Consider the following 72,089-nt stretch of genomic DNA (forward strand, 5'->3'; position numbering starts at 1 on the left):
GCCCCAATTACCCCGCTTAGTAAAAAACATGCAAAATCTTTTGAAAATCGATCTCAATCCCCATAAAAATGACCAAGAACATTTATACTATGAAAAATATATGTGCAATCAAGCAAGGCAACTCAACACATTCACACAAGTAAAACCTTGTTATGTCCCTTTTGATGTTCATAAATCCCCAATCCCAAATGTACACAAAAACATAAAAGTGTTGTGCTAAGTGAATGACTTACACAATTGAATTAAATGTATGTGTTTATGAAAGATAATTTTGGATGGGCATAGCTTTGAGAAAGAAATCATTTACAAGAGCAACTAATGCATCCGCCAACTCACTTGCTTACCTTGGATCGAATTCATCAATAGGTTTAATGGGTTGTAATGTGGCCATGGGACAAGGTAGGAAGAATTTGGATCTAGGTAACAAGTTGCAAGGTTAAGTTCAAATATGTGAGTCAAATTCTCATTTTGTCACCCCTTCCATTGTACCACAAATTCAAACACTTCTCCTCCTTTACACATAGAAGATTAACTTTATTGCATGTCTCTTTTTTCGATGTTTTTCTTCTCTTTTCTATGCATTTTTTCTTTCTTTTCTTTTCTTTTCTCTTTTTTTTTGAATATAACATCATTTATACAACACTCAAATTTTTTCTCAGAATAAGGAGGGGTAATATCACTACCGACTTATTTTTCAAGCTCCTACTCAACCTTGCAACCAAAGGTGGGAAATATTTGGGAAAATGGCTTACACAAGGCTTGTAAGTGAAATGAAAAGGCCTAAAGAAAATTAGGACTTATAATCACTCACAAATGAATAGGCTAGGCTCAAATCTCTCAACCTAATGAATTAATCAATCCTAAGTTCACAAGTAAGTAGCAAATACAAAAATCACACTTCTCAATAATCAAATGTAATATTTACAAAGCTATTGAAGAACACGCTCATAGGATGTCAAATGAATAACAATGAATAGAATCATCCAAAACCCAATGTACATCGATAAAGAATGACTCAAAAGAATGAGAAGGGTAAAAAGGTAATTTTTCAGACAAAAGAATCCAAAAACACAGTCATACAAATGCTTCAATGCCAAAATGCCTACTCAACCACAATTTTGATATCAGACTAGGTCCCAATCATCCCAAGAAAGATTGATTACAATTATCCCACTCAATTGCATGCATTGGTTTCACAAAAGGAATTAAGGAACCTACTCTACACTTGCACATTTGAACAAGAATAAAAAATCAACGTTCAAATTGATAGTGAATCCCCAAAAGCATCTACCCATCCCCTCCTAAAGTCCATCTAGCATGTATGAACAACAAAGCACAACACAATAGGATAGAGGGTAGGAAGTCATACCATACTCATCAAAAATGGCCGGAATCATGAGAAATAAAGTATACCTTGAAAAAGTTAATACCCACCACACAATACAAGCATGACACAATAATTTTTTTTCTATTTTCCAAAAAAAATTTCTCACATTTTTGATATTGACAAAAACACACTAGGTTCACAATGAATTCACAATTTCCTCACCCCCAACTTAAATGAGACATTGTCCCCAATGTCAAGAATGGAAAACAAGGCAAGAACAAATTGTGAAATACCTTGTAAACATACAAAAGCACACCAAAATTAAGGGAAAGAAAATCATAACATAACACACAACCATTTCACAATTCTCACCCCCCAACTTGAATGAGTGCACAAGAAGCGAAAATTGTGAAATGGATTATGAGCATACAAAACACACACAAAAATTGAAATCAAATCAAAACTAATCACAACCATACTATGATACAAGGGTGGAATCTCCCACAAACTAGGTGGGGGTGGGATCCTTTAGATCCCTGGGAACAACCAAAGCATCAAAGTTCTCCATGAATGGTATCAAGCATTGGGCATTCACCTTAAACACTTTCCCTCTACTAGTGTCCTCAAAATCACTACTTCCATGTTGAGGAACATAGCGAACATCTAAAAGTCCGTTCTCCTTGGTCTGCAAATCTCCGAGAAAAAATTATACCCGAGATTTGGGCCTTTACACTTTCCTAACTTTTCCAATAACTTTTTGCACAAAGTGACGTTTAGGGGGCTTTTTCGCTCCACTTACTAAAGGTTTTCTTTCCGGTCTTGGTGGATGCAATTGGGATGATTCAACTCTAAGTGTAGGAGGCTCTAATTCCTCAATGTCATCTTTCTCACACAAAGGTTGACTAACTTTTGCACCTAATGCTAGCAGGCCTTCAACCGGATCCTTTGCAAGGGTTGACTCTAAACTATCCTCAACATGGGCATGAATAAAATCTACAGCTCTTATATCTTCACACTCACTCATAAGCTTAGTCACACTAAATATATTCATCTCCATGGTTATATTCTCAAAAGAAAGTTACAGCACCCCACTCGTACAATTGACTAAGGCATTGGAAGTTGCTAGGAATGGGCGACCTAAAATGACCGGAATGGAAGTGCTAAAGCTAGTGGGAGGTTGAGTATCTAACACAATGAAATCCATATGATAGTAAAAATTATCCACTTGCACTAACACATCTTCAACAATGCCCTTAGGAACCCTAACGGATCGATCGACTAATTTTAGGGTAATCCTAGTGGGTTTCAGTTCACCTAACCCCAATTATTGATAGTCTGAGTATGGAAGGAGATTCACACTTGCTCCCAAGTCTAACAATGCTTGCTCTACCCTATGGTTCCCTATGACACAAGAGATAGTAGGGCAACCGAGATCTTTGTACTTAGGAAGAGTGTTGGTTTGAATAATGGAGCTTGCTTGCTCCGCTAGGAAAGCTTTCTCCTTAACGTTTAATTTTCTCTTCACCGTACACAAATCCTTAAGAAACTTGGCATAAGAGGGTATTTGCTTAATGGCATCTAGGAGAGATATATTGATCTTAACTTGTCTAAATAGCTCAAACATCTCCTTATGCAATGCCTCATTGGTACTCTTTCTTAGCTGTTGGGGAAATGGTAGCTTGGGGATGTACTCACTCTCCTTGCTAGGCTCTACCTTATCCTCTCTTGGTTGTCTCTCATTTTCTTCTACTTGTGCTTTTTGCTTCTTAACTCTCTTTTCATTAAGTAAAATTTTCTCATTTTCACTTTTCTCTTCATCTCTCTCTTTCACACCATCACCAAAGTTTTGCACCACATCATTTTCATCACTATTCTCAAAGGGTATAGGTCTATCCACAACTTTTCCATTTCTTAAAGTAAGTATGGATTGCACTTGCTCATGTCCACTAACCTCCCCACTCCTACTAGATTAATTTACCAAATTGGTTTATTTTGAAGGATTAGGGTAAAGTTGAGTCGGAAATTTCCCCTTTTCATAGGTGGTGAGAGCTTGTGTGACCTTGGTCATTTGACTCCTTAAATCCTCAATGGCCTTATTGGTTTGTTCTTGAAATTTGGTGGCCTTTTGATTCTCCCCTATTTGAGCTTGCATGAAAATGTTAAGAGTGTCCTCAAGGGACCTCTTAGGGGATGGAATATATGGTTGTTGGTTGTGCAATGATTGAGATTGATCATTCCCATCATTCCTCCACCCAAAGTTTGGATGATTCCTCCAAGGGTAATTCTCATTGTAAGAATTGTTGCCTTAGTTATTGGTAGGGTAAGACTTCCTAAAGTTTTGAGAATTGTTCCCATTATAACCTTGCCCAAATAGGACTTCCTTACAAGTCGGTAAAGCATTACACTCATCTGTCCTATGATCCCTACTTTCACACAAAATGCAAACAACATGTTCATCAACACCGAACACATTTATAGGGGCTTTTTGTGGCTCTAGGGACTCCAATTTCTTAGACAACAAAGCAAGTTTAGCATGCATATCATCATTTTCATTCAAAACAAACTTGCCACTAGAGCTTGGCACAACACCATGTCGGGTTAGTGGAGGAGCTTCCCAAGATCGGGATTCCTCCACCAACCCATCACAGAAAGTGAATGCCTCATTGGCATCCCTATTTAGAAAATCACCTTGGGTCATTGTTGAAACCAATTTCTTCAAAGATGGAGTCAAAGATTTGTGGAAGAAATTCACAATTTGAAAATTTTGAAATCCATGGTGAGGACATATAAACAACAAATCTTTAAACCTCTTCCATGCTTGGAAGAAGGTTTCATGTTCTTTGCAATGAAAATTCATGATTTGTGTTTGGTAAGATATGATATGGTGGCAAGGAAAATATTTGTTGAGAAATTCTTCTTGCATTGTCGCCCAAGTCGCAATGGATTGGGGGCACAAGTTCTCAAACCATTGTTTTGCATGATCCTTCAAAGAGAATGGAAAAAGTTTGAGTCTCAAAATTTCTTGTGTGCATGTGACATCAGCAAAAGTAGTACACACCGATTCAAAATCACGCATATATGAATATGGTCATTCCGATTCCATTCCATGGAATTTGGAAATCATTTGGAACATGGACGGTTTAAGGCTCACATTTTGTTGGTTCGGTGGCATAATGATGCAAGAAGATTGGGTTTGCCTTGCGGGATGCATAAGCTTCCTCAAAGTGCGATGCTCTTGGGCTTGGGCATGAATGTACTCCATAGGAGGAGGTGCATGAATGTTTTGCCCAAAGTGAGCATATTGTGGCACTAGTGGCATTTGAGGCATGTTGTAATACATAGGATGCACATAATTATATGGGTGAGACATATGGTATGCGGGAGACATATTGGGAGGTTGGTGGACATTTTGTGGGGCAAATTGATCGTATTGTCTTGTTGAAGTGGTTGAGGTGCATTTTGCAAAGCATGCTCAACTTGAACATTTGGCACATTTTGGGCATTGCCAACTTGGGTATCTTTCCCTTGAATCGAATTCATTAATTCATCAATGTTCATATGTTGCAAAAGACGACGCAATGCATCATGATTCATATCACCCCTCGTACACTCCCCCCATCACTTGTATTTATATCACCACCTCTCCCATCTCTATTAGACCCACGCCCACTAACATTATCTCTAGGTTGAGACATGATGGCAACGAACAATAGCACGTAGCACACAAAAGTAGCAATCAACCAAGTCAAGTAACACAAGATTTTCAATCAACGAACAACCAAGAACAATATCAAGCAAGAACAAGAGCAAAGATAAGAATAGAACAACAATCCACCTTAGGAACAATAACACACCAAGATGTAGCAAGTAGTGATAGAAATAAAAATGTGCAAAGCTCTCTCAAACAACGTCTCACTACCAAGCAGCAAACAAGGTGGCATCCATCGGCAACAGGAATCTAAGTTAGCCCCATCCGCCAAGTTCTCCTCATAAATTTTTTTCCTCTTTTCAGCAACTACATTAACTCAACTACACTAGAAAGCAAGTAAAAGGGAGGAACGAAGTTACCCTGGAAGCGTGACCGTGCTCCTTCCTTATTTGGTGGAGTTCAATAGCAGAAAGCTAGCTTCTACAAGCCAGCCAGCTCCGTCTTTGACACTCACCTCCCCTACAACGGTGCCAAAAACTTGACCGACCCCAAAGTGTGTGTGTGTACTTACCTCAAGTGTAGGATATCGACAAGTAATAAACCAATGAGCCCAGTATCGATCCACGAGGAAGCAATGCAAATTTGGTGGTGAATATTATACAAATAACTAGCTAACACTAATAAACAAAATGAATATGAAATAAAAGCAAGTAAATGAAATGGGCCGAATGACTCGGTAGCATGAGCGATTTTGTAATCAAAATAAGTACAAATTGGATTTAAAACAATTAATTAAAAACCTAGTCTCTAATCCATCTCGGTGATTACTCGGTTCTCATACTCAAGGTATCATTGCAAACACACACAACCATACACAATGCATTGTGTATTGTGTGATACTATCAATCATGCATATGGAAAGAGAATTGGGATATAAGACTTCAATTCATACATGTAGGCCATTGGGTCTCTTAATTTACAATGAACGCAAAGGGATAAACACCTAATATTATGGATTAATGTTCCCCCTTGGGGCTCGACTAGGCTAACACCCTAGTTTCACACTCAAAGATCAATTAACCATAACTCTCCCATGCACATTCCTAAATTAACCCAAAACCCCATCATCAATACACATAATTAATAGTTATGCAATAGAAAACCCGATTAATTAAGGAAATCATGCAATGGGTTTAACAATTCTCAATCGAACACATTAGATGCAATCCCTAGACTAGACAATCCAAGAATACAATCAAATATGTCATTCTCATATATCCAATCACACAACTATCACGAAATTAAAAGAGAGAAATCAAAGCTACGACTCTTTGAGCATACCTTGAGTAATCGAAAACTTGCACCCACCGTTCTGGACTAGAAACTAGAAAGGAAACTTAGCCACTCATCATAATGGATATAAACATCAATTTTATAGATGAAAATCAATATTTGCAAACAAAATCACAAGAACCAAGCAAAACCCTAGAGAGAGAAAGAGAGAGAAAAACTATAGAGGCTAGATGTTCAAGAGTGAATGAATGAGAAAAAACCCAAATCGTAGGGTTTTCTCCTCTTTTTACAAGTACAATTACCTATTTACCCTTACAAAGCTTTCTCCTATAGGTTACATTTGAGAAATACCCAAAAACCCAGCTCAATTAACCATTTCTCGGAATGCAAAAATCGGGCAACTGTCCGGACAGTTGAGAAATCTGTGTGGAAGATTAACCCTTCTGGTTCCAACTGTCCAGACAGATTATAAGGTGTTTGGACAGTTTGTGCAGATTTTCATTTTTGGCTGTAGCTTCATGATTCTTTGACCTTTTTACCCTTGGATTCAACTATCCGAACATCCAATGAAGGTGTCCGAATAATTCTTCATCTCTATGCACTTTTCTTCAGTCCCGAAAGTTTCCAACTTTGCCGGTTTAGTCATATTTTCTGCAAAACCAATGAGAGGCAACCATAAGAGTAAATATAACTTATTTAAACACAAATACATTACTTGAGATACTAGAACCCCCTAATTAGATGGTATTAGGATCTCAAAATAGAGGTCTGATCACTAACCATATATTGAGCGTGTGCATCATTGGAGAATGCAAGAACACTTTGCAAACATATTAAGCCGTGCACTATCACTACTCTCTCTGTTATCTCGTTCTCCTACAAGCAAGTATACTCTGTGATTTTAATTTCTTCTACCCTTGAGTATACTAATATTTACAAGTGTTTTTCTATAGCTCGTAGACTTTAATATAAACTATCCTACACGAGAGCTATATACTATCTTGAGAGTTCCCAAACACTTGAGTGGAACCTTGTTCTTCATTACAAACCCTTTTGTGGGTATTCTCCTTAGGAGTCGAGAAAGTTTCGTGATTTGTCTTTAAAATCACGTGTGTAAAAAGTCATAAGGTTACTTGTTGAAAAACCTTCGAGTTTGGTGGTTTACTCCGGAAAGACCATCACATTTTCCTAGTGGATTAAAAGCCTAAACAGGGTGCTTAGGGAGTATATGTAGGAGAGTGCTCCGAACTACTATAAAAATCGATTGCATGCTTTACTTTCTACACTTTACATTCTATACCTTGCCTTGAACGTTTTGATTAATCATTTGTCTTCAACTTTGTATTTCTTCATATAATCGTTTTCAAAACAACCCAAATCAAATTTTTGTGCATAGCATATTTGTATTACACATTTACTATTTTATTATCTATTCATTTAATTCTGAGTTTATGGTATGATACTCGACTAGAGTATTGTCTTGACTGATTCTTTGCATTAATTGAAATCTGATTAAATTGAATTAGGTTATACTACTGGAGACCAAATATTGTCTGTATTGTGTTTTGTGTGACGATTTTATTAAAGAGGATTCTTAGTAGGAATTGGGGACACAATTCACCCCCCGTTTGTGTGACGTAGGTCCCTCATGCTTATTGGTGGATGATCAAACAACGTCTTTTTAGTTGAAGCCTTTGGTAGTTGCCAAAGCACGTGCGGCTAACAGACTTGGTACGTTTGGGGCAACATACACTGAATAGTTGATGTACTAAGGTGTCTTTGTTTTAGAACCTTTGTAATCTTTATTCTCTAAGGCTCCATTTCGAACCCCGTATAGGATAGTATAATTTTTCTATCCAATGTATAATTTAATCCTTGTATAAGTTGAAGTATAATTTAATCTTATCCGGTGTTTGGAAATAATATGATATTAGGCTTTTGTAGTATAAGATTTACGGTAATATGTCTGGATTACCACCAATTAAAGGGAGAATGAGGGTCTTTCTTGTCATTTGACATGTTATTTCTTATACCAAGCGCTCTGTATAAAATAAAAATGAGTTGGAGGTGTTTTAATATTATACAACCAACATCGTATAAGAACCACTTTTGTATAAAGTTATACTATCCCGACTATTTTAGAAATCATCCAAACACCTGATAAGTTCATTAAAGGATAATTTTATACTATACGGAGTCTTATCCACTCATCCAAACGGAGCCTAAGTGGATTGTTTTCTAAGGTTGGTCGCTTGATAGACTCGAGGTTTTTTTGCCTGTTGGGTTTTTTCTCATTATCTCTCCTGTGTTGTTTATTGTGTTTCTTTATTTTGCACAATTTCATATTATTTGACTAACGGTTCTTGAAGTAGAACATACACTATTGGACCTCTATTTTGAGGTTCCAATATCCTTTAATTAAGTGTTCTAGCACTTAGCTAATGTATTTTATTGTGCTTTAACTTCGTTTTAGCCTTACAAGTGTTTCCCTTTGGTTTTGTAGGAATTGAACATAATTCGGGCAAGTTAGAGCACATTCTGGACCAGCTGTTCGGACAGCTATTACGGATCTACACTCTGAAAATTGATTTTAAGAGGGTTTTTGGGCATTAAACATTAGTAACCAATGGGGAACGGTTTTGTAAGGGTAGATAAGTACTTTTAGATAGAAAAGAGGGCTAAAATCCTGATTGTTCTCATTCTCTCATATCATCCAAGCCACCTTAGTTGTAGGAGTTTTAGGGTAGTTTCTCTCTCTAGTTTTCTTTGTTGGTTATGATTCCTGTTGAAAATACAATATTCCTTGCAAAGATCGTTAGTCAACGTAATAAGAAAATCAATGCGGAAAATAAACAAATAAGAAACCACAAATTTAATGAGGAAACCCTAACTGGAAGAAACCTCGGGTCTATGAGCGACCAGCCTGTCAAAGCAATCCACTATATGAAGAAGCTTACAATCTATCATTACCTTTGACTCGATCAGACAACTTGACTCAGCGTATGCTTTAACCCCAAATCAACACATCGATGATTATTTACAATTGCTCTTGGCACCTCTAAGAAAATTTGTACTGAAGTAAGATCCAGATAACTTCTGAGGTAGCTTGCGAAGGTTACTTCGAAACAGTGCAGTCTTGCTCTTCTTCTTCCTCTTATGGATAGTCAGAGAAATCAACAGAGCAGCACTCAAATACGAAACTCACACTCTCTCATATTGAATACAAATATGAATCACTCATCAAAACATCTAAGAGAGTGGAAAAACAAAACAAACAAAACATACTCGAAGCACAAAATATTCTTCTCTAGATTTTTCTCTCTCAAAGCTTCTGTCTTTTTTTTTTCTTTTGAGACTCCATGTTGATGTGCTTTATATAAACATCTTGAACTCCTTCTGATAATTACAGATGTTGATCAAGTGTTTATCTTGAAGATAATTGTTGCACATGATTAAGATAAAAACCAACACGCATAAATCCAATTAATAGACATTAGTTCTTATCCAACAACTAATCCACAAGGAGTCCATATCAAATTCAATACTTTGTTCCTATCACATCTTCTATATTACATACTATCCAGATCAATTTTATCTGAATAAAAATGTGTTCCAAATCAATACAGAGATAGAGTACAAGCGGTAACCTGTGGAGCTTACTAGAAGCTTACCTCGAGGCTACTTCAGCTGAACAGTTCAACTCATCATACAAGTGTCATAATAGTGTAGGATTTTAATCCTAACAATCTCCCCCTTGACACTTGTGTGATCAAAACACCTACATAAAATAAACAAGTATAATCCCAAACAAGAATCACTTGAATGATAATGATAATCTGCAGAGTTAAAAACATTTGTACTCATAGAGCATAAAGCTCCCCTTAATGAAATAACTTACAGTAAACAATCAACTGAGCAACCTACAACAACCATACAAACATATGCAATATGCCAAACTTCAAAACATCATTCCAAATTTATCACAAGTACTGTCAATCGCCGTTTCCAGTCAACTTTTCTCCCCTTGTTTTGTTTACACAAGTGTCAAATGTGTTGCAGCTTGGAAATCATGGAGAATATTTGCACAGTTAACAATTTCCTTCTATAAGGATTCCAGCTTGTGGCGTGTGTCAACATGGTGAATCCCTTCACGCTCAATTCCAAAATCCACTTGCTCCATGACAGAGTCCGTATTAGAAGTAAGAACTTGTTTGGATTCTAAAAGTTCAGTTAGCCTGGAGGAAACAGTGGCATTGACAACTTCCATAGTATATTCGGCCTTAGAGGTGACCAGAGCATGGAGATTCTCAAATTGGGAGTTCAACTTGGTAACCTGCTCTGTGAGTGAGGTAACCTGTGTCGTTAATGATGTAACCTGCATTGTGAGAGTCAAAATCTCTTAAGTAACTTTTGTAGGTGCTTGAGCAACTGATGTAGGTGCTAGAGCAGTAGGCTTTGGAGTTTTTGGAGTAGGCTTTGTAGACGTAAGGACAGACTTAGATTTTGACCCAGAGGGTTTTTCATTGGCATATTCAGTGATGTTAATCACCCTGGACATTTGAGATTGACTCCTCACAATGGTCTTCGTAGTGATTGGAGGCCTAAGTGGCAGAAAATTAGGCAGCATAATCACACATTTAGACTCAAAAATCTTGGTCAAGATGACTTCATAAGGCAGTTTATAGGATCGGATCCTATTTGACTTCACAAACATGATTTGATTGAAAATCATAGTAGGTAAGCAGATGGTTTTTCCAGTGAGAATGGCATGAAGCAAACGACAATATCTCTCAGTCAACTCACCATGATGTTCAGTAAGCAGCAAAGTTGAACAGATAAACATATTCAATAGCCTATGATTTGGTCTAAGATACCTATAAGGCAACTTATCATTGACTATCTCAAAACCTCCTTCACATAAATACTGGCGAATGTCGTTTAAAGGTGGATCAGTGGGAGGATCAAAAATATCAAACTCAGCATTAGGGACTACAAGAATGTTCAAAATTTCAGAAATTTTGGCTTTGGAAAACTAGAAAGAAACATCCCAAACAAAACCTGAAATTATCCCTAGTTCCTCATCATCAAGTTTCCTATCTGACAGGTTGGCATAAAATTCTCTGACTAACAGAGGACTGGCCATACCTGTTAAGTCGACAATGAAGGTTCATGATCGTGACTCAAAGTCATGCAACAAATCAGGGCATCTAACTCAAGGAATAGGAATTTTCTTTCGGTGTTGAGAGCACAGGACTCGAAGTGGCTTCAAAGAAAGCTTCGGCATCTGTGGTGGGAAACCTCTCTATGGGTGGCTCCTACAGCTTCTTCAGTGGTTTCTTAGGTGTTGCTGCTGAAAAAGATTCTGGAGTCTCCCTTTTTCTCTTGGCCATGGAACTTGGCAAAAAAAATAAAAATAAAAATAGTAGGGTTTTGTATCTGAACGCAAGAGAGATTGAGTTGAAATAGGAGTGGGAGAGAGAGACTGAACCGATGTCTTGATAGTTGAGTGAGAGTAGGAATTTTTGAAGGATATGTAAAGAGAGAGTAGGAAACAGTGTACGTGAAAGAGTTTCTTGAAGATACATACCCTTTAATGAGTTCAATTCCCACGCAACTGCTCTCTTGAAAAGCACACTTCATTTAATGACTTGTCAGTATGAACAATATTTTGGAAATGCCCTTGGGCCAAGATTGTGTAGGGCATTCGAGGTTACACTGTAGCTTACTTCTCAGTTGGCAAACCTACTTGAAAAAAAATCTCCACCTAGAACACAACTAGGCTATTCTAAAAAATTAAAAACACATAAAAGAGTATCCAAATAAAATAAATAATCAAGAGAAATTACTTTCAAGGATGGAATTTCTAGATTTTGATACTCAATCAAATGAAATAAACAATGATTAGAACAACTTGCCATAAGATGTGTTCATGAAATGGACTTACTATTCCCTCATCATTTCCTTAAAATCTGAAGCATGTTATTTTATTCTTTGGCATTTGTGTGTGAATCTCAACAATACTGATTAGATCAAGGTATAACATAATACAAAATATTGACTTTTCATAGCTTGTCAAAGCTAGATCATTTAGTACTTTTAAGTACATGCAAGCAATTTACAAAATTACCCCCTTTATTTCAAGAGGTGAAACCTTAGGTTACATGACGGCTTTCACAGTCAAACTTAGGTAGCTTTTTTATTTCAAAAGATACATACCTTTTTTTTTCTTTATACCTTTGACGTAGCCCTTTCCATTTGTTTTGCTTGCATCAAGTTTCCCAAGGAACTGTTCAATAGACCTGTCAAGTCAATTCTCACACATTATGTTAATCAGACTTCATTGGAAGAGATTTGTGAAATACAATAGATGACTAATAACATGATCTTTTCAATTTTATGGACGGATTAACCGTTTAACAATAAACACATGCGGATATAACATCAAACAATCAATGCTATAATCATCGATTACGAATTAAATCACATATCCCACATACTTGGTACCTCAAGCTTACTTGAAAAATTTATTCTATTTTAATCACCCCTAGTTCTTTTCTTAGGAACAAAAACCTTTGCGTGTCTAGAGGTTTTGTAAAAATGTCGGCCAATTGATTTTCAATAGCAATGTACTCAAGTTTCATAATATTGCTTTCAACAAGGTCTCAAATGAAATGATGAAGAATGTCAATATGCTTAGTCTAGAATGTTGAACATGATTTTTGGAAATGTTAATAGCACTCATATTATCACAAAATATGGTTATACTTTCCTGTTCCAATGCGTAGTCAACGAGCATTTGTTTCATCCAAAGCAATTGAGTACAACAACTTCCAGCAGCTATGTATTATGCTTCAACTGTGGAAAGGGAGATAGCATTATGCTTTTTGTTAAGCCAAACTACCATGTTTGTACCTAAGTAGAAACATCCACCTGAAGTGCTCATTCTATCATCACTGCAACCTACCCAGTCAGCATCCGAGTACCTGGCAATGATGCATTAGTGTCCTTTGAAGAGAAAATTCTGAAGTCTAGTGTACCATTGATGTACTTCAAGATCCTTTTCACTGTCGTCAAGTGAGATTCCTTGGGATTGGCTTGGTACCTTGCACACACATAAACACTAAATGCAATGTCATACCTACTTGCAATCAAGTAAAGTAAGCTTCTTATGATACTTCTATAAAATTCTGATCCACAAACTTTCTGATTAAATCCTTGCTTAGCTTAGTGCTCGGGCTCATAGGAGTTGGAGCAGGCTTGCTCAAGCCTACATCGAATTTCTTCACCAAGTTACTTGCATACTTAGTTTGAGAAATGAATATCACTTCTTGGGATTGCTTCACCGAAAATCCTAGAAATAGGTTAATTCACCCATCATAGTCATCTTAAAATCAGATTTCATTAATTCACCAAACTCTTGTGACAAAGAAACAGAAGTGGATCCAAACACAATATCATCAACATATATTTGAGCAACCAAAATATGTTTGTCAGCTATTCCTCTTGTAAATCCTGTACTCAAGAGAAAATTTATGAGTCTTTCATACCAAGTCCTAGGGGCTTGTTTCAAACCATACAAGGCACGGTTAAGGTTGTACACATGTGATTGATGGATTGGATCTTCAAAACCTTGAGGTTGCTTAACATATACTTCTTCGTTTAATAATCCATTCAAAAATGCACTTTTCACATCCATCTGAAACAACTTAAAATGAAGTAAGTTTGCTATAGACAACAGAATGTGAATGGATTCTAAATGAGCAATAGGAGTAAATGTTCCATCAAAGTCAACCCCTGCAACTTGTGTATACCCCTGTGCAACTAATCTGGCTTTATTTCTAGTAATCAAACCATGTTCATCAATTTTATTCTTAAAGACCCATTTTGTCCCAATGATATTGACATTTCAGGTTTAGGAACTAAAGTCAAACATCATTGCGTGCAAATTGATTTAACTCTTGATGCATTGCATCCACCTATGACTCATCATTTAAGGCTTCCTTAACATTTTTGGGCTCATATTAAGACACATAGCACAAGTAACTTATCTCATTTTGAAGTTGCCTTCTTGTCTTCATGGGAGTGGTTATTTCTCCATGAACGAGATCTTGTGGATGGTTCTTCTTTACTCGTTTAGAAGGTCAAGAACATTTGAGGCAGACTGCTTCACTGATTATGTCAATGTAAACTTTTCCAAGTTTACTTCAATGGTTATAGTAGGTTCTGCTTGTAGAAAGGTAGCCTGTTGTGAAGTTACATCAGTACCTTCAGATTCCTTTTCAGCACTTGTACTTAGCTCATGATTTGACGGCTAAAATACATTTTCCTGTTCAACATCACTTTCAAACACATCATCATGCATAAAAACATTTGTTAATTCCATTATCGTTTTGGTTTTAGTATTGAAAACACGATAAGCTCTACTATTTAAGGAATATCCCATGAAAAATGCCTTCATCACTTTTAGAGTCAAACTTACCAATGCTTTCCCTATCTCGAAGGATAAAGCACTTACTTCCAAATATTTTGAAGTGTTTCACCGTGGGCTTCTTTCCTTCTCAGAGTTCATAACACGTGAGTTTTGTTCCAGATCTCACATGAACTCAATTTAAGATATAGCATGAAGTGTCTGATGGATCGTACTTAACACAAGAGGGGGGTGAATTGTGTCCCCAAATTCCGATAGGAATCTCTTTTTATAATTTAAAAGGAAATCAATGTCAATTAACAATTAGCACACAAATTTGGACTCTAATGATTATCTTAATCAATATTCATTTCAATGCAAGATGTGATACAATATGGTGAATGATCAATTATCAAATAATCAAGGAATTGCAAAAACAGATTTTTTAAACAACACACTGCGCACAGATTTTACAACTCAAATTTCACCTAGCAAATCAAGTCAGAATTCAATGAAATTTGGTATGCAGTATCACAACACCCTAATGAATACTATATCAAAAATTCAGATTAAAATTCAAAGTTTAGCTATGTGAACAGTGCACGGACAGACTAGTGGTTCAGAAAATTCTGCAATCAAAACACTTAATCAATCAACAAGCAAGCAATGCAATCAAGAAAGTCCACACAGCAATTTATAGTAGTTCGGAGACTCTTCTCCTACATCTACTACCTAGGTTCACCAACCTAGGATTTTTCAACCTCCACTAAGGATGTGGTTTTCTCAAGAGCTCCACAAAACTCACAAGGGTTTTTAGGTCACCCTTAAAACTGAAGATTTCAAGACAATCTTCAAACTTTACAACCAAGGGTTTCAAGCACTCCCTTAAACTCAACCTCAACAAGGTTTTTGCCCAATGAAGGGACTTTTACAAGTGTTCGGTATAAATGGTTCACTCAAGGTTTGCACTAAGCAAATGGGGTTGAGGAACACTCAAGAATCACAATATCACCTCACGGGTTGGATAGAAAATGAAGAATAATGAGGATTTTCGAATCTGAAAATAAGAAGCCAAATGAGAAGCACTCCCTCTTTGCAAAAGCAAAATAGTGAGGAAGCCTTTAGAGTGGCTTGGGTAGAAGCTTGGATTCAATGGCACAAACTAGCTTGGAAGCTTTGAGAACAACAATTTCTTCAATGTAATTTTGGCTTCTCCAAGTTGGAATGAGGAAGAACCCCTCTTTATAATTTACCAAGCTCTTGTGATTTCCACCATTGGATCTTTTTCCATCTTCAAATCTCGACCTTCAATTACATGTGCAAATCTTGGCCATTTACTGAATAGATCATTAAATCTTGACCTTACAATATGTAGCCGTTGCACTTGCATTATTTTCCAAGTCTAGCTTTCCAAGATTTGAGTTGTCATGTGCACTTGCAGCCATTTTTGACAATTTGATCAAACTTGCACCAAATCTTGACCTTGGTATCTCCAACAATTTTGTCATCTTTGACCATTTGATCAAACTTCCACCAAATCTTGGCCTTGGTATCTCCAATAATTTCCTACAAAATGTGTAGCAACTTGCAACCATCTTTGACTCCAAAAATCAAGTAAGATCTTCTTGTAAGTCAAAAATTGCAAGCAAGAATATGGTCTTATGCACAACCATTGGATTCACCTTTTAAATGGTCATCTTAACCCTTCAAGTCTTGTTGTAATCTGATCCATTCATAATTCAAAACAATTCAATCTCAGCCATTGATTAGTGTACCGTTGGAGCTTGTAGTCTTCAAGAATATCTTCATAATCTAAGTCTTGTCTAGTTGCAAAACATACTTTCTCATCTCTTACAAATTTCAACCATTGCATTTGTCCTTTAGCTTCATCAATTGTCTTCTCACAAAAATATGATCATTGACCTCAATAAAGGAAGCATGTGCAAGATCTTGTTTGATGAAGACAAGAGATCCTTCAAGTGACCAAACATGTCCCTCCAATCTTGACTTCAAACTCTGAATTTGGCAGCACCAATATATCCATATTATACAGCCCTAAGGCTAGTTCCAATCATCAATCAAAATGCCTTAGTGGAAGGTTGATGAACATAGGTTTTTCTTGGTTTTCTAGAGATCCAAGCTCATACTTGAAAACCGGACTTCAATTCACTTGAGCAAACTGAATTCTGAGTGATATAACATCCTCATGATGATTAACCTACAAAGAAATAGGAGGTAGAACTCCCCAATTGCATGTAAGCTCAAAGAGCTTCATATAGAGCGCATAGGTTAATTACATTAGAAAAACAACCCAGAAAATTCATATTACTGCATGATAAATCATTTTATATATATTAAAATGTCCATATAAAATTTCATAACAATCGGAAATCGTTTGGTCACTCAACCAAGCAAATAAGTCACTAATAGTGAAACCGATAAATTCTAAGTGTAAATTCAATGTCATTTTGCAAACTCAGTGTAAATGACCTTTTCTCTTGAACTTTACTAGTTCAAATATGTTCATAGTGATAAAACTAAGATGCACACGAAATTTCATTTAAATCGGAGTTCATTTGGTTCACCACGTTCACAAAGAACACATATGCACAAAATTAGGTAAAACCTAGTTTTGGCGGAATTTAAGCATATGACCAAATGTATATGTGATGCACTTAATTTATCATGATTATAGTCCTAGAACATATATTAGACTTTTATGTGCATGTGGTTCAAATTTCAAGTCATTTTGATCTAAGTTGGTTAAGATAAATTATGATCATTAGAAGATTAATGTCCTAACTTAGTCCATGTATGTTTGTTTTCAAAACTAAATTTCCAGCACTATCTCAAAAATATATAGATATCAAATTCACATAGAGATATGCATAAGCCTTCATTTAAGTGTATACGCACAATTAAGATATTAAACAATTAACCAAATAACCATTTAAGCATGTTTTCTAGCATTTTAGGATATGTTCAAGTCAAGCATGCTCACACACATTTTAGTATACAATCATACACAATCATCAAAAACACAATGTTGACCTAGACAGTAAGTCTTGCTCCAACACTTCCTTCATATTCCATTTGTATAAATATTCAAAAGTAAGAATCAGTAGAAACCAATATCTTTCTCAAGAAATCTTCAAGGATGGATACTCCTAACTCTCCACCTGCAAAAAGGTCTAGAACTGATGAAGGTTCTACTTCTAAAGAAGATGAAGGTGGAAATGATCCCAGATTCAACCTCTCCCCTATAAGGGAAGACGTATACGAGGACGATCCCCAGAAAACCATCGAATCTCTACAAGAAGCTTTGAGGGAAACCAAAAGGAGACTTAAAGAAGCAACCGACAAAGTTCAAGACTACAAAAGGCAACTTATGGTTTCAAAGTATGCCATACAAGGTGTTCGATATATGTCATGGGGCAGACAAGCAAGTACTCATGACCCAGATAAATTGCACGAAGCAATCACTGAGATCACAGTACAACTTGGATCTGTTGTAAATGGAATAGATAGTGTTCTTTATACCCTAGAATAAAATTCCTGTCCAACAGTGTCTACTCTTCAGCCCAAAACCTTTGTCCATCATTCTTTGCGTGCATCATAGTTCTTGCCATTTCTTGAAGTACCCGATTCGTCCTCTACACTACACCATTTTGTTGAAGCCTTTGGGGCAGAGAACTCGTGCTTGATTCAAAATTTTCTACAAAAAGCATCAAATTTAGCGTTTTCAAACTCAATTCCATGATCTGTCCTAATTTTAGTCAAATTAAAACCATCATCTTTCTTTTCATTTTTCAATAGTAGATACAGATCATAGAAGGCTTCAAATGTTTTAGTTTTATCACGTAAAAACCCTACCTCTGAGTATCTTGAAAGGTCATCTGCCACAACAAGAATATATTTTTTACCTTCGAAACTTTCAACTTGGGTAGGTCCCATAAGATCCATGTGAAGTATTTCAAACGGTCATGAAGAGTTTACAATACTTACCTTCTTGTGTGGTACCTTGGTTTGCTTACCTTGTTGGCATGGACCACACACACCTTTTGTTGAGGCAATCCATGGCATTTCTCGTACTGCCTCCTTATTTGACAATTTCTTCAAGTCTTGATAGTTGAGGTGGCCAAGCCTTTCATGCCACAGCTTGTCTTAGGCAGAGATAATAGAAGAATTGCATGAAAAACCAGTTTCAGTTGGGATAATATAGCAGTTGTCCAAAGATCTTTTAGCTTTTAAGATGCACGTATGTTTATCATTGTAGATCCTGTAAGAAAAATCGTTTGTAAAATAGAGTTTTAGGTTTCAAAAATTTTTGTTTATGCAACGAAAGCTTTCTAAAACTCCATACATGTTCATGATCCTTTTAGAACTACATTCAATCAACCCAAGTTTGCAGAATCCTAGTTATGTGATTTAGAAAAATACGTTTTGGATTTTTCGGATGAAGATCCACAAGGAGAGTTCAACAATCTATTGATTGTAACCCTTGAGAACTTGATTCCAAATCCGTTGTGTTGTAGATGAGATTTGGACTTCTATGACTTGCAAATCTTCCTCCTTATTCCCTAGAATCAATCCTTGATGTGGAGAGTGGTCTCTACAACAAAGATCGTTAGCATCAAACTAATGAACTAAAACTAGAGAATACCTTGGGAGGAACTTTTCACACACTTGTATGCGTTGTAGTATGGCCGGTCAAGTTTGGTATTTATAATACCCTTGGTCGACCCTCACTCTAAGGTTTCCTAGAGTGGGCCGGTTATAAGCTTGTGCAATACAACAAGCCCAACCCTCTCTTATTTAGTTCATAACCTATTTGGTCCAACTCAATTCTTATTTGGGCAAAGCAAGGGACCTACAAGGGAAATACTATATGGGCTGCACCATATTTAAATGTCCAAACCCATCATACAAGGTCTTACTTTTAAATATGAATATTAGTATTTTCCACCAAAAAACTAATATTGAATAACTGCCCATATTATCTCAAATTACAATTTGAGTCCCTCAAGTTATAATTGTTTAATTTGCCCCCTCACGTTAAGTACCGAATACCCATCAATTAAATACATGTCACTAACATCATATATTTAATCGATATCTATAATCCATGAGCAAATCTGCTTAACTCGCTTATGCCAAATTAATTAAAATCCGCTTGCAAGACTTAGGCACAAATCTAAACCCTATAAGCCACCTCAATAGGGTATTTGCAATCCCGATAGGGATGTGAATTCTCTTGACTAACTACCTTCCATCATACATATAATGCGGTGACCCAACTTTCTTGGAATTATTGGCCTTTAATCTAGACCTTATCCTTTGGTAAAATCAAAGTCCCATACACCATATGCACTCGTAATGATATTCACCAAAAAATTAAGAGCGTAAACAATTCAATAACAAATATACAAATGTCCCATTGTTCATACAGTCAGCTAGAACAATTGATTTGTATTTGGTCCGGTCAACACACACAAAGTGTACTAGTACGATAAGGTAAAGCAATTCTCGCTCTCTGTCATATTTAATAAGAACCTATGAATTTATCTTCGGTATACACGCATATAGCTCTACATACCAATTCATATACTATATTAAATAATAGACACATATGCCATTCATCATTCTCAATTGAAAATACAAGTAAACATTTTATTCATAAAATCAAATAGTTAATGTATACATAAAATTCGGGCTTTTAGTATACACTCTCAACAATCTCCCACTTATACTCAAAGCCAGGATGCCACACATCTGAGTCCCATGTCGTCCACATATTTATCGAAAGATTTCGCAGTCAAGTACTTTGTGAACGGATCCGTAAGGTTATCTCCGGATGTGGTCTTGGTCACCTCAATGTCACCTCTTTTTACAATATCTCGAATAAGGTGATACTTATGCTCAATATGTTTACTCGTTTAATGAACCCATGGTTCATTTGAATTTGCAAATGTACCACTATTATCACTATAAAGTGTTACTAGTGTTGGAATTGAAAGAACTACTGCCAAATCAGTTAGGAAGTTCTGAAGCCATAGAGCTTCCTTAGCTGCCTCAACGGCTGCTACATATTCTGCTTCCATGGTAGAGTCCGATATGAATTTCTGCTTAACACTCCTCTTACTTACGGCTTCACCTCCTAGAGTAAATATATATCCTGAGGTAGATTTTCTAGAGTCTCTGTCTGCTTGGAAATCTGAATTCGCATACCCTAAGGATAGTAGGTCATCAACTTTATATACTAACATGTAGTCTCTCGTTCTCCGTAGATACTTGAGTACATGTTTTACCGTAATAAAATGTTCAATGCCAGGATTTGATTGATATCTGCTATCTAAACCAACTATATGACATATATCTGGCCTAGGAACGTTTCTCATCTTGTCAATCTCTTCCTGTGTGTCAGGACATTGTTTTTGAGAAAGTGTGATTCCAAATCTATAAGGAATACCTTTTTAATTTCCTTTCTTGGAATCCTGCATGCTAAACCTAGCAAGAATGGTGTCAATGTAATGTGTTTGTGACAAGCCTATCATTCTTTCTTTCTGATCACGCATAAGCTTGATCCCAAGAATGTGACCAGCTTCTCGCAAATTGACTTCCTAACCATACTTTAACCGACGACAATACTGTTACATCGTTCCCAATTAGCAGTATATCAACAACATAAAGTACAAAAAAGACCACCACTTTTCCATTGCATCTCGTGTAGACACACGATTCATCAGGACATTGCACAAATTCATAGGATTTGATGGCTTGATCGAATATGATATTCCAAGATCTAGATGCTTGCTTAAGTCCATAAATGGATCTATTAAGCTTGCATAATGAATGCTCTTGGTCCTTTGCTATATAACCTTCAGGTTGCATTATGTAGATGCATTCATCAAGACTTCCATTTAGGAATGCTGTCTTGACATCCATTTGTCAAATTTCATAATCGAAATAAGCGGAACAGAAAGAAGGATCCAGATAGACTTGAGCATGGCTACTGACAAAAAAGTTTCCTCATAATCGATCCCTTCTTTCTGAGTATACCCTTTTGCAACAATCCTTGCTTTGAAAGTTTCTACTTTCCTGTCTACTCCCCTCTTTCTCTTATAGATCCATTTATAGCCAATAGGTTTTACCCCATCTGGTGGTTCTACAAGATCCCAAATCTGATTGGAGTATATAGACTCTATCTCATAATTCATAGCATTTTTCCAAGATTCAACATCAATGTCTTGGAGTGCTTGGTCATAAGTAACTGGGTCAGTATCTTGTTCATCTGGAATTAGGGTGCCAACCTCATTCAAGAACATATACCTATCTAGTGGTCTAACAATCCTCCCACTACGACGTGGCACTACCTATGTCTTATTTCTTGAATTGTCATGGTTAGTTTGTTCTTCCCCGTTAGGATCAGTTTGAACACTTGGTTCAACCAAGCTCACTACCATTTTGTAATGGTGTAGGATCGGCCACGACATCTAAAGTGTCTTGTAGTACTTGTTTTTCTTGTGTCTCACCTCTCAATTCCTCAAGAACTATCCTACACTTGGGTTTATGATTCATCATACAGTCCCTTTCTAAGAATCTAGCATTGGTGCTCACAATTACTTTATGAGTCTTAGGACTATAAAATAAACCACCTTTTGTTCCTTTCGGATACCCCTCAAATAAGCACACTTCTGTCCTTGGTTCTAGCTTACTACCGTTCCCATCCAACACATGTGCTGGACTACCCCAAATCCAAAGGCGAGAAAGATGTGGCTTGTACCTATTCCACCTTTCATATGGTGTAGTTGATACTGACTTTGTAGGTACCAAGTTTAGAAGATACGTAGCAGCCTTTAGAGCTATCCCCAAAATGAATTCGATAGATCAGAATAGCTTAACATTGATCTCACCATCTCCATAAGAGTCCTATTTCTCCTCTCAGCCACACCGTTTTGTTGCAGTATTCCTGGTGTAGTTAATTGGGATGTAATTCATTCTACAACCATATAAACCTAAAATTGTTTCGAAAGGTATTCACCACCATGATCAGATCATAATGTTTTGAAACACTTTCCTTGTTGATTCTTCACTTCCGCTCTAAACTCTTTGAATTTTTCAGAAGTTTTGGACTTGTGGTGCATCAAGTAAATGTATCCATATCTTGAATAATCATCAATGAAAGTGACAAAATATTCAAAACCCCCTCTCACTCGAACTGACATAGGACCACATAAGTCTGAGTGTACCAAATCCAAACATGCTTTGGCCCTATACCCTTTGGCCGAAAAAGCACTCTTGGTTATCTTACCTTCCAAACAAGATTCACAAATAGGGAGTTGTTCAATCTCCAATGAACCTAAAGGCCCATCTCAAACTAGTCGTGAAATCCTATTTAAGTTAATATGCCCAAGAAGTAGGTGGCATAAGTATGTTTGATTTGACATGGATGGTTCTTTTCTCTTTTTAGATGATGCAACTAAGCTATTAGATTCTTTAATTTTGGAATAGCTAGGTCTAACAATATATAGATTGCCTTCTAATGTACCATCACAAATAAAATGATTATTACGTTTAATAACAAGCATTTTACCAAATCCAAAGAAATATCCTTGATTGAACAGAAAGCAAGTTTCTCCTCATAAGTGGTACATAAGAACAATCCAATAAAGTTAAACTCTTATTCCAATTAAAATAAAGAATAACTACTCCTATAGATACTATTGAAAGTTTTGTGCCATCACCCAAGATTACGTGTTCTTCTCCTTCACTGGCTTCCGAGTCTCCTAGAACCCTTGCAAAGTGTTACAAACATGATTAGTGGATCCAGTATCTACACACCAGGTTTCAGTAGATACAACCGCTAAGCATGATTCAGTAACTAGTGAAAGAAGAATACCTTTCTTGTTCTTACTTAGGAATTTTGGACAATCTTTCTTCCAATGTCCCTTTTGACCGCAGTGAAAATACTTGCCTTTCGGCTTTTTCACTCAACCTGATTGAATACCTATGCCAGCCGAACCCTTCTTTTTCTTCTTCTGAGTTTTCTTCTTCTTCTGACCTTTTGGTATAGAAGAATCCTTCTCATTGACATTCACCTATGGTGTCTTCCTTTTAAACAACCCTTCTACTACTTGGAATTCATTGAGAAATTTCGGTAAACTATATTGAAGCTTGATCATGTTATAATTCATCCGAAAATTCTCAAAAGACTTCGACAGTGACTAGAGAATGATATCGACCTGGGATTCCCTATCGATATTGAAACCTAGTACTTCGAGCTCATTCAGAAGACTCATCATCTTCATAACGTGCTCCCTTACCGAAGTTCCCTCCTTCATTTGGGTGCCCCAGAGTTGTTTCATAATATTCTGCCTAGTGGCTCGGCCTTGGCTACCAAACATCTCTTTAAGACTATACATCATGTCAGCAGCACTGGTCATTGACTGATGTTATTCTTGTAACACACTAGACGTAGAGGCCACTATGTAATAATAAGCCATCTCATCAGCCTTGACCCACTTTCGGTAGGGCTTCTACTCCTATTTGGAAGCTCCTTCAACCGGATAGTCAGGACATGGTTCTGTTAGCACATACTTGTATTCTTCAGCAGTCGACATAATATTCAAGTTTCTTTTCCAATCAATATAGTTCGGACCCTCTAGCTTACGATCTTTAAGTATCATACTTATTGGATTGAATGACCCCATTTCAAAACTGAAAATGATAAAAGATTACAATTAATCTAAGGCATAATTAATTCGATTTAATTTAAACAATAAAACTGCACCCTTTAAGTAATTTTAATAAATAAAATCATTGACAATCTAAACACCTTAGTATTCTTGAGATATCTATAATTAAATTTGTCCTAAGGAATGATTAGAATGTACCAATACGCAAATTTAAATTACCTCTCACGTACAATTTTGTTTAGATAGTTTCCAAAATTTTTAGTTTTATTTTATAGGTAACGGTTTGTACCTAATAAAATTAAACAGTCGATATCCTTTGGTCATATAAATAATAGCTTGACTCCTATGGAGAATACCAAGATTCATATTTAAGTGTCTACCATCACCAGATAGTAATCTCATTAACCTTGTAATAAATTCGTGCAAAGGAGTGATTGGGATGGACCAATACGCGAATTATTTACAATTAATTAATTACTCATTATTATTTTTCTAAAAAATTAAATACTCTAGGATCCACAATTAATTTGTCCTAAGGAGTGATTGGGATGGACCAATACGCAAATTAATTATATCCTTATTTAATTTCTTACTGAAAAAATCTAAAACAGAAAATATATTTGTAATTTATTAAAGTTTCTGAAATAAAGATATTTCCAAATGCATTGACTGGAAGTTATCCACTTTTAGTGCCGTTGTAACACTCGGAGTTTTTACACTTTAAGAGGGAGCCCAGATATGTCGCAAATAAGTGCTCCGCCGGACATCCCAAACAAAGTAGAACAGGTGCTAGTCCAGACTTATCAAAAAGATGGAACTGTAGTCGCAGATAACATCATGCCATTCCAAACTTTTAATAAAATACATATTTTCAATTGGATCCAAGATGGAGACCGTAGGGTAATGTAAAACCCCTCTCCCATTTAATTTTTTTAAATGAAGAGTAAAAATTCTGGAAAAAGAAAATATTTAAGAACTCCTAAACCAATTAGGTTTCCTTATCCAATTTCCATACTAAGTAGGTTTCCTAATTTCCATCTAGGTCACCTAAATCAATTTAGGTTTCCTATGCTGATTAGGTATCCTATCCGTATAATTAATATAAGTGTCCTATTTGGTTTATTAGAGGAACTTTGGTCACTTAAGGTTATTGGAAAGGCTACTGGAGTATCCCTTTCATCTTCTGATTCAGAGTCAGATTCTTCTTCTTTATCATCGCTCCAAGTGGTCTGATAGGCCTTCAGCTTCTTTTTTCGATTTGCACACTCTTGAGCAAAATGTTCAAATCCTTTACACTCAAAGCATTAAGTGGACTTTGGATCTTTACTTTTCTTTTCAGCTTTGGATGATGAAGATTCCTTCTTCTTAAAATCCTTGGAGTTCCTGTTCTTCATGAATTTCTTAAAACTTTTTGTTAACAGCAATAATTCATCAGCAGCATCATTAGAATCATTAGTAGAGATATAAGCAACATATTTTGATTTTTTAGGTTTTAAAAAACTTGCCTCAAAAGTTTGTTGTGAGCCAACTAATTCTTCTACCTTTATTTTATCGATGTCTTTGCTTTATTCAATTGCTGCCAACTTCATTGTGAATCTTTCAGGTAGAGATCTGAGAATCTTCCTTACCACTTTGCTTGATTCAATAGGTTCTCCTGGAGTAAAAGATATATTGACAATATCACTCAACTTCGCATAGAAGTCATCAAACACCTCATTCTCCTCCATCCTTAAACTATTGAATATGGCGGTCACCTCCAACAGATCCCAAGCTTCTTTTGCCTTCTCATAGTGTGAGATCCTGTGAAACTCAGAAATATTCAAACCAGAAAATAAAGCATCTATTGCGTTACTGTTCAACCTATATTTTCAAGGTCACCTTTAGTCCAATTCTCAGAAAGTTTAAGAGTTTTGTTACCCTTGTCATCAATGGATTTGGGTTCACTATACCTTGTCACGACTGACATCCAAACTCGTTCATCAATGGACTTCAAGTAAGCTCTCATGCGGGCTTTTCAGTATGAGTAGTTTGATCCATCAAACTGCGGTACCTGATTTTTTGATCTTGATTTCATCGTTGACACCCGCTTTGATACCAATTGAAAATACATTATTCCTTTGGCAAGATCGTTAGTCAACGTAATAGGAAAATCAATGCGGAAAATAAACAAATAAGAACACCACAAATTTAACGAGGAAACCCTGATTGGGAGAAAACCTCGGGTCTATAAGCGACCAGCTTGTCAAAGCAATCCACTATGTGAAGAAATGCTTACGATCTATTGTTACCTATGACTTGATCATACAACTTGACTCAGCGTATGCTTTGACCCCAAATCAACACACCAATGATGATTTAAAATTGCTCTTGGCACCTCTCAGACACTTTGTACTGAAGTAATATCCAGGTAACTTTTGAGGTAGCCTGCGAAGGTTACTTCGAAATAGTGCAGTCTTGCTCTTCTTCTTCCTCCTATGGATCAGTCAGAGAAATCAATAGAGCAACACTCAAACATGAAACTCACACTCTCTCATATTGAATACAGATATGAATCACTCATCAAAACATGTAATAGAGTGGAAAAACAAAACAAACAAAACAGACTCGAAGCACAAAGTAATCCTCTCTAGATTTCTCTCTCAAAGCTTCGGTCTTTTTTTTCTTTTGAGACTCCATGTTGATGTACTTTATATAAACATCTTGAACTCCTTCTGATAATTGTAGACATTGATCAAGTGTTTATCTTGAAGATAATTGCTGCACATGATTAAGATAAAAACCAACACACATAAATCCAATTAATAGATAGTAGTTCTTATCCAACAACTAATCGACAAAGAGTCCATATCAAATTCAATACTTTGTTCCTATCACATCTCCTGTATTAGATACTATCCAGATCAATTTTATCTTAATAAAAACATGTTCCTAATCAATACAGAGACAGAGTACAAGCGGTAACCTCTGGAGCTTACCAGAAGCTTACCTCGAGGCTACTTCCGCTGGACAGTTCAACTCATCATACAAGTATCATAACAGTGTAGGATTTTTAATCCCAACACCTCTCTTTGATTTTGTATAAACTCTAATTTAGATGATAATTGATTGGATGTTTATTGCAATAATCATGAGTGGTTGGTTGTCTTCTCTAGTTTCTAACCCGAACGATGGGTGCGATGTTCGATTGTTCGAGGTATGTTTTAAGAGTTGTAGCTTCGATATCTCCTTTGATTATGTGTATTGATGATGAGGTTTTGGGTTAATTACGGAATATGCATGGGATAGTTATCATTTATTAGTTTTTGAGTGTGAAATAAGGTGTTAGCAAAGCCGAACCCGAAACGGAAACATTAATCCATAAGAATAGGTGCCTATCACTTTACGTTCATCGTAGACCAAGAGGTCCGATGACCTCCATGTAGGAATCAAAGTATTTGTGTCCAATTTTCTTTGCATATGCAAAGGTAATAGTATCGTACAATGCATTGTGCATGGTTGTGTGTGTTTGTAATATTACTTTGAACATTAAAATTGAATATCCACCGAGAAGGATTATTGGTTAGAGCTTTCAGTTAATCGTTTTCTCAAATTAATTCTTAGTTTGGATAATTGTTCACATGCTTGCCAAGCTCTCGACCTTTCGCACTTTATTTGTTATTCTTTGCATTTAGCTCTTTAGTTAGTTATTTGCATTTATCCATCAAAATTGCATTTGTTTCCTGTGGAATCGACTCCAAACTCTCATAGTTTATTACTTACCGATTACCCTACACTAGGGAAAAGTACGCACACACATATTTTTGTGCCGGTCAATACTCTCAGATGTATTTACTGATAGGAATAGTATGCTAAAGGTCATTATTTTATGTAATATTCAAACTTGATTTATTTATTCGAATAAAATATATTTAGTATGAGAAAAGACATATTGGCATCAATGTCTTTTATTCTATATGGTATATGAATTGGTGTGTAGAGTCTAAGCTTGCACACGGAAGATCAATTCATAAGTTCCTATCGAATATAGGTAAGCGATCACAGCTAAGACGAAATTGGACAAACTGTCGGCTTGGCTGTGGGTATAGTATTTCAGTATACTTATCTTGGTTACGGAGAGCGGCAAAGCTTGAACTTACTATACCAGTACACTAAGAGTGCATTGATCAGGACTACATATAAGTCAATTTTCCCAGCCTGATCATATGGAAAATTATAGACTCACGCGGACGTTATAGAATTGTTCATATTCTTAATTTATTAAAGATTATTAGTACATGTGCATTTAATGCACGAGACTTTGATTTACTAAAGGGTGAGGTCATTTTGTACAGGCCAACAAACACCAAGTGAGTTGGGTCACCGCATTAAATGTACGATGGAAAATAATCTGTTAATAAAATTCACGTCCAATTATGGATTGATGATACCCTCTTGACAATGCTTATAGGATTTGAGATTGTGTCAAAACCCTATAGGTGGTTTTTAATTAATCCTACACATTCAAATAAGTTAAGTGGTAGGCTAAACGATATATTTAAAGATGTCAATTAAATATTATATGTCAGTGGCATATTTAATTGACGAATATCTATAACTTAACGTGAGGAATTTTATGAACAAATATAATGAAAGGCTCAGATTTAATTTGAGATAAAACGGGCCGTGTACTTATAATATTTTAGTGAAATATATTATAATTATGTCCATGGGTTTGGGCCGATAATTAAATTCATAGGAAACCCATGTTTTATTTTTCCTAGTTGGTCCCCATTGTAGCCCAGAAGCTCAAAACTAGAAGATACAAGAAAACCAAAATCGACAGGAATTAGGAGAGGGAGAGGGAGAGGCGTCGGCCCACCTAGGGAGAAAACCCTAGGTGTGGCCGAACCCTATAAATACACACATAATGTGTGTTTTGTTTCATAAGTTTTGAGACACCAGTTGGCCTCTTTACTCTCTAATCGTTTCCACTAGTTTTGGTTTGTGTTCTTTAGGTTCTTGGAGAAAAGAGACCACCCTCTCAATCCAAGTTTGAGAATTGGTGCATAAGGTGGAAGATCCACAGGTTTGAGCTTAGTATCAAACTCATTGACTCCATCCTTCGTTCCTGATTATTAGAGATCAAATCAGAGAGATCTCAAGGTAAATAATCTACTTGTAATTAATTGATATACGGTTTATGCTATGGTGGTTAGTATTTGATAAGAAATTTTTGAAACTTGACTAGCTATCGTTTATGTCTATGAGGTCCTTATACGCTTCCGCGAGTTACATGTTTTCAACAATTGGTTTCGGAGGCGGTCATAGATACGTAATTAATGCTAAACAAAATCAAAAATTTGTCAAATTTAATTTGTTAGCATAATCTATGTTTTTCGGTGTTATTGCTAACTTGTTTTTGCAGGCTGAAATTCTGGCTATCATGGTCTAGTTTTTTAAAATTCTGATTTTAGAATTGTTCACTCCGAATAAAGGAGTAGGAATTTTTGTAAATCGAATTTTTAGATTGTGAACTCCGGTTTGAAGGAGACTAGGATTTTTTTTCTTCGTAAAAACCGATGAAGAAACGAAGAGACGAAGGACACCGACAGCCTTGCTGCCAACACATACAACTGCTACCAGCGTAGGTAGCAAGTGCTAGCAGCAACTTCGGCTGCAGCCAACAGCTCGATTGAAGACCAGGATAGCTAGGACTCTTGATTGATTTGATTTCCTATTTTAATTGCATGTATGATTGTAATTAAATGCCATGTTAGACTAGGATTCCTATTTATTTATGGATGTTATCTAAACATGGAAACTAAAATACTAATCACTCGAAAATAAAATATTAAATGGGAGAAGGGTTACACATCACCCTACAGTCTCGATCATTGGTTCAAAGAAAAATATGTAATGATAAAATTCAGAAAGTTGAGATATTAAATGTGACTATGGTATTAGTTTGAGAAAATCCATTTTTAACTTAAGATTCTTTTCGGAACCAAAGTGTGCAATTCCGATCCATGCATTTAAGTATTCTAATTTATGATTAACAATGCAATGTTTAGAAAGTTCTGTCGAGGATTGAGGTTACTTAATTATGCGCCGTTTTTTGGAAAGCCCCCTCTTTCCTGGGAACGACTTGGTTGCTAGATTTGTTAATCATTAAATTGAAAGCCTATGGTGCTGCGATAACGGTTTCACTTCATGGAGAAAATCTGTAACGAATCTCGGTTTTGGGCGGTGATACCAAAATGCGTAAATTTCATAAATTTCGGTCAATGCATTTTTAAAGATATCTCTATTCCAAGAGTTTTGGAATTATGGAAATATTTTTTAAGTTTGGATTATTGGTAAGAAAATTTAATAGAGATGTAATTGAAAATATGTGTTGGCTTAGACCTTCCTCCCTATCGGAAATTTTTTATTACTCAGATTATTAGTTTTCTTGATAGTCATAATGGGTAGTCATTTATTATAAAATTGTTTCCCCATCAGAATAAATTTTATGAAGATGGTGAGATTATGATCAATGATGGTTATACACTTAACTATAAATTATGGAAATATTTCTCATCGAAATCAATACTATTTTTTATAGGACCAAAGCAAGTTAACTAATTAAATTTACATTTGACAAGGCGTGTTGTCTAGACAATGAAATTTAATGTGAACTATATTGCATGGAATTTATTCTCCCATTGAGATAGGAAATTTCATGCTAAAGTGTTTTGATTGTTAACGAATTATATGATTGATTTTGGGTGTAATTTTAGATAATTCGAATCATGTATGCCATAAATTAATTTATGAATATGTCATTTTTTCAGTTTTTTCAAAAATGTCTTCATTCAATCCATTCTCTGTTATATTGAAAAACCATAAGTTGGATGGAACAAGCTATGTCAACTGGAAAAGAAATTTGGATATTGTGCTCACCTCTGAAGAGTACAAATTTGTGTTAACTGAAGTATGCCCTGAATTGCCTAAGGAGGTGCCACTGATGAGCAAATCAGTGCTCATAAGAAGTGGAAAAAGGCTGATGAAATGGCTAGATGCTACATGTTAGCATCAATGTCAGACGTGTTACAAACACAACACCAAAATATGACAAGTGCCTATGACATCATTTATAGCCTAAAGGAGATGTTTGGTGATCAAGGCAGGCTGCCATGAAAACACTCCTAAGCACCCAAATGAATGAAGGAGCCAATGTAAGTGAGCACAATCTTAAGATGATGAGTCTTGTGAATGAGCTCGAAGTACTTGGTGCTAATATTGATAGTGAAAGCTAGATTGATATCGTACTTCAATCTCTTCCTGATAGCTATGAGAATTTTCGGCTGAACTATAACATCAACAAAAGGCTTTATACCTTGCCGAAACTTCTCAATGAGCTTAAAGGAGCAGAGAAACTTCAACCTAAACAAGCTAAGGTCAATCTGAATGAGAAATGATCTTCTACTAAACCGAAAGGTAAGAAGAAGAAAAAGACTCAAAAGAAGAATAAATCAGTCGACTCCAAGGGTATTCAAGGTGGAGTGAAAAAGTCGAAAGGCAAGTGTTTTCACTATGGTCGGAAGGGACATTGGAATAAGCAATGTTAGACATGGCTAAGCAAGAATACTCAATGTAACTTTCTTTTATTTGTTTTCGAAACACAATTAGTGGTTGTGTCTACTGGATCTTGGTGTCTAGACACTAGAACCACTAATCATGTTTGCAATTCGTTGCAGGGGTTCCAAGAAACCAGGCGACCAAATAAAGAAGAGAGGTATGTGCTTTTAGAAGATGAGACAAGACTAAGAGTAGAAGCAGTAGGCATTTTTCATTTGAGTTTTAGTAGTGATAGGACTTTAATTTTGAACGATTGTCTTTACGTACCAGGTATGAGACGAAATTTACTTTCAGTTCCATCTTTAGCTTTGAATGGATATTGTTTTTAGTTTGATAACTCTATTGTTATCAGGTACAACAAATGTTTTATCTGTTCTGGTACTTTGGTAGATAATCTTTACATTATAAGTCCAAATTCGGCTAAATGTAATGAATTGAATAACTCAACAATTTTGCCATCTAAGAGAAAGGAACCTTCGAAACCAAATCAAACTTATCTTTGGCATCTACGCTTAGGTCTTATAAATCTAAACAGGATTACTAGATTGGTACGATATGGACCTTTAAGTTCATTAGAAGTTGAGGAACTTCCAGTCTGTGATTCATGTTTAGAAGGTAAGATGACTAAGAGGCCATTTTCGACCAAGGGGTATAGAGTCAAAGAATGTTTGGAGTTGGTACATTCTGATGTGTGTGGTCCATTGACTATCCAAGCAAGAGGAGGTTATGAGTACTTCGTCACTTTCATAGACGACTACTCAAGGTATGGATACATTTTTCTAATGCAGCGTAAATCTGAAACTTTTGAGATGTTCAAAAGCTATAAGCCAGTTACAGAGAAGCGTTTAGGAAAGAGTATCAAATCACTACGATCTGATCGTGGTGGCGAATACCATTCGGGAGAGTTTATGGAATACTTAAATGCAGAGGGGATTTCATCCCAACTGACTATAATAGGCATACCACAACAAAATGGTGTGGCAGAAAGGAGGAATAGGACTCTTATGGAAATGGTAAGATCGGTGATGAGTTTTTATGAGTTGCCTAATTATTCTGGGGCTATGCACTAGAAACAGCTGCCTACATTCTGAACTTAGTTCCTTCTAAGTTAGTACCAACTACTCCTACTGAATTATGGACAGGGCGAAAGCCCAGCTTGGCCCATATACGGATATGGGGTAGTCCGGCCCATGTGCTGGTAGGGAACACTAGAAAGTTGGAATCAAGAACAGAAATATATTTTTTCGTTGGATACCCTCGAGGTGTCAAAGGTAGTTTGTTTTATAGTTCTAAGGATCAGAAGGTCATTGTCAGCGCCAATGCTTGATTCTTAGAAGAAGACTATATGATGAATCACAGACCCAAAAGTAAGATTGTTCTTGAAGAATTAAGAGGGGAAACACAAGGAAACCAAACAACTCAAGAAACACCAGTTGAGGATAACAATCCAGTACCACATAACAGTGGGAGGATTGTGGAATCCCAAACTGATTATGTTTAGAGGGATGATCAGGACATACTGGGGAATAAACTAGATCAGCGTGAAGATCCTAATAGAAATCGAACAGAATCATCTCATTAAGATACTCCAAACGAACAAAAATGACCTCGTCGTAGTGGGGGGTAACCAGATTACCTAGTCGGTATGCTCTATTGGGTGAAGTGTATGAAATGATCCCAACTAAACAAGATATTGATCACAGTAACTACAAAGAAGCTATCCAAGATAAAGATGCAATATCTTGGAAGAAAGCTATGCAATCTGAGATGGAGTCCATGTACACAAATCAGGTCTGGGAACTTGTAGAACCACCGAAAGGTGTAAAACCCATTGGTTGCAAGTGGATCTACAAGAGAAAGAAGGGGGTGGATGGGAAGGTTGAAACCTTCAAAGCAATGCTTGTTGCGAAACGGTATACTCAGAAATAAGGGATCGATTATGAGGAAACTTTTTCGCCGGTAGCCATGCTTAAATCATACTTTTATCCATTGCAGCATATTATGATTACGAAATATGACAAATGGATGTCAAGACAGCTTTCCTAAATGGACGTCTATATGGTGCATCTATATGGTGCAACCAGATGGATTTGTAGCGAGAAACCAAGAGCACCTATTGTGCAAGCTTAAAAGATCCATTTATGGACTCAAGCCGACATCAGGGTCTTGTAATATAAGATTCGACCAGGCCATAAAATCCTATGTATTTGAGCAATGTCCTAATGAACCTTGTGTCTATTGAAGGAGCAATGGAAGTGTGGTGGTATTCTTAGTGCTTTATGTAGATGATATATTACTCATCGGAAATGATATAGCTATATTATCTACCGTTAAAGTCTGGTTGAGTAGTCAATTCGAAATGAAAGATTTGAGAGAAGCCGGCCACATTCTTGGGATCAAACTACTAAGAGATCGGAAACAGAGAATGTTGAGCCTATCTCAAGGAGTCTGTATTGACACCATCTTGGCAAGATTCGGAATGAAAGATTCCAAGAAAGGATTTATTTCTTACAGATATGGAGCCATTTTATTGCGAGATCAGTGTCCTAAGGATACTGATGAGATAAAGAAAATGAGTCAAGTACCATATGCTTTGGCAGTGGGAAGCCTCATGTATGCCATGATGTGTACTAGACCGAACATATGTTATATGGTTGGTCCAGTCTAGTTAGCATATATCAGTCTAATCCAGGTATGAAACATTGGGTTGCTGTACAGCACATACTAAAGGTACTTGAGGAGAACGAGAGATTATGTGCTGGTTTATAAGTTTGATAAACTTATACCAACTGGGTATACAGATTCAGATTTTTAGTCAGACAGAGATTCCAGAAAATCAACTTCAGGGTATGTTTTCACATTGGGAGGTGGAGCCATTAGTTGGAGAAGTGTCAAGCAATCTTGTATTGCTGACTCCACTATGGAAGCTGAATATGTAGCAGCCTCTGAGGCAGCTAAAGAAATAGTATGGCTCTGGAACTTTCTTATAGACTTGAATGTGGTGCCTACAGCTCTGTCGCCTATTACACTTTACTGTGATAATAGCGGAGCAGTTGCAAATTCAAAGGAACCAAGGGCTCATTCAAAAGGAAAACATAATGAATGCAAGTGTCACTTGATATGAGAGATCATACGGAGAGGTGACATCGTAGTGACGAAGATAGCATCAAAGGATAACCTGGCGGATCCATTCACCAGGTGCTTACCAACAAAATCATTTGAGGGACACTTGGAGGGCCTGACAATAAGAAGTGTATCGTCATGGCCTTGAGTAGAAGTGGGAGATTGATAGGAATAGTATGCTAAAGGCCATTATTTTATGTAATATTCAAACTTGATTTATTTATTTGAATAAAATATATTTAGCATGAGAAAAGACATATTGGCATCAGTGTCTTTTATTCTATATGGTATAGTACAGGCCAACAAACACCAAGTGAGTTGGGTCACCGCATTAAATGTATGATGGAAAATAATCTGTTAATAAAATTCACGTCCAATTATGGATTGATGATACCCTATTGAGAATGCTTATATGATTTGAGATTGTGTCATCCTGCAGGTGGATTTTAATTAATCCGACACATTTAAATAAGTTAAGCGGTAAGCTCAAGGAAATATTTAAAGATGTCAATTAAATATTATATGTCAGTGGCATATTTAATTGACGGGTATTTGTAACTTAACGTGAGGAATTTTATGAGCAAGTATAACGAAAGACTCAAATTTAATTTGAGATAAAACGGGGAGTGAAATTATAATATTTTAGTGGAATATATTATAATTATTTTCATGGGTTTGGGCTGATAATTAAATTCATAGGAGGCCTATGTTTTATTCTTCCTAATTGGTCCCAACTGTAGCCCAGAAGCTCAATACTAGAAGATACAGGAAAACCAAAACGGATAAGAATTAGGAGAGGGAGAGGGAGAGGCGTCGGCCCACCTAGGGAGAAAACTCTAGGTGTGGTCAAACTCTATAAATACATACATAGTGTGTGTTTTGTTTCACAAGTTTTGAGACACCAATTGGTATCTCTACTCTTTAATCATTTCTACTAGTTTTGGTTTGTGTTCTTTAGGTTCTTGGAGAAAAGAAACCACCCTCTCAATCCAAGTTTGGGAATTGGTGCATACGGTGGAAGATCTGCAGGTTTGAGCTTAGTATCAAACTCGTTGACTCCATCCTTCGTTTCTGATTATTAGAAATCAAATCAGAGAGATCTCAAGGTAAATAATCTACTTGTAATTAATTGATATATGGTTTATGCTATGGTGGTTAGTATTTGATAAGAAATTTTGAAACTTGTCTAGCTATCGTTTATGTCTATAAAATCCTTATACGCTTCCGTGAGTTGCATTTTTCCAACATTTACTTCAATTGGGAGAAGAGTACGACGGGCCTTCAAAAATGATGAAGAAGTAAGGGTCACAGTCGGGGCAGCTTGTTGACGGATACTGATTTCAACCTTCGATTGACATTACCTAATATTGATACCAAATTTTCTAGAACCTGTATATGGTTGTGTCACCAGTTTCAATCCCATGATAAGATCGAATCAGGTTGACAGTTTCTGTGCTTTTTGTTGTTTAATTTGGTACACTCATGCAAATCGTTTTCCCAATACTCTCTTGTTACAATTTAACGCATTATTCATACTTTCACTAATTTAAGCAATAGTAATAATCATATCAACCATCGCATGCTACCTATAATGATGTAGTTTTTTCCTTCATTGAATATATTCCTATCAACTCATAACTGTGCAAAAAGCCTTCCTTTTCCCTCTTTCAGACTTGGCAAATATTCGGATTCTATGAAATTGAATTCAGGGGAGCAATTAGCGGATGTTTTTAGTGCCAATACTAATGTTGTCTCCCACATTTCATGCGCTAGGATTCTCTCTTTTTCTTTCTCTGACTTCTTAAAAAATTTGTGCAGAGGCTCAAGTCAAATATAAAGTTACCAAATGACTTCTTGGTCTTTCCCCAAGTGGACCCATTCTTCTAAGCATGCTTATCAAGGTATCATCACCTAGACAAAACCACAATAAGCTCCCAATTACCCTTCTGCAACTCTCTTGATCATCTGCAATCAAGATTGCTCGATTTCGAGGCTTGATATATATTATGTAATGTCCAACATGAGAGGGATTTGCCTTTGGTTTGTGATCAATCTATGTTTAGTCTCAATTGGACAGAGCATACACAATCGTACAAGAGAATCCCTGGATGCATCTCTCCAAGATTTTGCTCTCAGAACTTTGGCGCGACACCGACCTCGCACTGGTGCTCTGTACAAATCTACTCTTCCTTCTAACCTGTCAGGATTGCAAGTTTCAATTCTAAGGCTCAGAAGCAGAAGATTGTGGAACATTGGAGCTAATTTTAGCAACTTCCACATTCCATCAAGAACCATCACAATGCCTCACGCAAGGAGATTTGTATTGGTATATCAAGATCTGGGCAATTGGTCCTCTCAATACTATAATGTTCCAGGTTACTCATTAGCCACCTCTGTTGTTGGTTTCATGGTTTATGATGCATCAAACATAAAGTCCAAAAGACTTACAAAGCTCAATCTCAACACAATGGGGAGACCAATCGAGATTCGGTTTCGTAATTTGAGCAGAATATCAGGAGCAAGATGTGTTGCATTTGAAAACAATGGGTCATTCTACATGAGTCAAATACGTTTGTTTAATTTGTGTCATGCTCGGAATCATGGCCATTTCTCAGTAGTTGTTCCATTGAAGAGGAAGAAGAGCCTGTGGTATTTGTGGGTGATAGGGTTTGCACTTGGATTTGGAGTACTAGTTTTGGTAGGTTATTTTGGGATGGCGTCTCTCAAAAATTTCAAGACAAAGAAGATCCAAGTAATGGAAAGACAAGCTGACGAAGATTTGGTTCTTCAAACCATGTGGATTGGAAATAGCAAAATCCCATCAGCAGCAGTAACAAGAACCCAGCCAGTTCTTGAGAATGGAGGCTTTGCATAGATCTACATCAAATCACTCTCTTTCTTCTCACTTGTGGGTTTCTTTAGTATCTATTTCCACAAAGACCTGTGTCTCCACATATGAACAGATTTCAATTTTAAGCGTTTGATCTTCATAATGTTTTTGGACTTCTGAATTTTGTGCCTGTTAGGAGATTTGGGGCTTTTGTTCAAGGTATTCTTCGTACAGGCATCACGTAGGGGAGGGTTTATCAGCGTTTCACTAGAAAATATTATTGTTTCACCCTTTCCTTAAAATTCCTCCGCCAAGTTAAACTCCACAATGGAAAGATCGTATGTTTGGCGGAGCAGATCAGTCAGCAGAACCGCTTTGCTGTTCCGCCACGCCAAATGGGCGGGATCCGCGGACATATCCGAGCTGCTTTGGCAGCATTTGATGTTTATTTTTTTAAAAAGGATTAAGGTGGGACCCGCTGGATTAAAGGAAAGAAGTTGTCAAACCACTACTTTCAACTCTTTGTAAAGAAAATTTGTTAGTCAGGGCCCACCTTTTTTTAAAGAAAATTTGTCAAATTTTTAACGTGGGCCTGACAATGGTTTATTAAACTGATTCAAAATAAAATATTATAATGTTATAAAATATCAAAATGATTTATTAATATTTTATTAATAAATCATTTTACAATCTACCTCCCCTGGTATTCTACCATCTATGGATCTAAAGTGTATTCTTCAATATCGATACCAAAATGATACGGGTATCACAATTTGACAGTTTCAGCATAAATGAATATCGAGAATCGCATAATTAAGGACTCAATGTGTTGGGATTAAAAATCCTACATTGATATGACACTTATATGATAAGTTAAACTGTTCACTTGAAATAGTCTTGAGGTAAGCTTTAGACGTTACTAGATCTGAATCTACAGTGTTTGTTTTGCTTGAACTCTATCTCTACAGTTTTTGTTTTGCTTGAACTCTATCTCTGTATTGATTTGGAATTTTATTCAGATAAAATTGATCTGTATATTATTTAATACAGGAGATGTGATAGGAACAAAGTACTGAGGATTGATATGGGCTCCTTGTGGATTAATTGAAGTTGATATGGATTCCTTGTTTGTTAGTTGTTGGATAAAAACTAATGTCTATTAATTGTATTTATGTGTGTTGGTTTTTATCTTAATCATGTGCAGTAATTATCTTCAAGATAAACACCTGATCAACATCTGAGATTATCAAAACTGGTTCGTGGTGTCTATACAAAGCATATCAACATAGAATGAACGACATCGAAGCTTTGAGAGAAAAACCTAGAGAGAAACATTTTATGCTTCGAGTCTGTTTTTGTTTGTTTTGTTTTTCCACTCTCTTAGATGTTTTGATGAGTGATTCATATCTGTATTCATTATGAGACAGTGTGAGTTTCGTGTTTGAGTGTTGCTCTGTTGATTTCTCTGACTGATCCATAAGAGGAAGAAGAAGAGCAAGACTGCACTGTTTCGAAGTAATCTACGCAGGCTACCTCAGAAGTTACCTGGATCGTACTTGAGTACAAAGTCTCTTGGAGGCACCAAGAGCAATTGCCAATCATCATTGGTGTGTTGATTTGGGGTTAAAGCATACGCTGAGTCAAGATGTATGATCGAGTCGTAGGTAACGATAGATTGTAATCTTTTCTTCACATAGTGATTGCTTTGACAGGATGATCGCCCATAGACCCGAGGTTTTCTCCCAGTCAGGGTTTCCTCGTTAAATTTGTGATGTTCTTATTTGTTTATTTTCCGCATTGATTTCGTATTACGTTGACTAACAATCTTGGAAAAGGAATATTGTATTCTCACAATGCGACAACCAGGTTGTTACTAGAAGGGAAAGAAACGAAACTCTGAAAGACTCCATCATCTCTCCACTGCCATTGTTGCCCTCGAGCTCCCCTTCAAGCAGACACAACGAGAAGAATGATTATTGGGCTTGATATTGTGCCCTTACATCATGGGCTTTAGCATGAGCTTTATTAGTATTTTATTTACCTTTTCTTTATAGGCTAGTTTATTGGACTTGTACTTTTAGTTTCCTTTTAGGCCCATCTTATTTTATTGTAGTCTCTTTTCTTTGATTGTATTGTCGACAGGTTATAGGCATCTTATAAATGCTTTGTACAAATAAGGCCCACTGAGGTAGTTGTTACTTTTAACTTTTGAATGAATTATTTAGAGGTTTCTTTCTTCTTCTTCTCTCTGGTTTCCTCCTTCTTCTCCTTTTTATTCTTGAACTGCTTTACTTGATCACTACTACCTGCAATCATAGAAATGACTTTGTTATTACAAAGTATAACATGATATCGGAGCACACCGATTTACCACCATCACCACCACCGCCATCTTCACCGCCACCACCACCACCACCACCACCAACTCATGTAGCTGGCACGACCTTAGATTCAACATCTGAGGTACTTATTTTTATAAGAAATGCTCACGTGTATGCTTCTAATGCTGTAGCTACAGCTATTCCTATAAATGGAGGAACTTTTTCAATTCTAGCAATAATGCCTACTTTTACTTCAGCTGATATGGAAAATTTGTTTAGAAATATGCAATCTTCTTCAACAATGAATCTCAACCCCTCTGGCTTAGGTCCACCTACCCCAACCATTATTTATCCTCCTCCAACCCACCCACCCTCCCATACAATACCATACCCCCTTTACTTCCCACACTACCTACACATTCCACAATGTCTCAGGCATATACCATGCCTCAGTCATTTAACACACCACAAACCTATAACTTGCATCATCCCATGCCCAACCTAGTTTAGGCACCCTCACCCACTACTTACCCTACAAATCCCTTCTTGAATCCTTATAATCTCCTACCTAATGATTTTTCAGTTAGCAAACTAATCTCTCTGGAATTGACCACCACAAATTATTAAGTTTGGAGTGGCGCTTTCATGAATGCCCTAGAAGGCAGGAACAAGGTTGGATTTATTGATGGAACTTTATCTATTCCAAAAGCTGAAGATTCAAACTATCAATTATGGAAGTAAGCAAATGGTTTAGTCAAAACTTGGCTTACCAACTCAGTATCCTCAAACGTACTTCAGAGCATATCTACTTGGAAAACAACCCAAGAGTTATGGGCAGATTTAAAGGCCAGATTTTCAGTGACAAATGACACTAGGGTCTATGAAGCGATGAAAGAAATTTCCAACATGAAGCAAGGTACTCAGTCAGTTTCAGATTACCACACCAAGATGAAAAGTCTTTGGGATGACCTCCAAGAATACCAAGTTATTCCTAAATGCAAATGCCCATTGACATTGTCAAGCCTCTTCTCCTTAACAGAGGGAAAGAGAAAGTTATGCAATTCCGTATGGGATTGAATGAAAATTTCAGTGCTGTTAGCAGTCAGATTCTTCTTATGGAACCATTTCCAGACACAAAGAAGGCATTCAACATTGTATCTCAGGAAGAGAGAAAGCAAAAATTAACTGATAAGGCTACTCCAATTTCCCAGGAAGCTATGGCTATGGCATTCAAGAGTTTCAACTCAAATTTCAATACCAATGCTAACAGAATACTCAAGCCAAGCCTCAATACAACAAAAATGCTCAAGGCAATAGGAACTCAGAGAACAATTCTAGCAAAGCACAACAAGGGACTAGGGAACCATTATTTTGCAATTACTACAAAATGACAAACCAACCATAGGGAAATGCTTCAAAATTCATGGTTTCCCTCAACAACCCTCTAAGAAGCCAAGGAACAATACTGGAAATGGAAATTATTATGCCAATCATGCTGCCACGAAAAGTGTAGCAGACAATGAAGTCAAAACAAATGCGGAGTTTACTCTAGAATAGTGCCAGCAGTTTATGCAATTCATATAAACCAGAACATCTCAGGCTGACAACACTCAAAATAAACAATCACAAACTGGTTCAGTTGCCTCAATATCAGGTAACTCAACTTATAATTCAAAGAAATTCCTTCATAAATGGCTTATAGATAGTGGTGCTTCAATCATATAGTATGTCATACATCTTTATATGAAATTTTTCATTAAATGCATCATGCATATGTATACTTACCTAATGGACAACAACATATCATTTCACACATTGGTACAGTTAAAGTCACACCAAAAATCACTCTAACAGATGTGCTATGTGTACCAACTTTTAGTTTTAACTTGATTTCAATAAGTAAATTGACTAAAAACAGCAAATATTATAATGGGATTTTTACAAAAGGAAAATGTGAACTGCAGGATATAGTCACTTTGGAGAAGATTGGCTTTGGAATAATGCTTAAAGACCTATATCTTCTCAATCCAGATCATCATGTTCAGTTAGAGCACTATGTTTCTATTAACTCTGTAGTCACTCCTACTATTTTGCACAAAAGACTTGGACATCCTTCTATAGATGTCCTCAAGTCTTTATATGCGATCCCTATGGACTCTGTTTTAGAATGTAAAGACTGCATTATTGCTAAAATGAAAAGAAAACCTTTTGCTTTAAGTAATTCTATTTCTGATGCCTGTTTTGATTTAATACGTGTAGATATATGGAGACCTAATTCCACACCTTCCATAGAAGGTTACAAATATTTTCTTACAATAGTAGATGATCATTCAAGAATGACTTGGGTTTTCTTGATGACTACCAAATCAGAAACTAGAACTTATCTTAAAGGTTTCATAGAATATGTCAAAACACATTTTCACAAAACAGTCAAGAACATTAGGTCAGATAATGGACTAGAATTCAACATGCCCTCCTACTTTCTAGAACTAGGCATTCAACATCAAAGCACTTGCATTTATACCCCTCAACAAAATGGAGTTGAGAGGAAGCATTTAACATATTTTAAATGTAGCAAGGACATTAAGATTACAAAGTGGATTATATGAGGACTATTGATCTTTTTGTATTCAAACATCCATTTTTTTACTTAATAGAATGCCTACAAGAGTTTTGGATAAAAAATCTCCTCACACTATTCTGTATAATCATAGTTATGATTATAAAACTCTTAGCATTTTTGGGTGCTATTGTTTAGCTAAAGATACTAGACCTTTAAGCTCTAAGTTTCAACCTAAAGCCAAACCATGTGTCTTCATGGGATATCCATTAGGCACAAAAGGTTACAAACTTCTAGATTTACAAAGTAAGGAAATTTTCATTTCTAGTGATGTTAGTTCTCATGAATCAGAATTTTCCCTAAAAGATGAGCATACAGTTCCAAATACATCTCATATAGTAACTAATAGTTCGCCAGTTACTCTTCCTCCTAACAACAGTCCTAAACATGGCAAAAACCACAGAATAATCAAACCCCCTGCTTATTTGGCAGATTATCACTGCAATAATACTAAGTCGTCTTCATCATTCATCTTATGATCATTTTATTGCATCCATTGCTATGCACACAGAACCTACACATTATAATAAAGTTATTAAAGATAAGAGATGGACTGATGCTATGAATTTAGAAATTAAAGCTTTGAATGCAATTGATACTTGGGTTTTAACTCCTTTACCTCCTAATAGGAAAACTATTGGATGTAAATGGATTTATAAGCTTAAATACAATTCAGATGGAACATTAGAAAGATACAAAGCAAGATTAGTAGCACAAGGTTTTAACCAAAGTGAGGGTTTTGGTTGCAAAGAAACCTTTGCTCCTATGGTTAAAATCACTACTGTTAGATTATTTTTAGCTCTGTCTAGTAGGCATAGCTAGCATATACAACATATAGATGTTCATAAAAACTTTGTATGTAAGCTAAAAAAATCTATATATGGTCTTCAACAAGCTTCAAGACAATGGAATGACAAATGTAGTAAAGCCCTAATAGCCTTTGGTTTCAACCAAAGTAAGTCAGATTACTCTTTATTTCATTACCACAAAGGAAATAGTGTCTTACTTCTTCTCTTATATGTTGATAATATGGCATTAGGAGGAAATGATCTCAATCTTATGCAGCAGGTTAAAACTTATATAGCTAGTTGTTTTAAAATCAAAGACTTAGGTAACTTAAAATATTTCCTAGGCTTAGAAGTTGATAAAATTGATTCAGGATTACATTTATGCCAAAGAAAATATACTATAGACTTAATTAAGGATACCAATCTTACCTATGCTAAGATAAGTAACACACCTTCTGATACAAACAATAAACTAGCTTTAGACACAGGTACACCTCTAGAAAATCCTCTTCAGTTTAGGAGATTAATAGGTAGATTAATGTATTTAACTATCACTAGACCTGACATTAGTTATTTAGTAAACACCTTAAGTCAATTTATGAAAAACCCTTCTGACATACACCTGACTGCTACTCATAGGATTGTTGGATATCTAAAAGGTACATCTGAGAAAGGAATTTTCTATCCTACTACTAACCAATTGTAGATTAATGCCTACTGTGATTCGGATTGGTGGAGACACAAGAAGATCTGTTACAGGTTACTGTGTCAAGCTCGGAGATTCCCCAATTTCTTGGAAATCCAAGAAGCGAACTACGATTTTTAAATCCTCAGCCGAAGCAAAGTATAGGGCTATATCTTCTACAACCAATGAGCTTATTTGGCTTTCTAGCATTCTAACATAAATCATATTTTCTCTCAATCTTCCTATGAAGCTTTTCTGTGATAGTCAAGCGGCTATTCACATCGCTTACAATCCAGTTTTCCATGAAAGAACAAAACACATAGAAATTGATTTGCATTTTATCAAAGAAAAGATTCAAAGAGGATTGATCAAGCTTTATTACCTCAAATCTGAAGACCAGTCGATAGATCTTCTCACCAAAGCTCTGTCTGCTCCTCGTCTTCAGCATCTCATTGCCAAGTTGCACCTGTTTGATCGATCATTAATGCTCAACATGTAATGCCCTGCTCTGCGTCATATGAGGCGAGGTGTGGGGGTTACTGTTCTGGATGAAAATACCACATCGGCTAGGGATGGGTCTTGGGTGCAGAATATAACACGCTGCGGACCTTAAACTATTGTCCAATTGCTGCCAGTATGGGCTGGTGGTGATTGGGAACTGCCAGGTTGGGCTTGGTATGGGCCAAGTTTGATGGTTGGTGGGGTAATTGGGCTTTAGTGGGTCGGGCTGTTACAGTTGGTATCGAAGCCGACCTGGTGGGTATGTGGCTTTTGCCCTCACGTCTAGCCGGGGCGCGGTGCCCGTGTCTGGCGTGACCCACGGGGACGTAGGCTCCTAAGGGGGGTGGACTGTAATGCCCTGCTCTGCGTCATGTGAGGCGAGGTGTGGGGGTTACTGTTCTGGATGAAAATACCACATCGGCCAGGGATGGGTCTTGGGTGCAGAATATAACACGTTGCGGACCTTAAACTATTGTCCAATTGCTGCCAGTATGGGCTGGTGGTGATTGGGAACTGCCAGGTTGGGCTTGGTATGGGCCAAGTTCGATGGTTGGTGGGGTAATTGGGCTTTAGTGGGTCGGGCTGTTACACAACATGCCCAACTTGAAGGGGGTAAAAGACTCCATCATCTCTCCGCTGCCATTGTTGCCCTCGAGCTCCCCTTCAAGCAGACACAATGAGAAGAATGATTATTAGGCTTGATATTGTGCCCTTACATCATGGGTTTTATTAGTATTTTATTTACCTTTTCTTTATGGGCTAGTTTACTGGATTTGTACTTTTAGTTTCCTTTTAGGCCCATCTTATTTTACTGTAGTCTCTTTTCTTTGATTGTCTTGTCTACACACTGTAGACATCTTGTCAATACTTTGTACAAATAAGGCTCCCTAAGGTAGCCGTTACTTTTAACTTTTAATGAATTATTTAAAGGTTTCTTTCTTCTTCTTCTCTATGGTTTCCTCCTTCTTCTCCTTCTTATTGTTGAACTACTTTACTTGATCACTACTACCTGTAATCATAGAAAAGACTTTGTTATTACAAAGTATAACATGGATCGGAACGCACCAATTTACCACCATCACCACCACCGCCATCATAGAAGAAGCTAAGTTCGATTGTTAAAGCTGAAATTGTATACAAGAATCAAACAATGACTAAGGCAGTTAGACTAGAAAGCATAACCAAACATATACCAAGGCAGTTAGATTAGAGAGCATTAATTGAGCTTAAATACAAGTTAACAGAATCATTTGGTTAGAAAAGTATTTCATGATAAATTTACTCCCTTAGACCATTTGCATCAACATCTCTTAATCGACTTTCTATTTTACCTATCAAATACCATTTTTTCCCAATTTACAACAACTCTGTTCAACCATAACTACATCAGTATCTCTATTTTAATCTATAATACATTAAAATATTAAGATTTTACATTAAAAAGAGGAGACGATAATTTTGGAGAGAGGAGAGAGGTGATGAATATTATTAAAATGGCTTTTGTTGGCTGAATTGCATTATCGTTACTTAATTTATGTTTACTTTGTTTACCATATGTTATGTCCTTTTAGCTCTTTCTATAAAAGGTTAGTTGGGTCTTTTCCCTTATCAGGTTTTAGGTCAAATTGCTTTGTTGTTTACATCCGGCGATGTAACTCCATAAAAGAGAGCAAATCCTTTGTATTGAGATTTAGTTGTTGAACTGAATCAATAGAAGTTATTCTCTTGTTATATGTTCCTGTGAATATCATCTTTCTATAGCCAACAGTGGTATCGGACCAAGCACAAACCTAGATCTAACAAGTAGTATTCGCATGACGAATGCCCGAGCTCTTTCAAGATTGCAAAATGGATTGAGCTCAACTATTTTTCACGTATCATCAGAGCAATATATGCTAAAGAAGCGTGGGACATCATTTCTAAGGATTTTGAGGGCGATGGTAAGACTATCATAATCAAGTTACAAAACTTGAGGAGGGAGTTTGAAAATTTGAGAATGCAAGTAGCAGAGTTTGTGAAAGAATTTTATACAAGAGTGATAGATTTGGTCTATCAAATGATAACACTTGATAAAGAGGTGTCTGATCAGAAGATTGTTCAAAACCTCCCATAGAGGTATGATGTAGTAGTGGCAGCTATAGAAGAATCGAAGGATCTCATTATCTTAAAGCCAGAGAAACTTATTGGGTCTCTTGAGGCCCATGGACAGAGGAGACTGAGACGTGGAGAGAAGACTCAACCCTTGGAGTCTTTGTTTCAAGCAAAATTATCTATGTTAGAAGACGTGAAGAGAGGAAAGCAAATAAACTAGAGAACAAAAACTGACCCTGAAAGAGGTATGAGCTTTGAGAATTTATCTAACAGTCCACGCAAAATTTGTAAAAGACTAAGTCATGTAGCTGAGGATTGCTGGCATCGTGGTAAAACTTAGTGTCATTATTGTAAAACCTACAATTCTTCTGAATATGGCCAAACCTTTTACAATTGAAAAGCAGGTGAATGTGGCCATATGCAACTGAAATGGGCTCTGAAAAGCAGGTGAATATGTGGTATCTGGATAGTGGGTGTAGTAACCACACGTTTGGAAATCAAAATCTGTCTAATGTCATTGATTTCACTGCTACATTGATCTAGGATAAGCTTAGGAAATGATTTTGTGGTTGAAGCTAGGGGAAAAGAGAGAGTGATGATTCACACTACCAAAGGTATAAAGTACATTTGTAATGTGTTGTATGTTCCTGTTCTCAATCAAAATTTATTAAGTGTAGGAAAAATGATTGAAAATGGCTATATGCAAAGGTTTGGAAATGGTAACTGTATGATTTTTGATAAGAATAATGGAGATAAGGAACTAATGTTTATACAAATGGGAGCCAAAGAAATTTTTGGAATGATTTTAATTCTAGAGGAGGTTCAACTCCTGAAGGTAGTGGGGGGGAAGAAATAGAGTTTTATACTTCTCTCAGGAGGAGAAAATCTCTATCTAATGAGTATGAAATTTGTAATTTTACCTCTGTGAGTGAACTAAGAAAAGGTAATGAAGTGAAAAAGGACCTTGAGTGGAGGAAAGCCATGGTGCAAGATATTAATATGCTTGTGAGAAATGTAACATGGAAAAGGGTTTGTCAATGTCAAAGAAGAGAAGTGGTTAGTCTCAAGCTGATTGGGGCTACCCAAGAGAAGCCTGCTGTGGGCATAAACCACCAGCCCAATAGTATGTTAATTAAGGGGGAGGAGTTGTTGAGTTGGTTTCTTCTTCTATAGGTTTGAGGATCCTTGGTGAGGATAATGGAGACTACAACAAGTTGTATGCAAATGAGGATAAGAAAATGGAAGAAAAGGATCTTGAGGCATTAGATCAAAAGGTTGACATGAAAGATGTTGTTGATGTTACCAATCCTGGCATTGAGGTAAAAGACATTGCCCTTGCTGAAGGAATCCAAAAGTGCAATTGAAATTTAAGTTGCTGATGCAAAACTAAAGGAAAAACTTACTAAAGGAGCTGGTTCTACTAAAGTGATTGAACATGGAAAATAAGCAGTTATAGCCTCTGAAGAAAAGATGCCACAAATTGAGACGAAGAAACAGAAAGTGAATATGGGATTTAAGAAACAACAAGACAATTCTGATGGAACAACCCCTATTTCTGAGAGAAATGTGAAGCGAAAGGTGCTTGTGGATGATGCAATGGTCTTGCATGGTGACATTATATGCCAGCAATTGAGAAATACTGAAGACATTTGTCCCGTAAGAAAGACTCCCTGCATGTATCTTGAAATTTCAATGATTCAGAGGCAATTCTTGGAAGAAGAAATTTTCAAGGAACCCATACTAACTAGTATGCCTTCAGAACTAATTAATATATTTGCCTAGCGAACCATTTGATTTGAGTGGAATCAAAGTTTCTAAAAATGATGGTAATAATGTTACTTCTGGTGAAGCAAAGGATATGGACTTTTTAATTTGACCTAGTGTTATAAATTAAAGTGAAATTGCAAGGAGCACTGAACATTTAGTTCTTGAAAATGAGGTTGACCCACAACAAACTGAAATCACCCTCAAAATGAGAGCTAGCAAGATAATGGCCGTCACCCGTGTGCTTGTGATACTCGAGAGGGTACCAATGCTACTCTTTTTCTAGATAGCATTTGGTTGAGATAGTTGAAATGGAAATTGACCAAGAGAGGGTTGTCGTCTATAAGGTTCTATCTAAAGTTTTAGCTAATCGATTGAAGTCTCTTTTACCGTCTCTAGTGTCTACAGCTCAAAGTGTGTTTGATAAAGAGAGACTATTTGCAGACAATGTTTTCATTGCTTTTGAAGTGATGCACTACCTACAAACTAAGTGCACTGGGAATGACCCATATATGGCATTAAAGTTGGATATGACTAAGGATTATGATCACGTTGAGTGGGGTTTCCTTAACATAGTTATGCTTAAAATGGGCTTCCAAGAGAGGTGGGTCAAAGTGGTTATGGAATATGTCAAATTGATGAGGTATTCTGTTCTTGTTAACGGTAAAACAAAAAGGGACTTCAGACCACAACTTGGATTGCGATAGGGAGATCCACTTTCACCATATTTGTTCATTTTGTGTGCTGAAGCTTTTTCAAAAATGCTAGGGGACGCTCATAATCATAATGTGTTTTAAGGTGTGAAGGTGGCAGGGCTCTGCGGATTAATCATTTATTCTTTGCTGATGAGAGTTTGTTGTTTTGTCATGCTACAAGTGCTAAATGCAGGGGTTTTTTTTGGATGTGGTGCACCTATATGAGAAGCTGTCTAAACAATCGGTAAATATTAATAATAAGTCAAATGTCTTTTTTAGTAAGAACATGACAAGAAGGGTCATAAACAAGACATAAGAAATTCTCGGTGTTTCAGGGCCTCGAAGGCATGAGAAGTATTTGGGTCTTCCAACTATGGTTAGACGATCAAAAAGGGATATTTTTACATTTATGTAGGATAGAGTAATGAAATAGCTGAATGGTTTCCCAGGATGGAAAAGAAGTTTTATTGAAATCTGTGGTCTATGCAATCCCGTCCTAGGCAATGTTCTGCTTTAAGCTCCCAAGGTCGATTACGTAGTGGATTATGAGATGGATGACGGGTTTTTGGTGGGGCTCAATTGAGGGCCATCAAAAAATTCACTAGGCTAACTAGAATATCTTAACAAAATCCAAGAATAGAGGGGGTTTGGATTTGCATGATTTGGAATGCTTCAATGATGCCTTATTAGGCAAAAATGTTTGAAGAATCTTGAAAAATCCAAACTTTTTAGTCCCAAAATTTTTCAGGGCTAAGTACTTTATGAGTTGCAATATTATTGATGCAACAATAGGTTAGGCCATTTCTTTCATTTGGCAGAGTCTTTGGCAGTCCATTAGTTTACCGAAGAAAGGTGTTTGATGGAGGATTGGAAATTGGTTGGGTATGCAGATTGGGATATATCCATGGCTACCAATTCCTCATACTTTCATACCTGTTTCTCCCTTATCTGATGAAATTCGCTATGCTAGTGTGAACTCTTTAATTGATTGGCAAAATAGACAGTGGAGATGTGAGAAGGTTAAAAGCGCTTATTATCAGCCCATGAATTTGAAGGATTGTGGTGTGGCTTCCTCTTCTGGTGGTAGTAGAGTGGGTTTCCCTAGGTCAAAATTGTGGGATGTTAAAGTCGCTGTTAAAATTAGACATTTGTTATGGGTAGTTGTACAATATGCTCTGTCAACGCATTGCAACCTTCAAAGGTGTCATGTTTGTACCCATTCAATCTACCAAGGGTTTGGGGATTAACATGAAGATACGGAACATGTATTTCACACATATGGGATTACAAGAAAGGTCTGGAAGGAGCTTAGTCCGTGTGATGTTTTTGAACTGGGGAAGGGGTTGCGTATTAGTGATTGGGTTACTGAGGTTTTACAATCGGGTACAGTTAACGCTCAAATAACTCTAGCTACAACAATCTGGTTGATTTGGAGTACAAGGAACTCGGTTCTTCTTGAGCGGCAAGGTTATAAGGTGGATGATATTGTAGCCAAAATTAAGATGTTTGTTGCCGAATTTCTACAAAATTTTGAGGCAAGACAAGAGTTTCATAAAATACCAGCCATATTTGATGGTTGTAGTGGGTGTTGGCGTACTCCAATAGTGGATACATTGAAGTTGAATGTTGATGCAGCTAAGAACGGTGTTAGTGCGATACTTAGAAATCATCAAGGAGACCCGATAATCTACTTATCTGAAAGGATTAAAGGGTGTGTAGATTCGTGTTTTGCTGAATTGTTAGCAGTGAATTATTCTATGAGATGTTTGCAACTAGAGGGTTATAAGGAGATGGTGGTAGAGGTGGACTCAACGAATGTCGTCCATGCTTTGGTAACTGATGCATACTCAGATTCGAGGATGGGCATTTTGTGAGGGAAGCTAAATCTCTTATGGCCGGTTGTGGGTTTCTCTTTGTCAACATGTTCCCCGCTCTGGCAATTCTATTGATCACTCTTTAGTTCATATAGATGAGAATGGGAATAGGAAAACCATTTGGCGGTTGGGGTATCTGATGGAAATTGAGTCTCTCATTATGAGGGATCATAACCAAAGTTTGTAATCCTTCTCTTTTAATGAAAGTTAAATTCTAAAAAAGTATAACAAGAATTTGCATGATGTTAATATGATGAATTGAATTTAAGATCTATGTCTCCCAACAATAAAAATATTCTATCTCCCAATTTGATCGGAATTTGAAAATACTCCTCGACTCCAACCATAGTGTACTAGTGTGAATAAACGAAAACTTTTTGTCCAAAGAAGAATATAAATGTCGTTAGAAATCCACATCCCAAATAATCAATTATATATTTATATTGTTTGTTTTGGGGTTTCGGCTCCTGTAGATACATCGGATTACCCTTACGAGTTTGTTCTTCATGTATCTAGTAAGTAGGCTAAGCCCACTCATCGAGCCTAGGAAAATGTCTAATTGATAATTTGAAGGTGGGATTAATTTATACCTATTGGAAGACCTTAATCTTAGTGAAGTGGTATATATTTCTTAACATGCATTTATGATAGGGATCCTAATAGCTGACATCACATTTATTTCAACTGCATAGTTGAACGCACCGGATTTCATGTGGGACGTGCTAGGATTTTCATCGTTTTTGATATAAATGTACCAAGTTGTAAATTTTTTTATGAAAAATCAACTTTTCAAAAAAAAAAAACAGACTTATAGTGGAAGAGTTTCATTGCTTGTACAACTCTTTCAGAGTAATTTTAGGGATTTACTTCAATCAATAAATTACCTGATTTAATGGTAAATTAATTCTTGAAATTATATACCTATTATTAATGACTTGGTCAACCTACGAGAAGGACCAATAGACTCACGCCAATGTCCTTAGAATATTCCTCATATTTGACCCCAAAGGCACGCTTGGAGATGTCCTAACTGGACTTTGTTGAGAGATCTCCGTTCGGCCTAGGCTGGTTACATTGCATGTTTGTGTGCTTGACTTCCTTCTTGGGTATTTAGTCATCCCTTACTTCTTTGATTATATATATATATATATATTATTGTGTGATGCAATTCTTCATAACTTCTTCGTCTAAACCCTTGTGCTAAAAAGAGAGAATTGAAAGAGTGAGAGAGAGAGAGACAGAACTGCCCAAGATCTCCCTCAGATCCAATTTTCCAATGGCCTTCCAAATCCCTATTGGCCGGACTTCACCGGATCGATTACCACGTCTGGCAGGGAGCCAACTTAGGCAAAAGCTGTTAGGCCAAGCTCGACCTAGATCGATCGAACCTTACCCTACCTGGCTCGGTCCAGCTCAATCCGGATCTCGTATAGTCTGGCCCAAATAGCACCGGTACAGTTCGGCCACACATAGCATTTGTGTAGTTCGACCGTGCGTCGCTTGTACAGCTCGACCATGCCCAGCTTGATCCCATCTCCATGCCAGTTTGGCCACGCCCAGCACCCGTGCAGTTAGGCCACGCCCAACACCCATGTAGTTAGGCCACGCCCAACACCCATGTAGTTTGATAGTTCGAAGAGGACCTAATCTGGTACAATAGAGCTGCGAGAATTTCAGCCCGGCTTAGCAGCCTTTCAACTTAGTTTTTTGACTGGTCCTTAGTTCGGCTTGTGCAAAACTAGCCTGTGCTTAATTCGGCCATACCAGCACGAGCCTGTCCATACACCAATTTGGCCGTGCCAATAAGGGTCATCATCCACTCAGACTGACCCCCACGGATTCGTCCTTCACCCAGCTTTGGGCCGCCTTCAGTTCGGCCATGTCATTCGCATGAGTCTATCCACATCCCAAGGTTAGGTCACATACGATGCCCGACATAGCACTTGTCTTACGCATGTTAGACTCTTTTTGGGCATCTCACTATAAATAGCTAGGTTGGACTCTTGGACTATTTATATTGATGTCGATAACGACACTTTGGCCGTGGAAGAGACCGGCCAAGATGGCCTGATCCTCGAGACATTCAGTCTTTGGTTGTGGCCGATCAAGTTCTTGATGACAATGTCGACCCCGTAGCTTAGCCTTTTAGTTTATCTTTTAATGTATTTGCGCCAATTTTTGTACTAACTTTACCTGCTTAATAAAGACTAAAGCATCTCCATTTCCCTTTAATTCCTTTTGCTTGTTAAATTTAATTTTTTTTATATCAATTTTTGGCCGTGTGGCCTATCTGAGCACTTCACTTATCTGATTGGCCTTTTCTGAATGATTGGCCTATCTGGCCAATTTGCCTTCCTGAGCACTTGGCCTATATGGGCATTCGGCCTATTTGAGCACTTGGCCTAGCTGGGCACTTTGTCAATTTGGGCACTTGGCCTATTTGGGGACTTGGCTTATCTGAGCACTTGGTCTAGTTACGCACTTGTCCTATCTGGGCACTTGGCCTATCTGGGCACTTGGCCTAGCTATGCACTTGGCCAATCTGGGCACTTGACCTATCTAGGCAGTTGGCCTAGCCAAGCACTTGACCTTTCTGGCAACTAGGCCTATCTGGCCTATCTGAGCCCAAAACACTTGGGAGGTCTCATGGGCTTTCTTGAATTGTTGGCCTTGGCCAGTCTGCCTAAACCTTGGTAAGGAACTCATTGGATTTTTTATCAAATACAAGGTACTTAGGAAGTCCCTTGGACTTTTTTGGTCACATGGACTTTTTTAGACTGTTGACCTTGGCCGTTCTGTCCAAACCTCAGTGAGGAACCCCATGGGTTTTTAATAAAACCCAAGGTACTTGGGAAGTCCCATATACTTTTTTGGACTGTTGGCCTTGGCCTTTCTGTCCAAACCCCCGTGAGAAACCCCTTGGGTTTTAAATCAAACCGAAGGTACTTGTGAAGTCCTACTGACTTTTTTTGACTATTTAGCTTGGCATTTTTGTCTGTCCAAACCTTGGTGAGGAACCCCTTGGATTTTTAATCAAACCCAAGGTACTTGGGAAGTCCCATGGACTTTTTTGGACTATTGGCATTGGCCTTTCTGTCCAAACCTCAGTGAGGAACCCCTTGGGTTTTTAATCTAGCCCAAGGTACTTGAGAGTCCCATGAACTTTTTTGGATTGTTGGCATTGGCCTTTCTGTCCAAACCTCAGTTAGGAACCCCTTGGGTTTCTAATCAAACGTTATTTTTTGATTGCATCATTATGAATCCAAGCTTGTCTTTATTCATAGCAAAGTGAAGATATGAGAATAAGTATGCCAAAAGGGCTCCCTATTTATTACAGTAAGAATTAAAATATGAAGCATAAAATTTCATCAGGTTTGTTGTAAGGGTCACTTCTTTGTTTCATTCTAGCCTATCACCCTTCACTTGGTGCACCTCTCCATTGTGTGAGAACCTGAAAGTTTGGTGATACGTTGAGGGCACAACTTCCATTGCATGAAGCAAAGGCCTTTTCTAGGATGGCATTGTCGGCCATTCTCCCTTACACCACTAGGAATTTTGTGTCCAGTGTCTTTGGGCCCACTCGAACACTTGTTCGAATCCTCCCCATGGGATAAACTTGACTCCTATTGAACCCTAATGAGCATCCTATCTCTGGAACGACATCAACCTGAGTTAGGCCTAATTTCTCAAACAATAGGTGATATATAATATTCACAGCACTTTCCTGGTCAATGAGAACTCGCTTAACATCGTAGCCACAAACCCTTATGGTGATCTTGAGGGCATCATTATGCACGGGGTCCACTTCGGCTATGCAAGATCCTTGTTTTAGAATGTGATGTCTACTCTAGTCCTTCTAATTTTCTTTGCTTCGTGGCCCTTGGCGATTCTCTTTTGAGTGGTTGTACTATTCATAGAGACCATGTGCCCCCGCCTTTCAAACGTAATCACATTGATTGTCCCTTTTGGAGCACAATCATTCTGCCGCCTACCTATAGTAGCTATCATGGCATTATCTTGACTCTTACTGTTATCAGTTCCATTATTCTTAAGATACTTTGCTAGCTTCCATTTTCATGCTAGCTCTTCTAGGTGTTTCCCAGATCGTTACACTCCTCAATCATGTGGCCCACATCTCTATGGAAAGTGCAGTATGTTAGGTGTAAAATACACCTATTTTTTTGGGCTTAAAGTTGCTATTTTTCTATGTTGAGTAGTGCAAAATACTGCCCAGATTGGTGTTTTTATGAACAGGTACTGCTAGAGCATAAAGTTTGCACGTTTAAGTTGCTGATGTGGCAAATATAACTGGGCCATTGTAGGGTTTTAAATCTATATAAAGAGGCTTTTGTGCTGGAGAAAAGACAGGATGCTGCTGCTGAAGAAAAACAAAGACCTAATTTGGACAGAGAGTGACGGCAAGAAGGAGGAGAAGAGGTACATCAAGCTTGGCAGTCCAATCCTTCAGCAAATCTCAATTCTCCCATTGAGTTGAACATTGTTAATGAGTATTTTTGTGGTTTTTATTATGATTATGTGTAACTAAACTCTTTTCTACCTAGGGTTTGGTAATTCTTCTACCAAAACCTTGTGCACGGATTTGATTGACATTCAGACTAAGTTTAATTCTTTGTTCTCTGGATTAATTGCTTATTTCCTATTGTTATACATGCCTGATCAACATCATAATTCTAAGAATTGTTAGTTGAACATATTCGTCTGACCATGACTCGGTGTTTGACAAAGTAACAAGAACTTGCGTAAGATCCTAGTTTTGGGAATATAGGACACAATTGATTGGGTAATAGACCAATATCCTAGGTTGTGCAATTGTCGATCTCCTAGTGTCTATGCTTGTCTTAGGAAATTCTTAGGATAGACCAACCAAGACTCCTTTGATAAGAAAAGATCTTGCAACTGGACCAAAGTCAAGATCGTTGTTTAGGGAAATCTAATTGAATGCTGCTCGACCAAAGCCTTTCAATTGACGTTGTTAAACTTTTAAATTGTGTGATTGCGTATTAATTTGTGTGCACTGGTCAAGGTAGTTAACACACCAAACCCAAACTAGTTTTCATCCATTGATATTTAGCTCAATTTTATTGTTAGTTGATATTTAAAGCATTTGTGATTTATTTTACACTATTGTTAGTAGTTATAGTTGGTAACTAATACAATCTTCGTGGATTCGAACCCATTCACCATATTACTATCTCTTGGCACGTACACTTGCGAGTGGGTTAAACCCATTGGTATTGAAGTGCAAGTAGTTCTTGTGATAAAAAGTATCGATCATAGTACCTTTTTTTGTCCCTTCTGTCTGGATCCGTCGACATTTTAGTAGGACGGACAAGGAATGGTTGATCCCTGACCTTGTAGAAGATCTTGTGGATTGGCATGTTGAACTCAACAACATTGACTGAACTCCTCCCTAACATGCTGTGTTCAGCCCGCCCTGAGACCTTATATGCTAAATATATATATATATATATATATATATATATATATATATAATTATACATCCTTTACATGCAATCTTGTATCGTTTAGAGTCAATTTGGGATTGATGCTACCTAAGAAATGTATATTTGCATAATACATGTGTTTAGGAGCATGTCGGACGAAAAGAAGTCAAATTGGATTGAAGATTGAAGATCTTGAAGAAAATGGCAGAGGGCAAAACCAATCGATCAGACTTGGTCCCCGATCGATTGGCCAGGCATAATTTAGATAATAATATAGATTATTTCTGATCGATCGGAGGTCAAGCCTGATCGATCGAACTAGTTTAGAAGTCGCAATTTTAGATTTTCATTTTTCCGAAGACACCCTAAACTCATGTGGGTCTGACTCAAAATGACACCAATACTTATTATAAACAACATATGGGTTTAGGGGGTATAAATAGGTAGATTTTTAGGGTTTAGTTATTCTATAACTTTTTGGAAGAAAGTGAGGGTTTTGAGAGCTTGGAAGATAGCATGAGAGCAAGGAGAAGAGCTGAGATTTCAGGCGGTTTCTTGTATCTCTCTTTATTTCTTGTGATTATGACTGCTATTTTGGATCTTGTTTTGTATTCATTGGTTATGAGGAACTAATCCTCTAACATTAGGATCCCTCTTTGAAGATTGAATGAAATTAATCCATTGTTCTTGAATCTCTTTCTGTATTGTTGATTTTCTGTGGATGTGCTTATTGCTTTCAAATGCTTGATCACCATTGTGATCATATTATGCCTAAGTTGAGAATGGAAGGAGATACCTAGGGTTGCAAGAATCCATAGAGAACATAGGTTCACAAACCATATGAATACATGTTTATGACCTATGCAATCACTAAATGATTTCCACCGCTCTTAAAGGGTTTTTGATACATTAATCTGATTGTTAGGAATAACAGGGATTTTTATTGAAAATACTTTTGATGTATCTAGGAATAGAACATTGAATAGGTTGGGAGATCGATTGTCAACAATTGGATTGAGAATTAGGATTAATGGATTAATGAAGTTTAATTGGATAAGAGGAGGTGAAATTAGGAACCCTAGTGTTTGACTCTCTTGAAAACTCACTTTCATGTTTGTTTGCTTTGTTGATTAATTCAAGTGCGAAATTGCTAATTAGTTGTTAATCTCTTTAAATACTTGCTTTAGTGTTAGATAAATCAAACCCAAACAATTCACTTTCCCATTTTAGTCTGATAATCGCTTAGGTTGATACTTAATTGAATTTGTCAATACATCCTTGTGGGAATGATACTTTATTCACTCTTTATTACTTATGCGATTTGTGCGCTTGAAATTAAATCCACATCAAGTTTTTGGCACCATTACCGGGGAAATCAAGTAGGGAAAAGGTTTTTGTCAAATTAGGTTTTCAATTGTGCTAATTGGTTTTTATTTTATTGCAGAAATTCTTTCTCTTGTATGAACTTGGGAAGGCGTACGTTTAATTTGAAATTGATTGATATTGATTTGGAAATTGAGAGGACACTTCGCAATCTTAGGCGGGAGCTTACTAATAATTTACCAAAAGACATGGGAGACAATATAGCAAGGAGGAATGTTGGTGAGCCCGGTGGGGGCATGAATGTGAATGAAGGCATTGGTAATGGTGGAGGTGCTAATGGAAGAAACGGTGGTGAAGAGGTTGAAAACCCTCCTAGGCAATTTGATCCTCACTCTCTTGAGGATTGTGCTAGGCCTACGTGGGATACATCCCCTTCAAGCATCCACTATCCTCCTATCAATGCTACTAATTTTGAGATCAAGCCGTCTATCATCAACATTATCTCAAATTCTTCAGTTTTCTATGGACTTCCCAGTGAAGAGCCCAATGTTCATCTTCGCTCTTTCTTGCATGTGTGCACTATTTTTGGGATTAATGGAGCTTCTAAGGATGCTATTTTGTTGAGGTTATTTCCATTTTCTTTGAGTGATAAGGCTAAGGGATGGTTGATGTCCTTGCTTCCTAATTCTATCTCCACTTGGGATGAGATGGTGGAGCAATTCTTGACAAAATTCTTTCCTCTGACCAAGGTAGTGCAAATTAGGGCGAATATCATGTCCTTTGCCCAAAAGGATCTTGAATTTTTCTATGAGGCTTGGGAGTGCTTTAAAGGAATTATTCGAAGTTGCCCAAATCATGATGCGGTTGCGGGAGGTTCTTGTATGATCAAAAATCAAGATGAGGCTATGGAATTACTTGATAAAGTGGCCAAGACAACTAACTATTGGTCCTCGGTGAGGGGGAACCCAAAGCAAAGAGGAAGTTATTGAGATGATGAAGTTATGTCTACCTTGGCTATTATGGCAAAGAAGATTGATGCATTGTCTATAAATCATGCTCAAGGGGTACATGCTATGCAAAGCACACCTTCCTATATTTCTTGTGATTATTGTTGTGGATGCCATCCTACAGGGGAGTGTCTTATTGCTTCTTCTTGTAACTCTAGTGAGCAAGTGAATGTCATTGGTGGAGGTAATTTCAATCAATCCCGCAATGATCCTTATTCCAATTTCTATAATCCGGGATTTATGAATCACCCCAGCATCTCTTGGAGCAATACTCAAAATGTGCAAAATCCTCAACATCTAGTGCAGCCCCAAGAGACGAAGAGGGATATCGATGAAATGTTCTCAAAGCTAGCCAGAGGTCTAGATACACTTACAACTCATACCTCCCAATTTATGACAATGACAGAGCAATACATGAGCAAAACCGATGTCACTCTACAAGCTCAAACAAATTTGATGCAAAACTATGGAGCTTCCATTCAGAATCTTGAGGTAAAAATGGGGCAAATAGATAACACTTTGTCATATAGAGAAAGAGGTACATTGCCAAGCCAACCGGAGGTGAATCCAAAAGGGAAGGATAAGGAGCAATGCATGGCAATCACTCTCCGGACTGGTACAGTGGTTAAAAATGCTTCTGATCTAGATGCCGAAAAGGCGAAAATTTTGTTGGAGGAGGAGAAGTGCAAAAACTCAGCTAAAAACTATATAGGGGCCAATTTCGATCGATCGGAGGGGGTTCCCGATCAATCAGACAAGCTTGATAAAATTTAACAGAGACCATTTTTGATCGATCGGACCCCATCCCGATCGATCGGACCCTATCCCAATCGATCGACCAACTGCAGTACATGATGAAAAGTTCAAAAATGAGAAAAACGTGCAGACGCGGTATGCTATAGAGCTAGATTGGCCCGATAGTTCACTTCCTGCACCTCCAGTCAAAGCTTATGTGCCTCCAATTCCTTTTCCTCAAAGATTAAAGAGTAATAAGAAGAATGATGATCAATTCTCTAAGTTCTTGGAGGTATTCAAAAAGTTTCAAGTAAACATCCCCTTTGCCGAAGCTGTACAACAAATTCCTAGCTATACTAAATTCATGAAGAAGATCCTATCCAAGAAACGTAGATTGAAGGAGCATGAAAAGATACAATTAACCGAAGAGTGTAGTGCCATTGTGCAAAAACAGCTCCCAATTAAGCAAGACTATCCGGGAAGTTTCACAATCCCGTGCACCATTGGAAACACCTTGATTTAGAGATCTTTGTGTGATCCTGGAGCTAGCATAAATTTGATGCCATTTTGCGGTTGCTAAGCAAATTAGGACGAAGGAGATTAGTCCAACCACGATGTCTTTGTAAATGGTGGATAGATCTATCAAGTACCCTGTTGGCATAGTGGAGTATGTGTTAGTGAAGGTGGGTGAGCTTATGTTCCTAGTGGACTTTCTTATATTGGATATGGAGGCCAGCCCTACTACTCCCATAATCTTGGGAAGACCATTCTTGAGCACCGGGAGAGCTTTAATTGATGTTGAAAAAGGGAAGCTTACTTTGAGAGGTGCGGGAGCTGACCAAATCACTTTTAAAGTATTTCGCAATAGAAGGCAAGAGGAGGTCTCTCAACAATGCCTCCAAGTGGAGCATATTGACATGGTCATCCCTAACACTCTTTTAAAACAAATTCAATATATTATGGTGAAAGTTTTCCTAGGCCAAGATTCCAAAGTTAAGCATAAAGTTCCTAAAGCGGCCGAAATTCAAATTCAAAATCTCAAGTTGAATAGCCCAAGGAGAAGAAAAGAAGAAGAGGAAGACCAAGAAAATGAAGAAAAATGTTTTTCCTAAGGAAACGGTGGTAATGAAGGCTTGTGCTCCTTGCATGGCACCTAAGCAATCAAATGTCAATCAAGAAGCCATCAAGGGGAGTATACACCACAACCCTCAAGGATCTCGGTTGAATTCACAAAAGGAAGTCGGGCTGAAGACTTTAAACCAAGCGTTTTTAGGAGGCAACCCAGGTTTTATTGTTCTATCTCTATCTCTTTATTTCTATTTTCACTTATTCCACGCATTGAGGACATTACATACTTTAATTGTGGGGGTAGGAATTTAGTTTTTTCTAGTTTTTGCTTGAAATAAAAAAATTTGACTTGAAATGCCTTATGCCATGTCATTCTTAAGTGTATTTGGATGAATTGTGTGATCTTTCAAGCATGGATGGATCTTGCTATGGACATTCTTTCCAATTGAGTTGTTCCTATCTTGAAAATTATTTCGTCCATTGTGCTTTTGTGAATATGGAACACTTGTTTGTGGGGTACGAAATATGACTTGACTTTGGCCAACTGTGGTTGTTTAAGATCAATTTGATTCTAAGTAGCACTACTTGAGCAACGAAAAATAAATAAATATATATATAGAAAATAAAAGAAAAATTATTATTATGTTTATGAATAAATGGTTTCTTTCATAAGTTTCCTGCTGAGTAACCGGGCCTCTTGCCTAGCAAGCAATGAGTTTCGCGTAAAAAGGTAGGAAATGAATGTTAGAGTACCTTGGTGACTAGTTTAACCTCGTAGCCTTTTTGACTCGAGTAATTAGATCCTTTGGGGTGTCTTAACACCTGTGCGCTAAGCCAACTAGATTGGGAGTCATTGGTCGAAGCTTGTTACATGGGTCATTTAGAAAGCTTAAGTACGTTGAGCATTGCACAAGTCACCTTTGAGAAGAAAAGGAAAGAAAAAAATGTGAATAAGAGTGAAGTTTGAATAAATGCTCATTGTATTTGCTCTTTGATTCTTATTGTCCTTGGAAAATTAGATGGCCTTTGTTTATGTCACTTTGAAGCCAAAAATCAAGTGAAATCCATTATGTGCATTAATTCTCGAATTGTTAAGCAAGGTGGATAAGATAAAATTCTTGAAGGAATGCTTTTATTGGTTTGAATGCCCTAATGTTTGATTTGTTAGTGTGGATAAGGTTGCAATTGAGAATCCATTTTACACTTTTGTTGATGGCATGAATTTTGGCATTGAAGTTATTTAATACCCACATTCTAGTAAACCCTCAGGAGACACAACTCCTCCTACTAGGGACACCTAGGGGTTTAAAGGCTTGTGGCACATGCTAAGTATCATCATGAGCCCTACGAAAGTGGTGTAGTTTAGTTTCTTATTTTCGCTTTAGTATTAGTTCTTTTGTTTTTCATTTGAGCTGAATTGAGAACTCCTGTACTTTGATCCTTAGTTTGCTCGAGGATGAGCAAAGGTTAACTGTGGGGGTGTTTGATGTGCTAATTATATACATATAATTGTACATCCTTTATATGCAATCTTGTATTGTTTAGAGTCAATTTGGGATTGATGTTGCCTATGCAATGTATATTTGCACATTACAGTTGTTTAGCAGCATATCGGATGTAAAGGAGTCAAATAGGGTCAAAGATTGAAGATCTTGAAGAAAATGGTAGAGGGCAAAACCGATTGATCGAACTTGGTCCCCAATCGATCGACCAGACATAATTTAGATAATAACAGAGATGATTTTCGATCGATCAAAGGTCAAGCCCGATCTATCGGACCAGCCCAAAAGTCACGATTTTAGATTTTTAGTTTTCCAAAGATACCCTAAACTTATGTGGGCCCGACTCAGAAATGACACCAATGCTTATTATAAACGACATATGGGTTTAGGGGGTATAAATAAGTAGATTTTTAGGGTTTAGTAATTCTACAACTTTTTGGAAGAAAGTGAGGGTTTTGAGAGCTTGGAAGGCAGCATAGGAGCAAGGAGAAGAGCTGAGATTTCAGGGGATTTCTTGTATCTCTCTTTATTTCTTGTGATTATGACTGCTATTTTGGATCTTGTTTTGTATTCCTTGATTTTGAGGAACTAATCCTTTAACTAGGGGTCTTAATGGAACCCCTCATTGAAGATTGAATGAAATTAATCCATTGTTCTTGAATCTCTTTCTCTATTGTTGATTTTCTGTGAATGTGCTTACTGTTTTCAAATGCTAAATCACCATTTGGATGATATTATGCCCAAGTTGAGACCGGAAGGAGATACCTAGGGTTGCAAGAATCCTTAATGGATTTTTGATACATTAATCCGATTGTTAGGGATAACAAGGATTTGTATGGAAAATACTTTTGATGTATCTAGGAATAGAACATTGAATAGGTTGGGAGATCGATTGTCGACAATTGGATTGACAATTGGGGATTAATAGATTAATGGAGTTCAATTGGATAAGAGGATGTGAAATTAGGAACCCTAGTGTTTGACTCTCTTGAAAACTCACTTTCGTGTTTGTTTGCTTGGTTGATTAAATCAAGTGCGAAATTGCTAATTAGTTGTTAATCTCTTTAAATACTTGCTTTAGTGTTAGATAAATCAAACCCAAACAATTCGCTTTCCCAATTTAGCGTGATAATTGCTTAGGATGATACTTAATTGAATTTGCCAATACATCCTCGTGGGAACAATACTTTATTCACTCTTTATTACTTATGCGATTTGTGCGCTTGTAAATATTTCACATCAAGACCCTTCTGCCATCTTGTCTAGATCGGCCAGTCTAGGGCTCTCTGTCCTCTTTCTTTCATGAGGCCATTCTCTCAGCTGTAGGGTTGCTATGGTGTTAGACTCATACAAAGTTAGATACTCCTTGAGCTTACATCCGTCTGGCAGTCCAATCTTAAAGGACGTGACAGTCGTCCGCTTATCACATCCTTCCACCTCTGCACACACCTCCAGGTACCTAGAAAATGTAGTTGGAGACCCCCCTCCGTTATTCCTCTTCATGGTAAGCAAGGTACTGAGGGTCTTTGGCTCTCGACTACCAGTAATCAAGCGATTGTTGAATTGTTTAGCCATTTCACGTCATGCTCAAATTGAGTTTGAAGGCAACTGGTGGAACCATCGCGAGGCAATTGACCCCAAGGAAGATGGAAGACCTTGCATAAAATTGGCTCATCTTCTTCCCACAAAATCATTTTCCGCTTAAATTGGTCTAGGTGGGCAATTGGATCAATTCGGTCGTTGAAATGTTCAAAAGTTGGCATAACAAGCCTCCTTAGAACCCTGCTCTTTCTAATCTCCCGCGTGAAATGAGATGTTGTCATTTCATCAAGAGCCTTCATTGCTCTATGCTAGGCATAGATGAGGTTGGCCTTCATAGCATCTGGCTCGTCACTATACTTAACTGGTCTTTGATCCCGACGCTTGATCTCCTGGGGATTGTTGTCAGTATGATGGGAATGCCGATCCTCTCAACGCTCTTCCCCCCTCCGCGAAACCCTTTTTGGGGTTGTCCTTTCATACTCCCTCCTAGTGTACGAATATCTGCCTGGTGAGTGTCCCAGCTTAGAACGAGATCCACTTCTTTTGTCGAGCGCCCCCTCATTTGTTGTACAAGACGAACTCTCAAGGGGGAGCGTGCCTTTTAGCCTGACTTCAACGAGCCCTTGTCTTAAGGACTCTAAATACTCAATTTTCCGCTAGATTGTCACCTCAACTTGGTCCTCGATTGGAAGTGTTCCCTTTGTGACCTTGTCGACTAGAGTCGCATTGGTGCCAGCATTCTAGTGGCCATCATCTCTAACCTCCTCATGGTTGTTTCGCTGTTGGGATCCTCTTCCCCCAGTTTCCAACTCATAACATATGATTGCCATATTACTTGTGGCTTGGTTGTTCGTGGAAAACATATCGCCTCCCACTATGGTCGCCAAAATGTAGTGGATAAAAACTGATCACCACTTTGGCCGAACACTCCTTAATACTGCTAGGGGATGTTCGGCTGATTGCTCCTCCATGATTCGGCTGCTCCTATCCTAAAAATAAAGATGTCAGTGAGCATGAAGGTCGTAGGTCGATCGTAGGCACTCCGACGCTCAAGTTAGCCTCCCAGACAATCTCCAGCCAAAATAATCACAATTAGAGCTTTAAAAAGTACCTTGAGGCTTTACCTCCCTTTTATAGTGGAAGAGTTTCATTGCTTGTACAACTCTCTCAGGGTAATTTAAGGGATTTTTTCAATCAGTAAATTACCTGATTTAATGGTAAATTAATTCTCTACATTATATACCTCTTATTAATAACTTGATCAACCTACGAGAAAGACCCAATGGACTCACGCCACGTGTCCTTCTGGAAATATTCCTCACACATGTAGACAATACTTGATCACGCCTCTATAGCTTCTCCTTGTTTGCACCATTTTCAACTTTTAATTAAAAACTAACAATTCTCTGCCTTTGATCAAAGTTGAGTGTAACAAACATGGAACTAACTAGCAAAAAAACATAACAGTCCATCCTAAAATCTTCATTCTTCATTTTGAACATCATTTCTCATGTTTTCTTCTCCACCAAAATCTTAAACTTTAGAGATTAACTCCAGCCAAGTTCAAACTCTTTTTGAACTTGTCTGTCAGTTTCATAACATCAACTGATGCACTACAAGTCTATCGACCAATCTCACTTACTTTGAAAACTCTAGAACATGATATTATCTGCCTTAGTAAGTGTTTTCGAAATTGTGCTTCTCATCAGAGAACGACCACCCTGTCTTCTTTGAGAAGTCTTTGCCACAAACTGAACTGGAGTACCAACCTACACTCCACCTAATTATCTCATCTAAAGCTCCACCTGCTTCGGAGATCCCGATACACTTGTAGTATCGACTATACCACCCTGAAGAACAACATACCACCAATCATCTTCCCAGTCATCACTGTCACTAGACCCTTGCTCACCTTCAAACCTCCATATTTTGAGGAGAACCTACAGCCTTTGGAATCCAAACAACTCAAAGACACCAAATTCTTCTTTAACTATGGCACATGACAAACACCCGTCAAAGTTCTAATTGCTCCACCTTATAACCGAATCCGAACTGAGCATTTCTCAATAATCTTGCAGGAAGTACCATTACCCACCAAGATTGTGCCACTTTTGACTGAATCATAGGTAGTAAACGCATCCCTATAAGGAGATACATGATAGGTACAACATGAATCTAAAATCCACTCCTCTTTGGAGGGAACCTGTGGACTGTAACAAATAAAGTAAAATTTGAATCTTCATCAAAATTCACATCACCAATATTCACCTCTAGATCTGTCTTCCCACGATCTTTGAGCTTTGGACACTCTCAGTTGAAGTGCCCAAACTGATGACAATAATAACACTAAACACTTTTCTTTGATTTACCGTGGCCTTTCCCTGAACCGTTCTTGCCCTTAACCAACAGACCAACTGCCTGATCATCACTACCCTCACCATTCAAGTTGGTTCTTAACTCTTTCGAGTTCAAAGATGCCTTGACATCGATCAAGGAGATTGAATTTCGTCCATATATCATAGAATTAACAAAGGAAACATATGAGACTGGTAGTGAACACAAAAGAATAAAAGCTTAGTCCTTATCGTCAAGTTTGACCTCAACGTTCTGCAGATCCATGATAATTCGATTAAAATTATCAAGATGTTGTATTGACATAACTGAATCCATCTTGAGAGTCTACAACCATTGCTTCATATACAATCGATTCATAAAAGACTTCATCATATATAAGCTGCCGACTCATTCATTCAAATACCGAGTTCAAGAACGAGTCAAAGAAACTCGGTAAATGTGTGAATGACGCGGAAGACAAATTGAATCTTAAGTTTTCTATACTTGGACTGAAGGGAGCTCCCTTAGTTTTAACTTTTAACTTAATTAAAAATTTTAATTGTAAAGCACTAAATTAGGTTTTTTTTTTTGTGAAACAGGTGCAGGTGTAGGGGCCTCGTGGGAGTGGAAAAATCGTGACAGATGAACATCACCTTCTTGGGTCTCGAGGATCTCTTACCCGCAACAAGTTCCTAGACATACTTTTGTCTACTGGAGAAACACAATTACCTAAATATCGTGCACTGCCCTATAAACGCTCGACACTTGTCAGGGTAACAACTCTAGTTTCAACAACTTAATTGACCTTTTAATTTTCTTTCTAGAGTAGTGAAACTTTTTCATGACTATTATTAGAATTACTAGTGCAAATTATTCAACTTAATTTTTCATTTAATTTTTTTACTAGAGTAGTGAAACTTTTTCATGACTATTTATAGTATTATTATAATTGCTTGTGCAAATTATTTAACTTAATTTAACTGCCTATTATAGTGTAGTAACTATTTGTACGTTTTGCATAATCAATGGTATAAGAGATTTCTATGCTGAATTTAGGACATGGCAACTTTTCCCGTCATTTCAAGTAAATAAATTTTGATATTGTGAGTAAATAAATCAATGTCGATGTAAATTTTTTGAAAAATCTAAATAATTTATTCAAAAGTTACTCGCGCTCCATTAAGGTCAAAAAACAAATCTAAAAAATAAGTATTTTTTGGAATGGAGTTTTTATCCATAAGGACAAAAACCAAAAGTTATATTCAAACAAGGACAACCTAAAAAAAACTTTAGAAAAAAGGACAAAACCTATAAACTTACAAAAATACCCTCCCCTTCTTCTTCTTCCTTCTTTCTTCTTCTTCCTCCTCCTTCCTTGCTCCACCATATCGAAAGTTGGTCGCCCGTCCATCTTTTTCGACCAGCCAACTACCGAAATGAAACTCTAGGTTAACCCGATCAAAGCCCAACCATCACCCACTGTCGATTATCACTTGAGTCGTCAAAAAAACTTCGTGTAATCACAATCACCATTTGAAAAATAGCTAGATCCGGACAATATGACCAACATCGGCGACTATCAACGCCCCCAATCAACTCCACGGACCAAGGCGAATCACCTATGAGGTTTTATTGCTTTTTCGAACTCTTTTATTTTCTTTTGAAATCATATCTGAATCTGCAGATATAATATCTGTTTTGGATCTGTTCTGATATGTTATCTGTTGCGAAACTTCAAACATATGACATTTCATTAAGGACAGATAACATTTTAACAAGAAAGATAACATTTGGCAAGACAGATAACATTATGACAGATATCAAATTAATCGAAACAGATAACACATCATCTGTAGTTTGTAGATCCCAAAAAACCATGAAAATCACCACAGAAAATACCAAAAATAATGACTGATGACAAATAGAAGGAAAACAACAAGATCTATAGGTCCTGTGATGAGTATGAGTAGATCTAGTTTGAATACAACAAAAATCGAGATGAAAAATCACTAAAAAATGACATAGAACTCTCGAATAATGCATGAGGGGCGGAGATGAAGCTTCCGATGAAGCTTCCGATGAAGCTCAGAGATGAATCATGTGCAAGAGGCACTTGCCATGTTTGAGGATGAAGATGAGGGTATTTTAGACAATAAAACCATATATTTTAATTTTTTGTCTTTCTTGGAATATTAGTTCAAATTACATGGACTTTGTGAAATAAGACTTTTAAGAGTGTCCTTCTTGGAACAAAACTCTTCTATAAGGGACTAATCTTTAATTTTCCCTTTTGGAATTTGAGAAGATCAACTGTTGGCAAAATTGGCGAAAAACGAATTTGTGTAACCTTAGGAAAAAACAACAAAAAATTAGACTTATTTTTCATATTTGCTTAAACCATTAGCATCTTTGGGGTTTTATTGATCCGCTTTAGTTGGGAAGATTGTGAGAGAGTTGTTTGTTGTTCCAAGTGAGATTTTGGGTAATTCATGGCATGTAAAGCTTTTCTCATTGGAATTCTTTGTAACATTCGTTCATATTAATGAAACTTTCGTTATCTTCGCCCGAGGAATAGGTAGTTTGCCGAACTTTGTTAAATTTATGTCTTCTGTGTAATTGTCATTATTCTCTATTTTGTTTCCACATTATTTGTTACGTTGAATTGAGCCCATATTATGCACAACATCAACTTTTTTTTTATTAAGTGGAAGTAAATATTTGAAAAGGTTTAGTAAATATTTGAAGAAATTAAGAAAAAAAGTTACACAATGCTTTATATTTTATACAAAAGAGGGAGGACATGAATTTGATTATAATTAATTACAACATATTGCGGGATGTCATATTATTTGTACCAAATCTAAATCCTACAAGTCAATTGGCACGTAACAAGATGGGACACACAATGCACAAAAAGTGGCCAAGCTCCTAGTGGCACTCGACGGATGCAAGGAGAATTTTTTACTAACCGGTGTTCATTTTGCAGGATTCTTATTGGTTGCTAGCCTGAAATCTAGGGATTAGTTCCCAAAAATCAGGGTTGTCCAAGATTTATTGTCCAAAAGGCTACAATTCAGGGAGTCTTGGTCTTAACGGAAAATTCTTTTCAAACGTGGTTTGTTGGATAATTATCGAGATTTTAGCAAAATTATATCAAAAAGAGCCTTGGAGAAATGAAAGTCTGTTAGCTGAATGTCACAGTTTTCTCTCAAATTTGTTTCCAACTAAAGCACAACTCCATGAAGCTCAAACCACGTTCGTCTTGCACAATTCAGAAAGTTACATTTTTTCATGATCTTTCGTGTAGAAGCGTAAACGAAATGATCGCCATCAGCAATGTTCCCATATTCTCGATCATGAAGCCTGAAGACTTGCAAATCAGAGACTACCATGACTTCTAAGAGAGTACATTTCCTCCTTAAAGAAGAAGCACGACCAGAGAGATACTGCCATCATCTCTATTTTTAGAAGAAGGTTGCGGTTATGATGTCCACTAACCCAGTCACTCCACCAAGCAGCAAGAAAGTGGTTTTACCACTATCCCTATGATGTCCCACGAAAAATACTTGAAGAAGAATAGAAGAAGTGTCTATCACTTGGCACTATAAACGAAGAAGAAGAAACAACAAACCACCCCGAGTCAAACACAGACCCAACGTCTTCAATCCTTTATTGCTTTCTTAGGCATGACTCCGACCACTTATTTTTTTATTTAACATGGCTCTGCACCAACTAGTACTTAGATTTATCTTTTCAGCCTCCGAGACTATGTTTTAATTTAAGCTTGTAAAGCACGCCTACATCCCAGGACGTATCCCTTTTCAATAAAGATCCTAATGAATTCCAGCAATACATTGTTTTTCATTTCATTCCAATAGAAGTTCTTTTCATTCCGGTGATAGTCTTATGTTTTCTTACTTTTTTCCAGATTGACACTCTAGACATTTTTTAAGTCTTTTTTCCTGGAAGGCATACGTCGAACCACAGTCTTGTATTCTCTAACTGCACCAGTCCGTTTGGTTCTGAGGTCAGATTCGGTGCAGAATCCTACAAACAATCCTATCAAATCTTTTGGGCTGACATCAAGCCCTGACACACCTATAAATTCATCTTCAAAACTCTTGATCAGAAGCAGTCAGAGTTGAAGATCTTCTATCCAATGCAGAAGAATCCAACACATATATATGCAATTTCGGTGATTATTATTAAATAATTTTTTTATCATTTATTTTTAAATAAAGTGCATATCAAATATCAAATTAGAGAAATTCAAAATTTTTTATTTGATTAAAAAAAATTTTATTGTACTTTAATTTCAAAAATATTAATGTGTCTCGAATAACTCAACCAAAGTTTCTATCGTAGTACAAATTTGAGTAGCTCCTCCATACATCTTTTAAGTTTTGCTGATTTGTTGCTAGTTCGTAAATCTAGTCTACAAGCTCTGATATGTTCAATAAGAAATACATAAGGTTTCTTCACCACATTGTCTTTTATGAAAATGAAATCTGATTTTTCTCATCCAACTGTCGTGGATTCTTCAAAACATCGGTTCTGCTAGTATGTTTCAGTGACACATATTTGATGCACAGTGATGGGGCTCCTATATCTGGTGGAGATGGTCTTTCTTGATGAAGGGGAAGCCAAGAATCTTGATTCATTCCATGTGTGCTATTTTGCTTTCTGTTTTTGTTTACTCTATCCGGATTTAGCCTAGGACAGTGTTATTCGAGTACATCTCGATGTTGTTCTGTGATAGTCTGGTGTTGTTGGCGTTAGTTTGGTGTTTGTTCTTCGATTTTGTAGTTCCTCTGCTAGTGTTTGTAACTTCCTAGGCCACTAACGTGGTGTTAGGTGTAACATTTGCTACTATGGAATGAAGTGTTAGGGTTTAAACCTTTATAAAAATTTTTAAAAAATATTGTAGCTCCAAATGCAGCCGTAGAAAGAATAGAAAAATTCTATAACCTTGCTTTTATAATAGAAGATTGCTACAATGCCTTTACTTTTAATGCATTTTTGACGAAGTTTTATGATGCAAGTTACTAATTGTGTCTAGTTAAAACTTAGAGAGTAAAAAATTTTGACTTCTTAATATTTACAAATAATTTGTAAGTACCTAGACAACAAACTTAGATTTTTTATTCGCATGTTGGGAGTAAGAGAAGAGTAAACACACAAGAGATGCATATCGCTTCAAAGTAACGTAAGAAAGACTCGAGGACAAGGCACGTCATTATTTCCAAAATCATTGGTTTGGAGTAACATGGAGCCCTATATAAGTCGCACACGCACTATATCACCAACCGATATGATACTATGATGAATAAAACCCAACTATTCCTACTTCAGGCACGTCTCAAAGAATTATTCATTTTATACACAGGCGGGAAGTAGGGGAAGAGAAAACACTCACAACAAATGATATGTGCATATCACTTCAAAGTGACACGAGGGAGGTTCAGGGATAGATCACGCCATTACTTCCAAAATTGGATGGGTCGGAGTAACGCAAACCCCATACAAGCCACACATTCATTACATCATCCAGTGATAGGAGACTCAGTGTTGGAGGAAGGCTTATTGTCTAAGTCAACATTGTGTTTTTTATGATTGCATATGATGTATGCCAAAATGAGTGAATGTGTGAGCATGCTTGACTTGAACATATCTTAAAATGAAAAAAAAAACACACATGCTTAAATGGTTGTTTGTCAAACTATACGTTGATTGTTTAATCTTAATTGTGCATAGTATGCTTAGGATTCATGATCATATGTATAAACCATATCTTGTCCAAATGATTCTTGTGTTAAATGCTTATGTTTAAATATTTGCATGTGCCAAGTGA

General features: G+C 37.1%; 1 protein-coding gene, 1 non-coding gene and 2 pseudogenes across 2 annotated transcripts; 2 read left to right on the forward strand and 2 right to left on the reverse strand.

Moving 5' to 3' along the window:
• The first annotated feature begins 4,095 nt into the window (after nucleotides 1-4,095).
• LOC119981575 lies at nucleotides 4,096-4,195 on the forward strand (annotated as a pseudogene).
• Nucleotides 4,196-21,596: 17,401 nt separating this feature from the next.
• Nucleotides 21,597-22,001, reverse strand: LOC119980730 (uncharacterized mitochondrial protein AtMg00820-like). The gene has a single exon (XM_038823525.1). It carries the CDS (start codon nucleotides 21,999-22,001, stop codon nucleotides 21,597-21,599), a length of 405 nt encoding a protein of 134 aa, XP_038679453.1.
• Nucleotides 22,002-31,194: 9,193 nt separating this feature from the next.
• Nucleotides 31,195-32,514, forward strand: LOC119980731 (annotated as a pseudogene).
• Nucleotides 32,515-58,806: 26,292 nt separating this feature from the next.
• Nucleotides 58,807-58,912, reverse strand: LOC119981588. Its single transcript, XR_005464194.1, has one exon. It is a non-coding gene; the product is annotated as a small nucleolar RNA R71 (small nucleolar RNA).
• Between the last annotated feature and the right edge of the window lie 13,177 nt (nucleotides 58,913-72,089).

This window comes from Tripterygium wilfordii, chromosome 16, assembly GCF_013401445.1.
Source record: "Tripterygium wilfordii isolate XIE 37 chromosome 16, ASM1340144v1, whole genome shotgun sequence".
Lineage (NCBI taxonomy): Eukaryota > Viridiplantae > Streptophyta > Magnoliopsida > Celastrales > Celastraceae > Tripterygium > Tripterygium wilfordii.

Bases quoted from the DNA above. Each gene is read 5' to 3' on its own strand.
- LOC119980730 (XM_038823525.1), bottom strand. From the start codon at position 22,001: ATGTTCTTGAATGAGGTTGGCACCCTAATTCCAGATGAACAAGATACT.